Source organism: Nerophis lumbriciformis, linkage group LG06 (genome assembly GCF_033978685.3).
Source record: "Nerophis lumbriciformis linkage group LG06, RoL_Nlum_v2.1, whole genome shotgun sequence".
NCBI classification, from domain to species: Eukaryota; Metazoa; Chordata; class Actinopteri; order Syngnathiformes; family Syngnathidae; genus Nerophis; species Nerophis lumbriciformis.
In genome coordinates this window covers 23,772,132-23,844,220 of record NC_084553.2, presented here as the reverse complement: position 1 = coordinate 23,844,220, position 72,089 = coordinate 23,772,132, and the positions used below count along the sequence as shown (strand labels likewise).

The window sequence follows — 72,089 nt, the reverse complement described above, 5'->3', positions numbered from 1 at the left end:
GACTATGACATACGAAGTCGCGTTGCGCCGGCGGACTGAGGGGGGAGGGGGTCTTAAACGGTGGCATTGTTGTGTGTGGACACAGATAAGGTTAGGTGGGATTTACCCTGAATAACCTTATCCGGCTTAGTGTAAATGGGGCCTCAGTGTACGAACGCTTCATCCACCAATTGTGTGTCTCGCAATGCAGCCATTCTGTGCCCGGCAGCATAGCAATTGTGGGAGGGCTAAACAATCTCTGATGCACATTCAGTCATCACAGTTCTTCTGTTATTTACTGAGCTACATCACGCGCGGTGTGATTTTCTGATGTGGGGCCTCAGAAAATATGCTTTTTTTTTGGCCGTACCAGAATATGATGAAGCGTATGTAGCACTTGGCTTCACTGTAACCACGGTGGGAGACAAGGAAAGACCGATGTGTTGTTTATTTTAATGTTAGTAAGCTTACAATGTTATGCAGAGGTATAGTTAGACCAGACCTGGGCATTCGGCGGCCCGCGGGCCACATCCGGTCCTTTGTGCGTCCCTGTCCAGCCCGCGTGAGGCCAATCATAAATTACAAAATACATTTTAAAAAGTATCTATGTCGAGTGTGCAATACAACGGTGCTGCTTTTGTTTTGAAAAGCGTTATTTTTTGGGCGTATGTCCGTGTGTAACCTGTGAGTGAAGGTGCACAGCGACAGGTGATGCCCGGTTATCCCCGAGACGCTAAAAAGAGAAAAGTTGATAACGAATGGCGTGTTTTCAACAAGACATGGACTGCCAAGTATTTCTTTACAGAAATTAAAGGTAAAGCCGTGTGCTTAATTTGTGGTACACAGGTTGCTGTGTTTAAAGAATATCATTTGAATCGCCACAACACGACGAAGCACGAGGAAAAATACCGGAATCTGTCTGATGAAGTGCGCGCAAGGGAGGCTGATGCGTTGATGGTAAAACTGAAAACCCAACAAGGACTTTTTGCCAATTTTCACACCCCCAGAGATGCAGCCATCAGGACAAGTTTCGTCATTCGTCAAATCGCCACAAAAAGTAAGGCGTTTTCTGACGGAGAGTTTATTAAGGAGTGCTTATTGGACTCTGTTGCGCTGATATGCCCGGAGAAGAGGGGCGCATTTGAGAACGTGTCACTCTCCCGACGCACTGTAACGAGGCGGGTTGAGACCATCGCTGGAAACTTGGAGCTTCAGCTGAAGAACAGAACGGCCGACTTTGACTGTTTTTTGCTGGCTTTGGATGAGAGCTGCGATGGTAACGTACAGCTGGGCGGTACGTAACACCGCCCAGCTGCTCATCTTCTTACGTGGGATAACTGCAGACTTTCAAATCACGGAGGACCTGGCAGCCATGCAGTCAATTAAAGAGACAACCACAGGTAATGACTTGTTCACATAGGTAAATGCGTGTTTGGACATGTTAGGACTGAAATGGGACAAGCTGGCAGGTGCGACAACAGATGGTTGTCCAAATCTGACGGGGAAAAATGTTGGACTTTTAAAGAGGATGCAGGATAAAGTGACAGAAATTGACATTTTTGCATTGTATTATACATCAGGAAGTGTTGTGTAAGACAGTGTTAAAAATAAAACCATCAAAAGCAATCTGCTTTTGTATAAAGTTAAGTTAGGTTAAATTAAATTATTATTATTATTATTATTATTTATCTTACGGTATATCAAAAATAATTTGAGCAAAATTTAATTGAAATATTGTCGGTGTGGCCCTCCAGCAGTGCTCAGGTTGCTCATGCGGCCCTCGGTAAAAATTAATTGCCCACCCCTGAGTTAGAGGTTGGTGTTTGGCAGCAATGCTTTACTGCAAACAAGTTCGCACCATACATCGTGTCAGCCAATGAGGAGGCTCTTTCATGGGTTCTGCTCACCCCTCCTTTCTCTAAATCCTGTGATTGGATCTGGGGGGATTGACCGGCAGGAAGACAAACGATTTGGTCTTCCGGGGTTTTATTTGCTAAAATACCTAATTATAAGTACGCAGATGTACGATTTTTTCAAAAATTATTATAGTTACGATATTTTGTATGATGCTAATATGAATAGTGCGCCTTATATTCCGGAAAATACGGTACTAAGTAGCGTTTACCATGGAGACACTTATATCCTGCATGTTCGTTATCATGCTCCTACCTGTGGTGTTTTGCTATGTTTTTAAACATGCAGCAGACGTGAACCACTTTTTGAAAGCAGTCCTGCAGTGCATCTATAAGGGAACACACTTTCTTTAGCGTGCTGATGGTGCGCTTTGGGGAACGCTGGCAATAACAGTGAGCATGCGCTGTCATGTTCCAGACGCCAGAAAATGTGTATTGCGAGAGGTTTTTTTCAAATACCGTATTTCTCGGACTACAAGCCGCTACTTTTTTGTACGCTTTGAACCCTGTGGCTTATAAGACTAATTGATATTTTTTTCCCTGCTAACAGCCATAATGTTTTGTATTAAAAAAAACTGTAGTTTTCATAAAACACCAATGAAAACACTGAAAGTGTGTGTTATCGTTTGTGCTATGGCGCCATCTTCTGGATGATTTTGCTCGCTGCAGGTGCTGCGGGTTGACCGTCTCTAGCAGTGATTCAGAAACTGTGGTACGTTCACCACTAGCGGTAGGCAAGCTCAATCCAGTAATACGCCAAATAATCACTTGATTAAAGTAAAGTGTTTTATGTTCCTATCGTCAAACAAAGCATTACTGTTGAAACTGTGTAATATTATAGTGGCCAAAAATATTAAACATACTTGTTAAATTATCTGCCTTGTTTTTAATAAATAATTACGATAACTACGGTATTGTATTTTATTTTTGGTCATTATGGTGGTACTTGGAGAGCCAATTTTTTTCTGAGGTGGCACTAGGTGAAAACAGTTTGAGAACCACTGGTTTACAGAATTTCTTTCTGTTTAGGCCCTTGAACCAAATGTACAAGTGTCGTTCCGTCTAGTAGTCATCTATAGCGTTTCTACCTGTATGGATTGTTCCTTAATCACTCCAAGCAAGGTTTGTAAGTTTTACAGTATAACTAAAACAATTCATACTTAGTAAACTGTTCCACTGTCTGTAGGAGTGTTTTCATGTATATTTGTACATGGTATCGTAATGTAATGAAGCTTGCGTCGTCAAGCGTCTGTGGAAGTATTATTACTTTAAAATTGCATTCTTTTTGTATTGTTTCAGTTTCACAAATTTCTTAGTAAATTTACTAAGCAACGTTTGTAAGTTTTACAGTATAACTAAAACAATTCATACTTAGTAAACCGCCCCATCTGTGACGTCTGTAGGAGTGTTTTCATGCATATTTGTACATGCTATCGTAATGTAACGAAGCTAGCATCGCTAGCATTAGCTAATATGCTAACACGTTTTCAAGCATCTGTGTTAGTGTTATTACTTTAAAATGGCATTATTTTTGTATTGTTTCAATTTCACAAATGTCTTAGTAAATTCACCAAGACGTCACTGTGGAGTTATTGAGTCTTTTTAGCTGATTGGAGTGATAGTTTCCGCAGCTAGTGGATCCATGGTGATGACATCTTTTGATCAGCCGTTTTACTGCTGTGTTACAGGCTCTATTTGGAAACAATTGACAATTAAGTTATGTAAATAAACATTTATCAAATCTTTCTGTGTAAATAACTAATTTCACATCGTATCTATATGTGGCTTATAGTCTTGTATGGCTAATATATTTGGAAAAAGTTTGTTTTCTTGTAAAATGTAGTGGGTGCAGTGGGCTCTATAGTCCAGAAAATACGGTCTATGAAAACAAACCTTTATGTCATTAAAGAGATTCTTGCATACAACAAAACACATGAATTGAATTATCTTAGTCAACCCTTTAAGTCATCCAGCAGCTATATAACTATAACATGATAATGCGGAATAGAGGATATGTCAAATATTTATATTTATGACAGTTTACGTACAACGTTTGTATGTTGACAAGCATACACAGGACGGAGCTGCAGCGCGATTGCCTAATTTCTCACAGCTATTTCTGCGCAACTGCCAGTTTGCACTAGCATTCCCGATGTGCCGAATAAAGACGCATATGTCACAAACTGGTAAGCAGCCTTGGCGACGTGACCTCAAGATGCAGCAGACGACAGGCAAATGGTGAGTAAAATTAATGTTATTTAATACAAACAGAAAAGGAGCGGAGAAAAGAACAAAAGAATGCGAGTGGAGCTAAAAAGGGAGCACGTCACAGAACTTATTTTGGAACACAATAGACACTCAAAACATGAGGCGGTAAGTAATGACTGAAATTGGCAACCCGGTACGGGAGTTTCCCAATTGCCAATCATTGCCAGTTGTGGGAGCCAATACACAGTAGACAGACAGGCGAAGTGAAGCTACAAAATAAGAGTACTGGGCAGTAACTTAAACACCACCCAAATGGGAAATAACAACACAAGTCCAAAACAGTTACAAGGGTGTGACTGTGACGATCTGTCACTTCATTTCTGTTTGTGCTTCCTTGTTTTGTGTTTTTTTTTCCTATCAGTGCTCTGCTGAGCGCTGTTTTCCCCTCACCAGCTGATGATTGGCAGCCGGGCCACACCTGGTGCTAATCAGCAGGCTTCTATTTATGCCTGCCTCGCCTGCTCCTTGGCGCTCGAGGATTGACTATTGTTCGTGAACTCTGTTAATCATATTAAAATCATCTTACCTTCCCTTTGTCCTCCTGGTTCCTGCATCCTGGGCTCACTGCTACAGCAGCCATGCGAGTTCCTAACAGTGACAGCAAAACAGCAGAACAGTTTCAGTCTTGATATATCACATTACATGTGCTAAATAATTGAATTAGCATTTTCTACTCCTATTATTGCAAGCGTTCTGATGATCATCATATATTCTGCATATTCATGAAGACAGACACACTGAATGGATTGCGTCCATCATTTTGCTCACTTAAAAGGTAACTGCACTTTTTTTTTGTAATTTTGCTTATCATTCACAATCACTATGTGAAATAAGAACACATGCATCTTTCTCTTTTTTATGTATTCTTTGTAGCTGAGATAGGCTCCAGCGCCCCCCGCGACCCCAAAGGGAATAAGCGGTAGAAAATGGATGGATGGATGGATGTATTCTTTGTAAATAAGCGCTAGAAAGACGTGGCTAACAATTTAACAAATAGGAGTCATCTATTTTGTCGCTTCCTGTAATTTCTTCACTACAGATTATGATCACAGCTACAGGTTAGCTTGCTAACATATTCAACTTCATATCTGTCCGACGGGAGGCACAGATTCATTAAAGTAAGTGAACCGAAGGTGCCGATAGCCGGGGGATAACTAGCTAAATGCTAGCTCAAAGCCGCTGCCAAGCAACCCATAGCTAAGCAACAAAACCGAAGGAGTTGGACATATTTTAAGCGCTTCTGACCTCACATGCGATCAACAAGAAAGGCTGGCACAGCTCTGGCCGGTGCAAGGTATGTGAAAAAAAAACACCTTTGAGCCGCCGCTTGCTTGCCGCGGAAGCTAACAACACCAACGGCTTCACTTCGCTGCCGTGCAACCATTAGCAAAACAAGAAGTCGTCAAGAAAGCATGTGACTTGAGGAAACGTGGGAAAATAGGTGAACAAACGTCCTTATAGAGCTCAAAAATATCTTGTAGCGCACCTCAGGGATCAATATTGGGACCACAATTGTTTGATCTTTATACAAACGACATTTGTAAAGTTATAAAGGACTTAATGTTAGTATTATTTGCAGATGACACAACTGCGTTTTGTTCAGGAGAGCACACACAGAAGCTAATACAAAAAAATAACAGAATAAATTAACAAATTAAAAAGATGGTTTGACAAAAACAGACTATCTTTGAATCTCAGAAAAACTAAAATAATGTTATTCGGTAACAGTAGAATAGAAAGTCAAACACAAATACAAATAGAGGAAGTAGATTGTGTAAGGGTAAAAGAAAACACATTTTTGGGTGTAATAATAGATGATAAAATGAACTAGAAATCGCATGTAAAAAATATGCAACATAAAGTAGCAAGCCATAAATCAATAACGAATGAAGTAAAATTTGTTCTGGACAAAAAATCACTCCATATTCTCTACTGCTTGCTAGTGTTACCATATCTAAGTTATTGTGCAGAAATATGGGGAAACAACTACAAATGTGCGCTTCATTCACTAACGGTGTTACAAAAAAGATCAATTAGAATAATACAACATTTTAGATATAGATATCAATCATCAATCAATCAAAGTTTATTTATATAGCCCTAAATCACAAGTGTCTCAAAGGGCTGCACAAGCCACAACGACATCCTCGGCTCAGATCTTACATCAGGGCAAGAAAAAACTCAACCCAATGGCCGCAGATATTGGTAAAAGATTATAAAACACGCCTCACTCTTGTATAGCAATGACCATAAGGCGAGAAGTTGGTCAACTTTGAAATTCTACTTAGACCCAAATACATCGATAGAAAGACTCGTCAAGATGCTTATTTTCTCACGCCATTTTTTTTAGCACACAGTTTCTAAAATTTGTAAATCATCCGCCGCATATTGAGGCTCAAAAAAATAAGGTTTTGTATGATAATTTGTCCCAAAGTAGTCATGTGTGGCTCTCAGGAATTCTGCCATTTCTGCCAATTCTACCACGTGTGCTATTTCTTTAACAACCACTACTAACCAGTAGTAGTTGTTAAAGAAATAGCACACGTTGTGATGTGCTCTATAAAATCAATGACCAAATTACGATGACTGTTTACATTGTATGTTTTCAAAAATGCCAGTTAATAAATGTTATATATACTTACAGCCTGTTTATAAAACATTAATGGAGGTTTTTTGGAGTTTTTTAGAGGGCTTTTTAGGTGGAATAAATCAAATCCCAATTACCTATATTCTTAGCCACTTCTTGCTAGCGTTTATTTACAATTTAAACTGCATTAAAAAGAGAAAAAAATGTTTTCCTGTCTCACATAGGGATCGTGAATGATAGACAAAATTTCAAACACATTGTTTCTTATGGAGAAATCTGCTTCAAAATAGGAACTTAGGCTAAGATGATATAACTATATGATATAACTAGAGATGTCCGATAATGGCTTTTTTGCCGATATCCGATATTCCGATATTGTCAATTACCGATTCCGATATTCAACCGATACCGATATATACAGTCGTGGAATTAACACATTATTATGCCTAATTTTGTTGTGATGCCCCGCTGGATGCATTAAACAATGTAACAAGGTTTTCCAAAAGAAATCAACTCAAGTTATGGAAAAAAATGCCAACATGGCACTGCCATATTTGTTGTTGAAGTCACAAAGTGCATTATTTTTTTTAACATGCCTGCCTCAAAACAGCATCTTGGAATTTGGGACATGCTCTCCCTGAGAGAGCATGAGGAGGTTGAGGTGGGCGGGGTTGGGGGGTGGGGTTGACGTGAGGGGGTGGGGGGTAGGGGGTAGCGGGGGGTGTATATTGTAGCGTCCCGGAAGAGTTAGTGCTGCAAGGGGTTCTGGGTATTTGTTCTGTTGTGTTTATGTTGTGTTACGGTGCGGATGTTCTCCCGAAATGTGTTTGTCATTCTTGTTTGGTGTGGGTTCACAGTGGGGCGCATATTTGTAACAGTGTTAAAATTGTTTAAACGGCCACTCTCAGTGTGACCTGTATGGCTGTTGACTAAGTATGCGTAGCATTCACTTGTGTGTGTGAAAAGCCATAGATATTAAGTGACTGGGTCGGCACGCAAAGGAAGGGCCTCTAAGGTTTATTGGCGCTCTGTACGTCTCCCTATGTCCGTGTACGCAGCGGCGTTTTGAAAAGTCATGAATTTTACTTTTTGAAACCAATACCGATAATTTTAAAACCGATACCTACAATGTCCGATATTACATTGTAAAGCATTTATCGGCCGATAATATCGGCAATCCGATATCATCGGACATCCCTAGATATAACTATATGATATAACTATATGATATAACTATATGACAGATTGAAGCAAAGTAATTTAAAGACAGCTGTCACATAGCTTCATAGGTGTGCAATGCAGCAGGTAAAGTGGTCCACTCAAAGGGGTCATATGGCTGGTGGGGTACACAAGACTCTTCCATGCTTCCAGCACCTCTCTCATTAGCACATGGCAGGCTGATAGATGCTGTGTCTGGATCAAGAGCATGTCAGGAGCCATGTCTTGGAGCCACTTGAAAATGACAAGATGAGAATGAGGGCCAGGGGTTGGCATATGTTGCTGATTAGCAGTCGCTTTTTACGAGGGAGGTATCCAGCCACATGGCATAATCAGACCTTCTCCTTGCATCCCTTTGTCTGCTTGCCAACGCACACACTCCTTTCGGTACAAAAAAACTGCATTTTAACCATTTACATTTTATTTTGTTTAAAAGGATAAAAATTGAGTTTTCTTTTCTTCTAGCTTGGCTGATCCAAATATGTTTTGAGGATTTTTCTTGTAAACAGGTCTTTTGGAATTAATGAAAATGGAAAGCAAGTTCTCTGGGTTTTCCCCTCAGGGTGTTGTCAAATGTTGATGGATTTCTGTGTGCACTGACAAGTAAAAACTAATATGTTGAAAAATAAGAAATCACAAAACTATTCTACATATTAATGGAGGAATTCAAGCAGTCTGCACTTTCCTGCCCACCAGGCTGGGAGCACAACTCGCCCCAAACAAAACTTTCCGTGCCACAGTCGAATACTGGAACATCTGGCTTATCGTGTAGGCACTTATTAGGATCAAATTAAGTAGAAATGAATGAGATGATACATGACAGGGTGCAGATGTTCAAAGCTGGGGTGTGAAAATCTGAGGGCAGAGAACGGCTTAATGAATTCTGTGTCTTACACAGCCGGGGTGAGGCTTTGGGTTCACAGGTTAGGGGGGAAAAAAGCTAATTAAATTCTGAAGCAGACCCACAAGAAAATAAATGTTGCTTCTCGCTTGCTTAATTCAGCCGTGGCATGCTTATGGACAATGTTATGATTTGCTCGTAATCAGGATATCATTTGGAATGTGTTCATAATGTGGAATGATGGTGTTGCAAAACAAATGAATTTGTGGCCATAAATGTCCTCCCATTGCTCATTTTCAAAAGTAAAACAGTACTGTAGTTGAAAATAGATTTGAACTGAATAAACCCAACACCAAAAAATTCCATAGTCCTCACCAATCAAAGCAAATGTTTAGGCATTCATCAATTATTTTCTGTAAACAGGCTTGCAGCTTCCCCTTATTGAGAAGAAGAAGGGCAGAAGAGAAGAAGAGTTTTCTTTATTGCCATTGTTTGAGAACGGGTTCACAAACTAGGAATTTTACTTGGCGCAATCGTGCAACATAAACACATATAACACAGAATAGAATAACATGAGCTGTAACTGAGCTATCAGATCTTGTTATTGTTCATGTGCCTGACAAACTGTTGCCCAAAGAACCAGCATCCTCTGCTGTGGACATTGTTTTTGGTCTGTTTTCTTTTGTTCATTACATACATATACAGCAGGTATATAAAACATTCCCACATCTTCATAAAAATGACCTCATTAAGCAAAACACCATTGACACAATAAGCTCTCTGGTTCTCAGGAGGTTACAACGTAAAGCAAGGAATCTTTGTTAGGGGTGTCCCGATCCGATATTGATATCAGATATCAGTCCGATATCAGCAAAAAAAACAAGTGATATTGGCTAGTATCTAAAGTCCCCGATGTGAGCTCCGATACAAACAATCCTGCAGCGTGTTCATTTGTGCAAAGCTGGACAGCCAGTTAACATTTACATATTGTCCAATAAGCACACAAGGTTTGTGTCAACAAGGGGACTATGGGGTGTTTTGATTTCCCGGAATGCAAAGGAAAGTTAGAGCGGGCAAGGCGTGAAGGTAAGGACATATTTATTTAAACACTAACAAAAGGAACAAACGAAAAGCGCGCACAAGGGCGGAAGTACAAACTTGGCTATGAACAAAATTAACACATAAACAGACTAAGGACATGAAACAAAACTTACTTGGTCAAGCATGGAAAGATCATAGAACTATGGCATGGATGCGTAATCATGGAGGTATCAGAGTTAATGTCGCCAGGCTGACTTCCTGGCAACTATGGGCTTAAATAATACAGACATGATTAGTGACAGGTGCGCAAGTGCAAAACGTGAGACAGGTGAAACTAATGAGTAGTCATGGTGACAAGGCAAGGGAGTGAAAGCAGGAACTAAAAAGTGTCCAAAAACCAAGCAGAACATAACTAAACAAAAACATGATCAACAGACATGACAGAGCCCCTCCCTTAAGGACAGATCCCAGATGTCCAAAAACAAACAAAACAAGGCAGGATCGAGAGTCATGAGAGAGAGGGAGGGAGGGAGGGGGACATGGCGGTTGGTCGCCAGACCAAGTGTCCCCGAATCCACCGAGGCAAAGTCAGGTGGCGGCGACGCGTAGAGCCCCGCTGTACCTGACGAGGCGGACGACGAGGTAGCAGCCACATCCGTGGCCGACGAGGAGGCAGGCGCGTCGTCATCGTGGCAGGTGTGGAAGCAGCAGATGAAGCAGGCGCGGGTGCAGTAGACGAAGCAGGCGGCGGGTCTTGGCATGGCGGGTCTTGGCATGGCGGGTCTTGGCTTGGAGGGTCTTGGCTTGGAGGGTCTTGACATGGAGGGTCTTGGCATGGAGGGTCTTGGCTTGGAGGGTCTTGGCATGGAGGGTCTTGGCTTGGAGGGTCTTGGCTTGGAGGGTTTTGGCTGCGTGGAGCTGCTACGGGCAGCGCTTGGTGGCGTGGAGCTGCTACGGGCGGCACTTGGCGGCGTGGAGCAGCTACTGGCAGCACTTGGCGGCGTGGAGCAGCTACTGGCGGCACTTGGCGGCGTGGAGCAACTACTGGCGGCACTTGGCGGTGTGGAGCAGGTACCGGAGCTTGGCGTGGTGCAGCTTGGCATGTTGCTAGCTTTGGAGCAGGGCGTGGAGCTAGCCGTGGTGTAGGTGCTAGCCTTGGTGCTGGTGCTAGCCTTGGCGCTGGTGCTAGCCTTGGTGCTAGCCGTGGTGCAGCTACAGGTGCTAGCCTTGGAGCAGCTAGCCGTGGTGCTAGCCGTGGTGCTGCTACTGGTGCTAGCCTTGGTGCTGGTGGAGGTGACCTGGCAGGCCGAAAGACCGGTGGCGGCGGCCGTGCTCGAGGCTGTGGCTTGGCAGGCCGAAGAACTGGTGGTGGCGGTCGTGCTAGAGGCTGTGGCTTGGCATGATGAAGCTGAGTCACCCCACCTGTACAGTTCCCAGCCCTAGCCCCCCCCCCCCCTCAAGGAGCGGATACCAGACGCGCTCTCCGTGGTCTGGAACCGTTTTTAGGGGTGGGTGGAAGGAGGTCAGGAGGGAGGCAGAATCCTCCCCACTGAATTGTCCCAAAATGATTCTTCTATCACCCACCTGTGCTTTTGTGGGTGAAAAAAAGGAAGAGTCCTGTGATGTGGGCGTGGCTTAAGTCTTGGGGGGCGGGGCATGGAATTTGGATGACCTGGATTGACATGCTCTAATTTCTAAAAACATGTTTTGATAATGTTTTATCATAGACATGGAATTAGAGTCTTTTGCTGGAGGCGAGTGATCAAAAGAAAAAGCATTGAAAAAAAAAATCATGGTCTGTGACATCATCAGGGCGAAGCCGGGCTGTCTGCTGCTTGCCTTCCCCCGGAGGGGGAGGAACTTGTGGGAGCGGCGTGTCCTGCCGGCTCGGAGAAGCCTTTCCTGACAGCTTTCGCTTTTGCCGGCGTTTCCGGGACGGGAGCGACGCGCCGATCGGCACCAGCTTGCCTCCAAATCCCCCACATCATCCCCCTGCGCTCCCTGGGGTAAAAGCGCAGAGTTTCCGCCTCCATAGCGCGCAGGACCTCCCACGCTCCCTCGTCCAACTCATCCAACTTTCTCGCGGAAAAACGTCTTTGCTGGCGACATTCTGTCAACAAGGGGACTATGGGGTGTTTTGACATGCCCCACCCTGCAGGTGGGGCATGTCAAATTCCCGTGTTCCCGTGCTGGGCGGTCTTGTTGCGGCCGATTTGAGTGGGGGTCCTGGGGTGCGCCCCCCTGTGCTCTCCTGTGGGGGGGGTTGGGCTTGTGGGGCCCCGGTTGCTTGTGGGGCAGGGCGACCTTCCCGTCCGTCTGTGGGGAGTCTCTGGGCCTCTCAGCGTGAGGCGTCAAGTTTTTCTGCCCGCATGGCTTGGGAGATGGTTGTCCCGAGCTTCTCTCGTGCCTAGTCGTCTGCTCGGCGTGTCTGTCTACGACCTGCTGCTGGCCTGCCGAGGGCGGCACGGTGGGCCTGGTTCCAGGAGTCCTGTAGCTGGCCGGCCTGCCAGCGTGGCGCCCCTACGTGTAGTTGTTGGCTCCCGCACACACTGGGAGACAAAAATAGTGTACAAACAAACACACATACATACATACACACAACTATTGGTAAATATATACGTATATGCATTCATACATATACACTGTGTACTCACACATATAGGTACTTACGTATGAGGGGTCGTTAGGGACGTTATTCAGAATGACCTCTTACATAAACAACTGATATGTTTTTCTCTCACAAACAGTACTGAAACACTCTCATACATACTACTGAATTTTGTTTATCTCACACACACTACTGAAACACTTTCATACACTCTACTGAAAACCTCTCACACACACAACTGAAATACTTTTACACACACAACTGAACATGTTTCTCTTATAAACACGACTGAAAAACCTCTCACACACTACTGAAATTCTCTCACTCACACTACTGACATTTTTTTCACTCACCCACACTACTGAAAACCTCTCTCACACACACACACACACAACAGAAACCCTTTCACACACACAACTGATGTTTTTTTCTCTCATTCACACTACTGAAAACCTCTCACACACAATAGTGATTTTTTTATTCTCTCTCAAACACTGCTGAAAACCTCTCACACACATAACTAAAATACTTTTACACAAAAAACTGAAGTTTTCTTCTCTCACACACACGACTGAAAACCTCTCACTCACACTGCTGAATTTTTTTCTCTCACACACACTACTGAAAACCTCTCTCACACACAACTGAAATCATTTTACACAAACAACTGCTTTTTTTCAGGTAATTCTGAATAATGTCCCTAACGGCCCTTCATTTTGGTGGCTGCCTCCAAAGTATTTGTAATCACTGTATGTATCATTTATTATGTATTATTCTAACTGATTTTTTTTGGAACATGCTAAGTGTATAAGTGTACTTTTTTAGTAATTTCTCATTATTTCTGCACTATAACTTAGATATGATAACACTGACAAGCAGTAGAGAATATAGCCTGATTTGGGGTCTTGAACATATTTTGCTTCATTCATTATTAACATATGTCTTGCCACTTTATGTTGTATAATTTTTATGAGATTTTCAGTTCACTTTCTCATCTATTATTACACACAAAATGTGGTTTATTTTTACTCTATCAATGTTGGTCTATTTGTATTTGTGTTTGACTTTGTTTTTTATTGTTACCGAATTTTTTAGTTTTACTGAGATTCAAAGATTGGCAAACCATCTTTTAAATGTATACATTTTTTCTGTTATTATTTGTATTTGCTTTTGTGTGTTCTCTACTGTACAAAACGCAGACATTGTGTTGTGTGTTTACCTCACACAAGATGTTGTAATCAGTGGCTTTCCAGTGTTGATGGCGAACCTTCACTTCGCATACTTGTCTTCTTTCCGGGTTGTTGGGAAAGCGATGGACATTTTTCCACAATTCTCACAGGTGGAGCAGCCCCATGCTGCACAACAGGGCATTTATACACATCGAAAAACTAACGAGGAAGCACAAACACAAAGCATTAGCTCAAAGTTGACAGTCGTGATGGCGCCCTGTAGTCACGTGAGTGCCTTTTGACCAATCATTGAGATTGCCTAAAACCAAGTTGGCCATATTCTCTTACACGACTCGGGGACAGGACGCTGAAAGCTGCAACGTACTTACAGTACCGCACATCCATCTCAAGTCCTCCTGGTAATTGTCTGTTCATGCCTGTTCTCCACACCAATGAGGAAACAATCCAAATAGTGGCTCCACAGCAAAACAATCTGGCTAACAGGTGGCCCAGGTGGAGTCTTTCCGCGTCCCCTACGTCTGGTAGCACCCGACGCCTTTTATATTCCCATGAGTTAACTTACATTTTTGATAATACCATTATTATTTAATTTATCAGTAACAGTTCATATTTATTTATTAAATGAATGACATAATAGGTTTATATTATCTTATTCCCAGCTGAGCACAAGCTATTTGTGGATGGATGCCTGCGGCCATTACGAATTGGGCTCCCTTTCTGTAGATGATGTCACACAAAGGGGGGGGCGCATATAGAGTCTGGTGATGGAAAGGGGGCAATACAATTAGTTATCTACCAGTTACTCAAAATAAATTGATATTATGGGAAATGACTGGCAGATTCATTTTCAGGGGGAAAAAATAAAAAAGATCCCTTTTTTTTGGTTATCTGGATGCTAGTTAATGTACAATGAGCGTGATTGTAGACTTGTTGTCACGGCCGGGGCGCATTCCAATGCACACTCATCTGTGCGCTCTGCTGAGTGCACCTCCAAGAGCGCACCTACGCGCGCCACTCCTGCAGAAGCTGCGCCGGTGCACAGCTGCAGTCAATCAGCACTCAACGTACCTGTCGCTAATGAGAAGACCCGACTTCTTAAACCAGTGCAAACCTGCATCCTGGCCCAGAACATAGTCATCTGTTCCACTACAGTAAGCCGACTATCAAGCTCTATGCATTCGTTCTCTGTGTTTTTCCCCCTCCGTGTTCATTGTGCGTTGTCCTGTGTCCTTGTCGTTTCTAGCATCAAACCTTTGTTCCCGTGTGACGAGATGTGTGTCTCGTCTCCCTGTGTTCCCCTCTGGTTCTCTGGCTGCCCCCTTTGGGTCTCGACCTCCCGCCTGGATATGGACGCCTCTCTTCTCCCCTCAACCTCACGTCTGTCTCACGGATCTCTGAGCTTGTCTTGCCCCCCCTTGGACTTCCGCACCTCTCGCTCAACATTCCCGGTAAAACACTACAGTTAATTCACACACATAGTAGCACACCACACACACATTTTCGATTTGTGCACACACTTCATTTATTATTTATATATATAGTGTATATATATAAATAAATAGAGCTTTAACAACGTCACTCCTGTCTGTGCTGTCTCCTCCTCCTGTACACATAACACTTGTTTCATGTGTAAAGTTCCTTGAGAAAATGTCTGCTGTGATATAGCACTAGATGAATCAAATTAAATATAAATTGAGTGCAATGGTTTGAATTACTTAGGGGTAATGTTAAAATTAGGACTGTCAAACAATTAAAGTATTTAATCGCGATAATCACATTGTTCATAGTTAACTCAAAATGAATTGCGATAATCGCAATAATTTTTCATCATTAATAAGTGTACCCTGAACAGATAATTTTTTAGTTTTAACACCATGAATGGACAGTTAATTTGCTTTTAATGAAAAGTCTTTAAACATTATGCTTTTTTCAAACAGCTCAACACAGAAAGGACAAACACACTTTTCATGACAATAAAAAAATGCCTGCATTGTGTTGTGTTGCCAGATTTTGTAATTTGTAGGAATACAGAACTTGTATTCCTGCTTTAAGAGTACTTGCAATCAGAGGAGGAGCTACACCTTGTTTAGATACCAGTTCCATGCATTAATAACACAAAATGTGGATTGTTACGATCCTGCTTTGACTGTCAAATATGTTTGGTAATGTAATCTGTGATATTCAAATCTGAGTACCATATTTTTCAGAATATAAGGCACGCTCCAAATCCTTTCAAAAGGCAAAGACACCTATTAGCAGACATATTATCTGGTGTTTTGTTTCGCAATATTATGCAAAACCAACTTTTCTTACCTCCTGGTACCTGCTGATGTGTATTTTGGATCTGCATAAGTCCTGAAAATTTGCGCAAGTCCGCCATTGTAGTACGTGCCGACACCGTAGTCGATAAGCTTCATCTTTTTCCTCTATCTTCTAGTTATGGGGCATTCATCCTCCGCTGTTGTCATTTCTACTATAAAGTAGAGTAAAGTTCTTACAAACTTATATCTGTCAGTAAATTTGCCATGAAAGCGCTAAAACATACCGGTGTAGTGAGTTTACATTATTCACCCAAGGATCTTTGGTTATTAGAGAGTTCCGAACGGACGTTTTTTCATGGGGTACATTTCCAGGGTTGTTATTGCACTAGTGAGCCACGGATGAGGAGATGCTGCTCCGTTATTGATTTAAGTAAAGTCTAAATGTAATTAAAACAGTTAGCTCCGTCTTTTGACACTTCTTCGACTCCCGTCCTTGCACGCTACACCGCTTTAACAAAAGATGACAGGGAGAAGACGCTGTTTAAGTGGAGCCACGTAAATAACACCCCCTATAAAATGGCGCATCCTGATCACAAGGAAGTATCTTAAATTTAAAAAAGAAATTATAATATGAACCCTTTAATGCGCCTTTAATTCCGGGGCGCCTTTTGTATGACAATAGACCCGCTCATCGGCAGTGCGCCTTACAAAGCGGTGCGCCCTATGGTCCGGAAAATACGGTAAATGCTTCTGATATTCTGTACATTATGCAAATGAATGGTCTTCATATTGCTGCATGACGATATTTGAATCTTCTCTCTTTATTATTGAAAATGTCATATTCAGCTTGCTAACCATTCTGTAATTCAGGACTCAACCAGAACATGTTATAAAAACATTTACACAATATTTCAGCAAGCCAAAAAATCCCTCCTCCCCATATTCCTCAACTGATGTACTAGCATTTTTGTAGGTGCAAATATCACAGAATAACATTACAAAACATCTTTGACAAAGCATGATCGTAATGTAAGACATTTTTATTTTGTAAATGTAGTTAAACCAAATGTTTTTGTTTTTTTAATTGAAAAGTGTGTGATTGCATTGAGAAAGTGTCTTGACATGTTTTGATGTCTGATTGACTGTGAAAAAAAAGGCTCCTTTTGACATCCATCTAAATCAGTCACAGTAACAATCTAAATGTTATGTTATCACTGCACCTAAACTCTAATCTAAACATGGAAGTGATGCAACACCCACCCAGCAGGTGTTTGCTGCAGTGATGTCGTCCCGTTTCACAGTGAAAAATAGTATGTTCTTGTCGGGTGAACAACTTGCCATTGCTTTGAACCTGATATTTCCATAGTGCAGCCTTTTCTTTGTCCATTTCTTTAACGCTTATGGCTCATCAGTAGCAAGTGAACTGCTGCCAAGTTCCCTCTGCTACGACACGGCCGGAGGGTCAAAAAAGAAAGTGTTCCATGTTAATCATCCATTAAAGAAATGTGTGTCCTTCAGTGTTGGGTTAGTTACTGAAAACCAGTAACTAGTTACAATTACTAGTTACTTTATTTCAAAAGTAACTCAGTTACTAACTCAGTTACTTACACCAAAAAGTAATGCGTTACTGTGAAAAGTAACTATTTAGTTACTTCTTTTTTTCTTCTTCTTTTTTTAAAGCTCCCATTAATGCCCTTTTTGCCTTCATTTCAGTACTGTTATTGCACTGGAGAATAATACAATCTGTTGATCAACTTGACATACATTTTTATTTTCCTTTTAACATAATGAATGAAAAACAGTGCAACATAAAAAGTTATTCCTCCTTTCTTTAAACTTGGACCAATGACCATTAATAAAAAACAAGTTTAAGTGCAACATAAGAAGAAACATCATCTTCCTTGAAACATAGGTAGTGAAATAAAGGCTGACATCTGGAGTGATGCTGCTGTCTTCCACACTTGGAGCCATGGATTGTAGAATCCTTGTTTTCAGTGGCAGGATCATTGACACAGATGGTGAAGTTTCAGTGCTCAGTAGAGATGGAACACTTTTAAGCACCTGGAGGACCTCACCTGCCACTCTCACATCATCATCAGACAGGGTGACATTTGTCTTCAGGGTGTTGTGGGTCAATGCAGAGTATATAGCTGCCTGCTGCTCCAACATATCATAAGTGGAGTTCCACCTCGTTGGGACATCATGTATGAGCAGGCAGCTTTAGCATTTCTTGCTTTGTCTTAAGCACATGAGCAGCTGTTGTGCTTGGGTGGAAGTAAGAAACCTTCCTGATCCTCCCAAAGAGGCGCTCCATCCTATTGACTGAGATTCCCTTCTGTGATGCCAAATTCACTACATGTGCAAAGCACCTATCTGTGGTCCCAGTCCTGCCTCATTCTCTGTAATTATTTGATTTTTGGCATTATCACGTGTGACTGGGATATCTTTATCTTCCATTCCTCCACTGCTTGTGTCAGCACCTGCGCAAGGTGACTCTCGTAGAGGGGGCGTGTCTTCTCATCTTCCAGTCTGCTGTGATGAAGTGAGCGCTTATAGTTCCGCTGGACGTCCACCCGTCTGTCATGAGCGCAACAGATGATGCTTGGGATAGTTCATCCACAACTTTTTTCTTCTCCTGCTCATAAGGATCTGGCACAATCTTATTGCTGAAGTGGATGCGCGACGGGATGTCGTAACGTGGTTCAAGCACGTTCAGCATGTGTTTAAAACCCTCGTTTTGCACAACCGAGTCTGCACTTATAAACACACCGATTCAATGGCGGGGGCGTTCAAGCTCCTCCGTTACTCCGCTCGCCATGACCACGCTGTGTGTGGACTGAACGTGCCAACAACTTTTTTTTGTTTGTTTCATATATCAAACCGCGGATCACCTCCCCCCCACACACACACATAGACCGCGCCTCTTGTCTTCTCTCCGGCTTGTGACAGAGGAAGATTCAGAAGAACGACACTGCGCAGCGCTTCTGTTTCTAGCCGATACTACATCAAAAGTAACATAAAATAACGCAGTAACGCATCATGTAGTAACGGTAACTAAATTACTGAATAAAAAAAAATAACGCGTTAGATTACTAGTTACCGCCGAAACTAGCGGCGTTACAGTAACGCGTTACTTTGTAACGCGTTAGTCCCAACACTGGTGTCCTTATTTAAATTATTAGTTAACATGTTTTTATTGCGTTAACTTTGACAGTTAAAATCAATCATTTTCGTGGCAATAATAATCTGTGTTTGGAAAATTGATGATGTTACATAATAACGGTGTTGCTAACAGCGTTAGATTTTATAGTAATGAGTATTCTAATTCATTTAATTTATGTACAGTATAACGCTGTTACCGATACGTTTGAAGTAACTTGACACGCTACTTTTAATATGGACAAGACAGCTTTAGAATCCCAGCAAGTACACTTCAGGAAGTGGCTCTCTGCAAGTGGCAGCCCACGCACACACACACACACGCACACACACACACACACACACACACACACACACACATTTACATACGCACGCACACACATACTACTACTACTGTGGGGGAATAATGAATATTTAATAAAGTGACAGTCATCAACAAAAATGATCCTACAATACCCCTTTTGTGGAGAAAGAGAAACCCAGCCACTGACTCTAGTCTAGTTTGATCGCTTTATTAACTATCAGTGAAAACATTCCACAGGTGCTGCTGTCAACATTCTTCTTCCAGTCCGCAGACTACTAATGCTCAGCTACAACAGCCATTGAGTGCGCCCTCGCTGACTTACGCTTCACCTGACAACAGGCGCCACCTTTTACAAGCACTCTTCTCTCATGAAATGTCTCTCAAATGCAAACACCAGATATATGAAAGTTTTAAAAAAGTAACAAAAAAGTAACATTAATAATTATATCTAATGAATAATAATTCCGTTAGTTATTCAATTAGTTTTTATGACAGTAACAAATAACTGTAATTATCCATCCATCCACTTTCTACTGCTTGTCCCTCCCAGTGTCGTGGGGGGTGCTGCAGCCTATCCTAGCTGCACACGGGCGGAAGGCGGCGTACACCCTGGACAAGTCGCCACCTCATCGCAGGGCTAACACAGATAGACAGACAACATTCACACTCACATTCACACACTAGGGCCAATTTAGTGTTGCCAATCAACCTATCCCCAGGTGCATGTCTTTGGAGGTGGGAGGAAGCCGGAGTACCCGGAGGGAACCCACGCAGTCACAGGGACAACATGCAAACGCCACACAGAAAAACCCCAAGCCCGGGGATCGAACCCAGGACCTTCTTATTGTGAGGCACACTCACTAACCCCTGTTCCAACCTAACTGTAATTAATTACTTTTTTTAAATAGTTTTCCTAACACTGATAACATACTACCTTCTGTAAAAGTAGGAGATTTGAAAGTCTTGATACTCATCTTCCAAATCTTGATAATTTTGTTTCCTTGGATCTTCCATAAAGAGGTTGAGGTCGGACTAAGACTAGACTTGGATTCATCAGTCAGAAGCTGTTGGAATGGTATAATTTATACAGTATATATTCCAATGGAGTAACGTGCTCTGTAGAGATAGTAGTAATACGGAGTACCGCTTGCCACAAACGCCTTACAGCTTGACTTGTTTGACTCAAATATGTTTTAACAGCTTCTATATTTGTATGAATTTAGTTCTAACATGCTTTGGTGTTGCTGTGTTTTGCTATTGGTCCTGATGTTGGGGATTTGAGGCTAGTCATGGCTTCATTGGGGTTTCAGCCACACAGCGGGAAGAAGATAAAAAGGGAGGCTTTGGCGAAAGAAAAAGAAAAAATCACAGAGCATTAAAAAGCAAATCTACTGCGGGGGGCGGAGGGGAGATCCGCCGACAGCTTAAGAGATCCAAGATGATTAAAGGGTCAGTGGTCATAGTCTGCAGGTTGAATGTATGTGATGCTGCTCACTTTGGTGCACAAGAGACGCTGCCAACACGTAGCTCCCAAAAGCAATAATACACTGGAGACATTTTGAAGGTAGATCCAAGGTTACAGGAGATGCTCACCATGGTTCAGCAATATCTTTTGACTTTTACACTCATTTTAACTTGTGTTTTTTACTGTGAGCATCTATTCAGTTGTACATATTACATATATTTTTTTTTTTGTTGTACAAATCCAATGCAGCTAATGGGAGTAAATCATTCTGACTGTAAATCACTCTAAAAAAGCATCCAAAAAGCGCCTACAGTACTCCATTTACATTTTGTGACCTGAATATTAAGCGAGTATTAGCAATATTGTTATTATAAGCACTTACGCAGACAAGGTATTTTTAGCGGCGCCATGTTACAGAGCGCTAACTAGCTTGTGCAGCTGCAGTGTTGTCATACTGAGCTGCTGCATCTCAGTCGCTTCTGAGTTGGTGAAAGTTAATTATTGATGATGAATCATGCATCTCACTTGGATAATTGAAGGCTCTGCTCATAAGCCGGGAAGTTGGTCATCTGTGACATTCAACTTATACCTGGAAATGGCAAGAAAGACACGAAAAGACACTCGTCAACAGAACACTTGCTTTTTTTGTAACTTTTTGTGTGGGTTATGATTCATTCTTTATCTCAACGGCATTATATAAACATCCAATCAGTCTGCATTCAAGTGAGAACAGCCATTGCACAGTAAGTGATCATTTTATTATGTTTGTTGTTTCTCATCAAGTTCGTCACGATTAGTAGTAGTTGTTAAAAGAAAAGAGAACTTTGTGATGCGCCAAAGTATGCTTAAAATAAGTAAAATACGTAAACATTAAATCTTATTGTGACTATGCTTGTTACTACATTACATACATACTTCCAGCATGTATATAAAACGTTGATGGAGGTGTTTGAATGTTTTTTTCGGTGCCTTATTGGCTCCATTGCCAACTAAAATTAATTAACGTTTTACGAGTAAGAATTCATATTAAAAAACCTGTGTGCTTTTCATACATAAGGATTTTGAATGATAGACAAAATTCCAAAAACAGTGTAATTACCCTTTAATGATATGTGAAAGAGAAATAGCTCAAATATGTCAACATATTATCTGTACAGTAATCTATTTATTTATTTATATGTATTTATATATATTTATTTATTTTATATATATATTTATATATTATTTATTTATTATTTATATATACTTATCCTGCACTACCATGAGCTTATGTAACGAAATTTCGTTCTTATCTGTGCTGTAAAGTTCAAATTTGAATGACAATAAAAAGGAAGTCTAAGTCTAAGTCTATCGCCTCAGTCATCACCATTAACCCAGGAAGACGATTGTGTGGTGTTCTGGTCTGTGGGACCCGTTTTCGATTTTTATTAAAAGAAAAATGATACAATTAATTAATTTTTCAAACTGAGACACACTGGCTTTGGCTCATTTTCTGTGAAGAACATATATCAGAATACATATTTAATGAACACACACCATACACCCCCCCTACACATTTCTATTACATATAAGATGTCCGGGTCCACTGGACCCGGGGCTAATAGAAGTGTGGAAATTGATGTTCTGTGTACCACACCCACACACACACACACACACACACACACACACACACACACACACACACACACACACACACACACCGCAGGCCTAGACAGGGGGAGGACAGTGTGTAGGTACACAGAACATCAGAGGGACTCAAATGTGCGAGAAAAAGATATTAGACAGTGTTGACAAACAATGTTACAACCTTGTGTGGGAACCGCAGGTGCAGAAACACAAAAGAAGAATCCCTGTGGGATGCAGAAACTGGCAGAGAAATTTCCTTGCAACGTTCATATTGTTGTTACTCAGCCAGCGTTTGTGGGTCTTAGACTTAGACTTACTTTTTATTGTCATTCAAATTTTAACTTTACAGTACAATATGTATATATGTGTATGTGTGTGTAAATGTGTACATTTATATGTGTATGTGTATGTATATGTATATGTATATGTATATGTATATGTATGTATGTATATTTCTGGGGGTACGCTCTGGGCCTGCCTGTCGGGCGGGGGTCGGCGCCTCAGGCTACTGCATCCGGACTGTGTGTCTGGAGCTCCTGGGTCCCACCGTCCATCCCTTCCGGGTGCTCGTCTTGGTTGGGGCCTGCTGGGTCTAGTCCCTGCGTCTATTGTGGTAGCTTGGTGCTGCAAGGTATTCCGAGGTGCTGCGAGTCGGCCAGTTGCTGAGGTAGTGACCTTGTGTGTCAGCATGTCTGTGATCTTCTTTTAATTCTTTTTTTTTTTTTTTTTTTTTTTTTAAATATATTTTATTAATATATATATATATTTTTTCCCCTCCCTCAGGGGGTGAACTCGGCGGGGCGGTTGCTGGTTGTTCCATCTTCATCTTTGGGGTCCCTGCGGGTGGGGTGGGTGGTTCCCGTGGCCCCGTGCCGGGTGGTCCTGCGGCAGCCGATTTGGTTGGGGTGGCCGGGGGCTGACCTCGCCGCGCTCTCCGGGGGTGGGGGGTGGGCTCGTGGGGGCCCCGTTGCCGGTGGGGCGGGGGAAGTCTTCCCGTCCGGTTGCGGGGAGTCTCTGGGCCCCCCAGGCGGGGCGTCCCGCCTTTCTGCCCGTGTGGGGTGTGGTCTCTCGCTGGCTTGGGGTCTGGCTGTTCCCTGCTTTTCTCGTGCCTTGTCCTCAGCCGGGTGCGTCTGTCTGCGGCCTGCTGCTGACCCTTGTGGGCGGAGCGGTGGACCGGGCTCTGAGGTTCCTGTCGCTGGCCGGCTTGGCTGCGTGGGGGCGGTGGTCCCTGGTTCCTTGGGCACCACACCTACTGTTTGTGGGTTGGGCTCTCGGGGGGGCTGGGGCCGTGCTCTGGCTCCCACGCACACTGGGAGTCCAATATATTGTACATACAAATTCACATATAAACATACATACATACATACATACATATGTATGTGTGGGGAAAAAAATCACAAGACTTTTTTTTTTTTTTTTTTTTTTTCCCACACATACATATATTGCGCTCTACTACGGTATCGAGCACTATTTTTTGGATAACCTTATTAAGACATATACATACATACATACATACGTACCTACGCTCCCACATACATACACAAATACAGTACATATTTACATACTCAAAGTTCGTACATCCACACGCACATTCAATATACAAATATACACATACACATACTGTACATATACATTCACTGTACAAACATACACATACACATACTGTACATATACATTCACTGTACAAACACATATACACATTCTGTACATATACAAGTACATACTGTATACAAGTACATATGCATACGTACACTCACGCACATAATCACGTTTCATCAAACATATATTAACGTTGTTGCCCTAGGGTAAACTGGGTATAACACATGGCACACTGACAAAGCTTAACCTATTGTTACTATAACAATCTACAAGGTTAATGTAGGTTGCTTCTCTTTCTCCCCCTCCATTCTTCTGCATTCTTTCGTATCTCAAGTTATCATTACATATATGTATTGTTGCATTTGAACAACTGTATTGTTGATAATAGAGGTAAATTATTGGTATTGTTCATTATCAATAGCGCTATTTCTATTGGTATTTGTATTGCTCCATTTGTAGTGTAATAATGCTCATTGTCATTTCTGTATTATTTTTTATTTTCGCTAACTGCTTATTTGCTATCACTTTTACCATCATATTTGTACATGTCCTATTTGCTGATGTTACTCTATTGTTGTTGTTGTGTTTGCTGTTGTTATTGTTGTGTTTGCTGTTGTTGTTTTTGTCTCTCTGTCTAATCCCCCTCTTGTCCCCACAATTTCCCCCTCTGTCTTCTTTTTTTCTCTCTTTCTATCCCCTCCTGCTCCGGCCCGGCTGCACCAAATGATAATATAAATACATTTAATAAAGTCAAATACAAATAAGGCACCAAGAGAAGTATCCTACACTTCTCTTTTGTAAAGTAAATCTGAACAGCGGATATGAGCATCTACATCAACTATATGATTTGCCTGAGAAGCTGGACAGGACAAAAAAAAAAAGTCAAAAAATTAAAAATTTAAATTTAAATTTAAAAAAATTACTTTACAGTACAGATAACAACGACATTTCGTTGCATTAGCTCATGGTAGTGCAGGATAAAAGAGCAATATGGTGCAGATATAAATAAATAGATTACTGTACAGTAATCTATTTATTACTGTTTATGTTTATGGATGTATGTTATATAGTCTTTTTTATTCCAGCGAGTTAATCCATTTTGGGGGGAGTTGAGGGGATAATTTAATTATGGTGCGTTCAAAAGTCTTACGGCCTGAGGGAAGAAGCTGTTACAGAACCTGGAGGTTCTGCTTCGGAGGCTGCGGAACCTCTTTCTAAAGTCCACCAGTGAAAACAGTCCTTGGTGGGGGTGGGAGGAGTCTTTGCAAATTTTCTGAGCCCTGGTCAGGCAGGAAGAGGAGTCCTGATGATCTTTTTGGCCGTCCTCACCACTCTCTGGAGAGACTTCCAGTCTGAGGCATTGCAGGCTCCAGTCCAGAACGAGATGCAGTTGGTCAGTAGGCTCTCTATAGTGCCTCTGTAGAATGTGGTGAGAATGGGGGGAGGGAGCTGTGCTCTTTTCAGCCGACGCAAAAAGTGCATGCGCTGCTGAGCTCTTTTTACAAGAGCTCCGGTGTGTAGGGACCAGGTTATATTGTCAGTTATCTGCACCCCCAGGAACTTGGTGCTGCTTACTATCTCCACCGCTGTGCTGTTGATGAAGAGTGGAGCGTGGCTGGACTGGTGCTTGCTGAAATCAACGATGATCTCCTTGGTCTTGTCGACATTCAGGACCAGGTTGTTGGTTCTGCACCAGTCAACCAGATGTTTCACTTCTTCACTGTAGTCCATGTTGTTGTTGTCACGGATGAGGCCCACTACTGTCGTGTCGTCCGCATACTTCACAACGTGGTTAGTAGTGGACCTAGCGCAGCAGCCATGGGTCATCAACGTGAACAGCAGCGGACTCAGGACGCAGCCCTGGGGGGAGCCGGTGCTCAGGGAGATGGCACTGGAGGTGTTGTTGCCCACTCTCACAGATTGGGGTTTGTCTGTGAGGAAGTCAAGCAGCCAGTTGCATAGGGGGGTACTGAATCCAAGGGGGGCCAGTTTGCTCACCAAGTGCTGCGGGATGATGGTGTTGAATGCCGAGCTGAAGTCCAGAAACAACATCCGCACGTGTGTGTCCTTTTCTTCCAGATGTTCGAAGTTCAGGTGGAGTACAGAGGAGATGGCGTCCTCTGTGGAGCGGTTAGGGCGATAAGCAAACTGGTATGGGTTGAATGTGGGGGGAAGTCTGGAGACAATGTATTCCTTTACCAGCCTCTCGAAGCACTGCATTACAGCATACTTGCCCACCCTCCCGGATTTTCCGGGAGACTCCCGAAATTCAGCGCCTCTCCCGAAAACCTCCCGGGACAAATGTTCTCCCGAAAATCTCCCGAAATTCAGGCGGACCTGGAGGCCACGCCCCCTCCAGCTCCATGCGGACCAGAGTGACGTGTTGACAGCCTGTTCTCATGTCTGCTTTCCCACAATATAAACAGCATGCCTGCCCAATCACGTTATAACTGTAGAATGATCGAGGGCGAGTTCTTGGTTTCTTATGTGGGTTTATTGTTAGGCAGTTTCATTAACGTCCTCCAAGCGCGTTAACAACACACAACAACAGCAGTCAAGTTTTCGTCTACCGTAAAGCAGTTCGTCTGCCGTAAACAGCAATGTTGTGACACTCTTAAACAGGGCAATACTGCCCTCTACTGTACATGCATATGTGACCCACCCAAAATGTGTCACATTTTTGTGTTGATTTATTTATTTTATTTTGTGGTTTGAATTCATTTTTGGAGCTGTCATTACACATTTATCAGTATTCACATTGGTCAGTAGGGGGCAGTAGGGCGTTTCTTCCCAATTGAATGCGATCACCTGCAGACCGGAAGTGTCTTGTCATTCTGATGAGAGCGACCAGTCTGTGAACAATTGAAACGTCCTGTGTGCTTTTTCCTCCTGTATAACAGGTTAGTTTTGGTGAATCAACTCACTGAATAATATCCATGTGATCTTTATAAGTTTAAGTACACATTCTGATGGTGGAGCCTAACTCTAAAGTGTTTGTGAGTTGTAGTTTGTATTTGTGAATGAATCCAGTGTACAGCTGCAGTAATCAATACAAAATGGTGACGTGAGTACGCAATGTTTATATAGGAACTTCTGATCCTAATTCAGACTTCCAAATTAGAGTTCCCGTTTTCTTATTGATTTTATAATGTATATTTGTATAATGTGTCTGTTCTGAAATAGTGACAGAGAATAGAACAAGGATGGACAATTCAACCCTTAACTCAACAATGAGTAGAGGAGTGTTATGTGTGTGTATATGTGTAAATAAATGAACACTGAAATTCAAGTATTTCTTTTATTTATTTATATATATATATATATATATAATTTAAAAAAAATAAAAATAAATATATATATATATATATATATATATATATATATATATATATATATATATATATATATATATATATATATATATATATAGCTAAAATTCACTGAAAGTCAAGTATTTCTTATATATATATATATATACATATATATATATATATATATATATATATATATATATATATATATATATATATATATATTAACCACGCCCCCACTTGGCAGGAAGAAGGTTGACGTGGTCTGCACTCATGTAGGAAATGAAGGAAAGAACCAGCAAAGGACAGGTGTGTGCTATCACTTTAAGTAGGGTGTGATGATTAGTACCAGGTGTGCTCAAGCCTTCCATGACAACTGGGGGTAGAGAGACAGAGAGAACAGAGCGGGTGCAGGGTGGCCAGGAAAAGCACAAAGAAACAGGAATGAGACAGTACCCCTCCTCCCCCCCCTTAACGGATCGTAGGAGGCCACAGGCTTAAGGAGGGAGATGTGGAACACTAGATGGATCTTGAGAGCTTCGGGAAGGCGGAGCTGGAACGAGGTGGAACAAATGATGCGTTTGATAGTGTAAGGTCCAAAAAAACCTTGGCTGAAGTTCACGAGAGTCTGTGTAAAGTGGAATATCCTTTTGGCCTGGTCTATATTCTAGTGCAGGGAGACACTGCTGATTGCACTCTGAAGCGCGGGATAATGCAGCTAGAGTGTTGCGCCAGGCCAGCCGAGCGCAGCAAAGATGGGCATGACAGACGGCACAGCGGACTCAGACTCCAACGACGGGAAGGCAGGCATTTGAAAACCATAAGCGGCGTGGAAAGGTGAGACCCCTGTGGCAGAACGGTGGTGTGGCAGAACGGTGGAACAGTGGTTAGTGCATGTGCCTCACAATACAAAGGTCCTAGGTTCGATCTTTCAGTGTGGAGTTTGCATGTTCTCCCCGTGACTGTGTGGGTTCCCTCCAGGTACTCAGGCTTCCTCCCACCTCCAAAGACATGCACCTGGGGATAGGTTGATTGGCAACACTAAATTGGCCCTAGTGTGTGAATGTGAGTGTTAATGTTGTCTGTCTGTCTGTGTTGGCTCTGCAATGAGGTGCCGACTTGTCCGGGGTGTACCCTGCCTACCGCCCGAAAGCAGCTGAAATAGGCTCCAGAACCCCTCACAACGCCCAAAAAAGGGACAAGCTGTGGAAAATTGATGGAGGAATGAACTTTGGAGCAGAAAAAGTCACAGGGAAAAACACATTTTGCTTTTGCAGTGTTTTGGAGAGAACGTTGTGTCTTTTTATATATACCGTACAAACACAAATTGGTTTGTAAACAACAATAACGGACTTCAATAAATGAAAAAAAGAGATTTACCAACAAAATAATGTTTTGATGAAGGTACTCATTTTGCTAAAAAATTAAAAAACATTTCTCATGCAACAACAAGTTGTTTTTTTTGTCAAATTCAGATTAATCTGTTTCGACATTGAAGAACTCCTCAGCAAAGCGCTCAACTTTGCCACCACCCATGATAACGTCCTTGTTGAGGGAAAAAAAACATGATAATCGAAAAAACTCCATACTAACCCACAAGAACAAGCACTGGCCAAATTCTTCAGGACAACCTAAAATCATCAGCCCGGAGGTTGGGTCTTGGGCACAGTTGGGTGTTTTAACAGGACAATGACCCCAAACACACGTCAAAGAATTAAGGTTTTAGAATGGCCTTCCCAAAGTCCTGACTTAAACATGTGGACAATGCTGAAGAAACAAGTCCATGTCAGAAAACCAACAAATTTAGCTGAACTGCACCAATTTTGTCAAGAGGAGTGGTCAAAAATTCAACCAGAAGCTTGCCAGAAGCTTGTGGATGGCTACCAAAAGCGCCTTATTGCAGTGAAACTTGCCAAGGGACATGTTACCAAATATTAACATTGCTGTATTTGACCCAGCAGATTTGGTCACATTTTCAGCAGACCCATAATAAATTCATAAAAGAACCTCTTTGGGCACCGCAAGATTCGATTCAATTGATTCTTGGAGGTAACATTTGATTCAGAATTGATACGTCTTTGCGTGGACGTGAAGTGCCCGGCATGTGCAGGGGCATGTCCTGACATACTGCCAACATGAGTGCTGGAGGAGCTTGCTGCGGGAGAATTGCGGGTTCGAGACTGCGCTGTGACAATATTACTAAAAAGAAAACTGGTTTTGTTGAATAAAATTCTACCCAAACATTTAATAAAGTCAAATACAAATAAGGCAACAAGAGAAGTATCCTACACTTCTATTTTGTAAAGTAAATATGTACAGCAGATATGGGCATCTACATTTACAATATGATTTGACTCAGTGGTTGGACGGGACAGATTTAAAACTAAATAAATACAACAACAAAAATGTTATTTTTAAAAATCGATTTTAGATTTAATTGAATCGATTAAGAATTGTTACAAATGAGAAACGCCATTCAATTGTTTTTTGATACCTCTACAGAACATCACTCTCCCAATCCTGCCTTACAGTCACAGTGTGTTGAGATGACCTTAACAAAGCTAGTGTGTCCGTGCAACAAATGCTAAGCGTGATGGTGCTTATCTTCTAGTGTAATGCTTAGCATGCTAGCCCGGTTAATGACACATCGACATATAGTCTAACGGGGGAAATGCATGCCCGTTAGCCTGTATGTCGATATGTATTCGAACTGACAGGGCAAAATATATTTTCAACAAAAAAAACCTATGCATGTCCATCCATCCATCCATTTTCTACCGCTTATTCCCTTCGGGGTCGCGGGGGGCGCTGGAGCCTATCTCAGCTACAATCGGGTGGAAGGCAGTGTACACCCTGGACAAGTCGCCACCTCATCACAGGGCCAACACAGATAGACAGACAACATTCACACTCACATTCACACACTAGGGCCAATTTTTAGTGTTGCCAATCAACCTATCCCCAGGTGCATGTCTTTGGAGGTGGGAGGAAGCCGGAGTACTCGGAGGGAACCCACGCAGTCACGGCGAGGACATGCAAACTCCACACAGAAAGATCTCGAGGCCGGGATCGAACTCACGACTACTCAGGACCTTCGTATTGTGAGGCAGACGCACTAAACCCTCTTCCACCGCACTGTAAAAAGTCTTTCAGTGGAATTGTCCATTCTACTTTATTTTTAAAAGTATATTTATTCCAATAAATCAATTTATTTTTATTTTTAGAGTTTTTGAGTTATCTCTAAGTAAAAAGTGTGAATATTTTCGTAACTTAATTTTTTATGTGATAAAATTAATTTTATTGGACTTCCAACATAAATTGATTTAGCAAAACTCAGTTCAAAGGTTTATATCAGACCTAAAACGTCAGGACCCGCCCACCTGCATGCGGCTGTGGAAGAACAAGCCCAGACACGTTTCTTCACGGAGAACAAGGAAAACACTTTACCGAACTCATGTAAGTAACAATTTATATTGTTAAGTTAGTATTTGCCAGGATTTAAATGTATACATTTTCAAAAGCATGGTTCAATGTTATATTTAGTTTACTACTTTTCCCGCCGACCGCCATTTCGAATGTGCTCTTACCTCCAACAGCTCATTAACTTCAACCAAACATTGTTTATAGCTGTGAAGTTTATAATTAGCGTTTTCTTTGCGTGGTAGTTTAATATTTTATTCTTCAGTTTATAAGCAGCCACATTAAAGCTGCTTCACTAGCTTGCATTCAAAGTTGCTAGCAGCTAGCTAGGTACACTTGACAGAGCTATCTGAAGCCCCCTCAGACCTGCTGTCCATGCACACTCCTAGGCAAAACGTTACTCTTGTAAGAATAACACTCATTGTGTAAGTCTCAATCTCAACATTCCCCCCCCCCCCAAAAAAATCTCACCAGTAGTCACCATTTAAAGGGTACATTTTCAAATTTTTCTTCCGTGGGGGCATGCCCCTAGACCCCCCTACTGTTGCTAGGTTACCAACTTAGACCACCGTGGCTACAAAAAAATCTAGAGGAAATACTGCAAATGAGTATATTAGGGTGTAAAAAAAAAACGATATAAAGGGCTTTCACCAGGCTTATATATCCAAGAGGTTAGACATGAACCATAACTTGTCTTTTTTGTTCTCTCTCTCCAATGGCAGATGGGATGGCCCTGTAAGTTGTGCAGCACTGTTGTACCAACCAAGAGTGACATTTTAAAGCATTACAGACTGCAACATGGGACCTTTGGACACAGCCATTCCTTGCCTTGCATTCATGTAGGTTGCTCTTATACATCCCTTCGCTCTCATCTGTCAAGATGCTAGACTTCTCCTCTCTGACACCACCGCCAGAGAGTCTAGCTCCACTCCCACCACGTTACTGGCCTTCTCTATCAACTTGTCCAGTCTGTTTGCGTCCCTCGCTCTCAGCCCGCTGCCCCAGCAGGCCACGGTGTACAAGAAGGCGCCTGCCACCACCGACTCGTAGAATATCTTTTATTCTATTCTATTCTATTATCATTCTATTTTTCCTGACCAAGTTTCCATTGTGACTTGGACATGACATACTAGACTCACTTTTTGCCTGAAAATGTATACTAATACCCTTAATATCAGTAACGGTCAACATTTGCTGTCCTACAGATTAATGAAGCGGAATCAACATTTATGTCCCAACTGGACAGGTACACGCCAAAGCTCCTGGAGCTCTTCAGTGCAAAAGAAGGAGTGACTGCAGCGCATCAAGAACATGTTGATGGAACTGATACAGGTGGGTTAAAAGTGGTTTAAAAGTTTAAATTGAATTTGTAATCATGCTCTAATAACGGTATCACAGATTTGGAGTAAAATTGCCAACAAAATTCATTTATTTATTATTATTCTCTTAACTCTAGGACCCAAGTGCCTCTGCAGTGAAGAAGAGAGATGTAACTGTGAGATGCCTTATAGAGTACATGGGAGAGAGTGGACAGGAGCTAATCTCTGACTACTGTAAGTATTGTTTAAAAGCAGGTTTAGGATCAGTCTGATGTACAAGCTTAAATTGGGTTTACTTTTATGTGAACTGACTGAACCAGCAGTTGTCAGGTGGAGGTCGAGCATGCAGCTAGTTGGCAAGAGCCCCAGGATAGCCAATTAGCATAGCACCACAGAGTGATGCCTTTCTGTCTTGTGTTTCTGTTTGCCCTAAAAAAACAATGCAAACAAAAAATACTCCCCTTAAACAAGCATTAAAACATTTACTATATATATATATATATATATATATATATATATATATATATATATATATATATATATATATATATATATATATATATATATATATATATATATACATATTACTGTTTGTTTTAATTTCTGGTGGTTCTATTCAGGTTTTTTATATGCAAATTAGAAATGCCAATAAAAAACATGTGGCTGGAAATGCATCTATTGTACCAAGTTTAATGTACAAGATCTCAAATTAGAATTCAAAAGTTTTCAAAATGGTCTTCACAAAAGTAATCATTATCTGAATTAAATCACACAACTTATATTACTGTAAATATAAAATTAGATGTTTGTGTTTTTAATTAATGTTTTTGTATCTCAAAGGGAACTGCAGAGACCGCTGTTCATGAGGACCTGGAAATGAAGAATATGAGCATCTACATCTGTCGTGAGCCAAATGCAGTAGGAATCATCATTGAGGGAGTACCAGTCCTTACTCATCTTGGAAACCTGGTCAAAGCATGCTGCCTACTTCTGGGGTTGACGTATGCACTTAATCTTGAGTATCCATCCAAACTTTCCAAAACATTTGAGGTGTTTCAAAGACTTTTTGTGGGACTTGACACACTGCGCCCAAAACCAACCCCCAAATTCATGACTCTCAAAAACAAGCTTCTAGCTTAGGCAGTGAGCCATGACTGTCAGCTTGCACTTTTGAACAGCTATTTTCTTGTGTCTGTTCAAAATCATTATACATTGTTCATTGAGTGGAATTCTTCAGAATGTTGTAACGGTTTGTCCTGTTCAGGTTTTATACAAAGCTCCAGGTCATCGTTTCTGGTGTGTAAATTAAGTTTTTTTATGTTTTATACACACTAAATTGCCCTACTGTGAAGCTCCAGCTGGTCAGAAGGAGGGATCTGTGAGTTGTTTAAGTTAAAATGTTTCAAAATATACACACTGAAAGACACTACAGTGAAGGTGTTCTGCTTGTGAATTGTTACAGAAGTACAGATAATCTTAATGTTAAATTGTTTTAGCAAGAAACTGTACTGTGAATGTTCTAAGTAAAACTTGAGATGCTGAGGTCATGCATTCTTTTATGCACTAAATACTGATGTTCTTGACTGTTAATACTGTCCAGCATATTGACAGGTTTGGATATGGCTTGTGAAAATGTTTTAATATGTATACGGTTAAAAAAAGAAAACTACTGTGAAGGTGTTCTATACAGCACTTTAAAAAGTTGAGGTCATGCATTCTTGTATAATATGGATGTTGACTGTTCATACTGTCCAGCTCATTGCCACTGTTTTTATATGGTAATGATTTAATAAAGGTTGGAATTTGATATGTCTTGATTTTTTATTATTATTCTAAGTAATTATTTTAAGCAGTTTCCATTTTCAAAACAAAGAAAGGGTAAGTTGGTCAAAATTAATAAAATTGAGTACAAAAATTATTTTTTCATTTAAATGTTACTTATTTTAATTAAGTCTTGTGTGTTTAATATGCTGATGTTTTTTTACATTGATTTTACTCAATTTCTTGGCTTTTTCTGTAAACGCAACTTAATCTTTTTGCATAAATCGAAATGCATATTATTAAGTTCTACTTACTCAAAATACCAATTAGTTGACTAAACTAACAAAAATTGCTTGGAAAATGTTGCCTTATTTTTATTGAGTTAGATCTAGGCAACAGTTTTTACAGTGCGTGCTGCCCATGTGTCAGTGCCTATTACGCTCTCAATATGCTGACATGCTGAGGAAATGGGTTCCAACATTAGCACGACTGTCATCAGGGCAATGTGAAACGTATGGAGACAGCCAAATCACATAATAAAAGAATTATTCATTCTTGTTTGCATATTGTGGACTACATGTACCAAGTTATATAGCAATCTGAAATGTTTGGAACGGTAGGGACTCTTAGTGTACCAGTAAATAGTAGGGTGTACTCCACCTCTAACCAAAAGTTAGCTGGGATAAGCTCAAACTGATATCAACCGTGATCAGAATAATCTGTAAAAAAAACAAAAACGGATGGTATATGGATGGACTTTGAGTGACAAAACAAAACGCAAGTATGCATTTATTATGTTCTTTAAATTAGAACATAGCCAGAAAACCTTGTTGAGAACAAATGTCCTTCATTCATACAGCGAGTGTGGGCGAACTTCAGTTTCTCAACATTTTGTGGCATCAATAAGGTATTCTTTCTCCTGTCTGGTGTCACTAGTGGAGACTCAGAGTCTCTCCAGCCAAAATCCTGCTTTATCAAGAAGCCAATTTAACAGGACTTCCATGCTTGTTGGCTCCTGCAGTGGTAATGGATTTCCTCAATGAGTGTTTTTCTTTCTCCAGGTTTCACACTTGTTTTCCCGTTGCACTGCTGGTGCTTCTCTGTGTCAGATTTTTTTTGCCAATGACTTTCATTTCTTAAGGTAAGTGATCCGTCACTCTAGTCTGGACCAGCATTGCCTGAAATCTGGCCTCACGTTGGCTCACCCCTGCCTGATATTGGACACTTTAATGCAAAATGAAGTAGAACGCTTAAATAGCTTGTCACTCCACCCTTGCATCCCCTGGACTACACATACACATTAATGCACACACAAACACACACACACAAACCTATCCTATCCACTTGTAAATCTCTCGTTTCCGCCTTTAAGTCCCCAACTGGGATTAGTGAACAATGTGTATTAAGGAGTTTTAAAATAAATATTATATATATATATATATATACATATATATATATATATATATATATATATATATATATATATATATATATATATATATATATATATAACAAGTTTCTCTTGCTCTTCTGGGAAACCTGCGAAACCTCTGTGTTTTTTCCCTGACCTAAGGAATATTCTGTTCTACTCCAACAGATAAACAACAGTAACCCCGGCTATATATATATACATATATATATGTATATATATATATATACATATATATATATGTATATATATATATATATATATATATATATATATATATATATATATACATACAGGCCCGGCCCTAATCAATCTGGCGCCCTACGCAAGATTTTAGGTGGCGCCCCCCCCCCCCCCCCCCCCCCATCGGCAGTGAAGTGTATATACTCACAAGAACCCGAATAGCTTTGTCTTTGACCTTTTTTTTTTTACTTACAACTATACCTAATATATAAAGGGGTGGAAATGTGACTATTACCTGCAGGGAAAACATTAGCTAACCAGAAGGCAATAATGTAAACAAAAAACACCTGCTTAAAAGATCTAATACAAATGTCCCTGAGGAATGTAAGGTGGGAGTACTGTAATTACCTAACGTTACATTAATATTTTCCATAACAATTTAGCCCCCTCCACAATATCAACCCGACGTTAAAACAGAACTAGCTATTTATTGATTAGCAATTGCCGAGTCATGTAACATTAGCTTAATGCTAAAAAGCCAGGTTACTATCACATTCTGTAACAGACAAATAATTTCATGTAGGCTAACGTTACCTACCTGCTACCTCTGTCTTTTCTCGTTTCTCCTCTTCTTTTCTCTTTTTTCTTCCCTGGGCACCTGACAGTTTTGGCCGTTTTGACATCTTGTGTTGATTTTTTGATGTGGTGACGTCCAAAAAGAGTCATGATACGGGAAGGGAGGGGGCGCACCGTGCGGGGGGAGGAGGGGGGGCGTAATGTTGTAACAAATAATATTTCTATTAAATAGGCTTTACTTTGCATTTTAATTAAGGTGAGATTATTTTTTGTATTTAGAAATAATAGTAACAACTTTTTTTTTTTTTTTCTCCAACATTTGTGGCACTGGCATGGCGCCCCCTGATGGACGGCGCCCTTAGCATTTGCCTATACGGCCTATGCCACGGGCCGGCCCTGTATACATATATACGTATATATATCCATCCCATCCATTTTCTACCGCTTATTCCCTTTGGGGTCGCGGGGGGCGCTGGAGCCTATCTCAGCTACAATCGGGCGGAAGGCGGGGTACACCCTGGACAAGTCGCCATCTCATCGCAGGGCCAACACAGATAGACAGACAACATTCACACTCACATCCACACACTAGGGCCAATTTAGTGTTGCCAATCAACTTATCCCCAGGTGCATGTCTTTGTATGTGGGAGGAAGCCGGAGTACCCGGAGGGAACCCACGCAGTCACGGGGAGAACATGCAAACTCCACACAGAAAGATCCCGAGCCCGGGATTGAACCCAAGACTACTCAGGACCTTCGTATTGTGAGGCAGATGCACTAACCCCTCTGCCACCGTGAAGCCCACGTATATATATATATATATATATATACAGGTAAAAGCCAGTAAATTAGAATATTTTGAAAAACTTGATTTATTTCAGTAATTGCATTCAAAAGGTGCAACTTGTACATTATATTTATTCATTGCACACAGACTGATGCATTCAAATGTTTATTTCATTTAATTTTGATGATTTGAAGTGGCAACAAATGAAAATCCAAAATTCCGTGTGTCACAAAATTAGAATATTACTTAAGGCTAATACAAAAAAGGGATTTTTAGAAATGTTGGCCAACTGAAAAGTATGAAAATGAAAAATATGAGCATGTACAATACTCAATACTTGGTTGGAGCTCCTTTTGCCTCAATTACTGCGTTAATGCGGCGTGGCATGGAGTCGATGAGTTTCTGGCACTGCTCAGGTGTTATGAGAGCCCAGGTTGCTCTGATAGTGGCCTTCAACTCTTCTGCGTTTTTGGGTCTGGCATTCTGCATCTTCCTTTTCACAATACCCCACAGATTTTCTATGGGGCTAAGGTCAGGGGAGTTGGCGGGCCAATTTAGAACAGAAATACCATGGTCCATAAACCAGGCACGGGTAGATTTTGCGCTGTGTGCAGGCGCCAAGTCCTGTTGGAACTTGAAATCTCCATCTCCATAGAGCAGGTCAGCAGCAGGAAGCATGAAGTGCTCTAAAACTTGCTGGTAGACGGCTGCGTTGACCCTGGATCTCAGGAAACAGAGTGGACCGACACCAGCAGATGACATGGCACCCCAAACCATCACTGATGGTGGAAACTTTACACTAGACTTCAGGCAACGTGGATCCTGTGCCTCTCCTGTCTTCCTCCAGACTCTGGGACCTCGATTTCCAAAGGAAATGCAACATTTGCATGGTTGGGTGATGGTTTGGGGGGCCATGTCATCTGCTGGTGTCGGTCCACTCTGTTTCCTGAGATCCAGGGTCAACGCAGCCGTCTACCAGCAAGTTTTAGAGCACTTCATGCTTCCTGCTGCTGACCTGCTCTATGGAGATGGAGATTTCAAGTTCCAACAGGACTTGGCGCCTGCACACAGCGCAAAATCTACCCGTGCCTGGTTTACGGACCATGGTATTTCTGTTCTAAATTGGCCCGCCAACTCCCCTGACCTTAGCCCCATAGAAAATCTGTGAGGTATTGTGAAAAGGAAGATGCAGAATGCCAGACCCAAAAACGCAGAAGAGTTGAAGGCCACTATCAGAGCAACCTGGGCTCTCATAACACCTGAGCAGTGCCAGAAACTCATCGACTCCATGCCACGCCGCATTAACGCAGTAATTGAGGCAAAAGGAGCTCCAACCAAGTATTGAGTATTGTACATGCTCATATTTTTCATGTTCATACTTTTCAGTTGACCAACATTTCTAAAAATCCCTTTTTTGTATTAGCCTTAAGTAATATTCTAATTTTGTGACACACGGAATTTTGGATTTTCATTTGTTGCCACTTCAAATCATCAAAATTAAATGAAATAAACATTTGAATGCATCAGTCTGTGTGCAATGAATAAATATAATGTACAAGTTACACCTTTTGAATGCAATTACTGAAATAAATCAAGTTTTTCAAAATATTCTAATTTACTGGCTTTTACCTGTATATATATATATATACATATATATTGCAACACTTTTGTTTTTGCACCCATTTTTCATGAGTTGAACTCAAAGATCTAAAATGTTTGCTATATACCCAAAAGACATGTTCCTCTCAAATAGTGTTCACAAATTTGTCTAAAGCTGTGTTAGTGAGCATTTCTTCTTTGCCAAGATAATCCATATTGAGATGTGGCATATCAAGATGCTGATTAAACAGCATGATTATTGCACAGGTGTGCCTTAGGCTGCCCACAATAAAAGGCCAATCTGAAATGTGCAGTTGTGCTTTATTAGGGCTCTGGGCGGGTCGGGGGGCTCAAAAAAGCAGTCAGTATCTGGCGTGACGACCATTTGCCTCACGCAGTGCAACACATTTCCTTCGCATAGAGTCTATCAGGTGGTTGATTGTGGCGTGTGGAATGTTGGTCCACCCCTCTTCAATGGCTGTGCAAAGTTGCTGGATATTGGCAGGAACTGGAACACACTGTCGCCGCCGATCCACAGCATCCCAAACATGCTCAATGGGTGACATGTCCGGTGAGTATACTGGCCATGAAAGAACTGATATGTTTTCAGCTTCCAGGAATTGTGTACAGATTCTTGCAACATGAGGCTGTGTATTGTCATGCTGCAACATGAGTTGATGGCACAACATAGGTCCTCAGGATCTTGTCACGATATCTCTGTACATTCAAAATGCCATCAATAAAATGCAATTGCGTTATTGGTCACACGCCTGCCAATACCATAACCCCACACGACGCCACACACGCTGTCTGTCATCTGCCCTGAAAGGGAAAAACAAGGATTCTTCCGCAAAGAGAACACGTTTCCAACGCTCCAGACACTATCGAATATGAGTATTTGCCCACTTAAGTCGATATATATATATATATATATATATATATATACAAACCCCGTTTCCTCGATTTCAAAAGACATTTAAAAAACATGACAAAAACTCTTGAATATAATCTAGCCACCTTCAAAGTACAAACCCCGTTTCCATATGAGTTGGGAAATTGTGTTAGATGTAAATATAAACGGAATACAACTATTTGCAAATCATTTTCAACCCATATGCAGTTGAATATGCTACAAAGACAACATATTTGATGTTCAAACTGATAAATGTTTTTTTTTTGCAAATGATCATTAACTTTAGAATTTGATGCCAGCAACACGTGACAAAGATGTTGGGAAAGGTGGCAATAAATACTGATAAAGTTGAGGAATGCTCATCAAACACTTATTTGGAACATCCCACAGGTGAACAGGCAAATTGGGAACAGGTGGGTGCCATGATTGGGTATAAAAGTAGATTCCATGAAATGCTCAGTCATTCACAAACAAGGATGGGACGAGGTTCACCACTTTGTCAACAAATGCGTGAGCAAATTGTTGAACAGTTTAAGAAAAACCTTTCTCAACCAGCTATTGCAAGGAATTTAGGGATTTCACCATCTACGGTCTGTAATATCATCAAAGGGTTCAGAGAATCTGGAGAAATCACTGCATGTAAGCAGCTAAGCCCGTGACCTTCGATCCCTCAGGCTGTACTGCATCAACAAGCGACATCAGTGTGTAAAGGATATCACCACATGGGCTCAGGAACACTTCAGAAACCCACTGTCAGTAACTACAGTTGGTCGCTACATCTGTAAGTGCAAGTTAAAACTCTCCTATGCAAGGCGAAAACCGTTTATCAACAACACCCAGAAACGCCGTCGGCTTCGCTGGGCCTGAGCTCATCTAAGATGGACTGATACAAAGTGGAAAAGTGTTCTGTGGTCTGACGAGTCCACATTTCAAATTGTTTTTGGAAACTGTGGACGTCGTGTCCTGCGGACCAAAGAGGAAAAGAACCATCCGGATTGTTATAGGCGCAAAGTTGAAAAGCCAGCATCTGTGATGGTATGGAGGTGTATTAGTGCCCAAGACATGGGTAACTTACACATCTGTGAAGGCGCCATTAATGCTGAAAGGTACATACAGGTTTTGGAGCAACATATGTTGCCATCCAAGCAACGTTACGATGGACGCCCCTGCTTATTTCAGCAAGACAATGCCAAGCCACGTTACATCAACGTGGCTTCATAGTAAAAGAGTGCGGGTACTAGACTGGCCTGCCTGTAGTCCAGACCTGTCTCCCATTGAAAATGTGTGGCGCATTATGAAGCCTAAAATACCACAACGGAGACCCCCGGACTGTTGAACAACTTAAGCTGTACATCAAGCAAGAATGGGAAAGAATTCCACCTGAGAAGCTTAAAAAATGTGTCTTCTCAGTTCCCAAACGTTTACTGAGTGTTGTTAAAAGGAAAGGCCATGTAACACAGTGGTGAACATGCCCTTTCCCAACTACTTTGGCACGTGTTGCAGCCATGAAATTCTAAGTTCATTATTATTTGCAAAAAAAAAATAAAGTTTATGAGTTTGAACATCAAATATCTTGTCTTTGTAGTGCATTCAATTGAATATGGGTTGAAAAGGATTTGCAAATCATTGTATTCCGTTTATATTTACATCTAACACAATTTCCCAACTCATATGGAAACGGGGTTTGTATATATATATATGTGTGTGTGTGTGTGTGTGTGTGTGTGTGTGTGTGTGTGTGTGTGTGTGTGTGTGTGTGTGTGTGTGTGTGTGTGTGTGTGTGTGTGTGTGTGTGTGTGTGTGTGTGTGTGTGTCAAACAGTTAGCATTTTAAATCGAATTAATCAGGATTATTGTGGGTTAACTTCTGGTTAAATTTCCATGAGAAACTATATCGAGTAAAGAAAGGAATATATATTTTTAATATTAGGGGTGTCCCGATACACATTTTCAATGCCAAAAATTGAAGCCTTGAGTATTGGCTGATAGTGATATTACACATTATCAGCGCAAATCTTAGTACATACTTTGATCCTTTTGTAGTGTGGGATGTTGGAAAAAGCTTTATTAAGTAAAATTACTCAGAAAACAATGGTTTGTATGGAAAAGACTCACTTTATGACATATTTATGCTTTTGAAGTGGAGTGGTAATTTTTTGTTTGGCGACACCGGGTTGTCACAATAATTAATCAAATTAAACACATGTTGCATTGAATTTAATAATCCATTTTAGATGCAAGCCTACGTCATTCTATAATTGTTATTCTGCTTATATCTTACTGACATCCCTAAACAACATGTTTATTAAACACCCTAAACATCATGTTAATGTTAACAAAAACTTTGTTTTTCAAAATCAATATGTATCCACATTAACGAATACCACAAGGTGGTTGGTGCCTGTCGTGGCGGTAATCCCAGAACGGGATGCCGTCAAGATGAAGAAGGAGTCCTATTGGGTCTTTTTGGCTCATGGGACCCCGTAGGCCGCAGACAGGCACTGACCAGGCCAAGCGGCACATGGCTTTGGTGGTCGCAGAGGCAAAAACTTGGACATGGGAAGAGTTTGGTGAAGCCATGGAAAACGACTTCCGGGCGGCTTCGAAGAGATTCTGGACCACAGTCCGACGCCTCAGGAGGGGGAAGCAGTGCACTGTCAACACCGTATACGGTGGGGATGGTGTGCTGCTGACCTCGACTAGGGACGTTGCGGATCGGTGGAGGGAAAACTTTGAAGACCTTCTCAATTCCACCTACATGTGTTCCTATTAGGAAGCAGTGTCTGGGGAGTCTGTGGTGGGCTCTCCTATTTCTGGGACTGAAGTTGCCCAGGTAGTTAAAACAACTCTTCGCTGGCAGGGCCCCGGGAGTGGAAGAGAACCGCCCAGAGTTCCTTAAGGCTTTGGATGCTGTGGGGATGTCTTAGTTGACAACACTGTGCAGCATTGTGTGGACATCGGGGGTGGTGCCTCTGGATTGGCAGACTGGGGTAGTGGTCCCTCTCTTTAAGAAGGGGAACCGGAGGGTGTGTTCTAAGTTTCATGGGATCACACTCCTCAGCCTTCCCGGTAAGGTCTATTCAGGTGTACTGGAGAGGAGACTATGCCGGATAGTCGAACCTCAAATTCAGTGTGGTTTTCATCCTGGTCATGGAACTGTGGACCAGCTCTATACTCTAGGCAGGGTCCTTGAGGGTGCATGGGAGTTTGCCCAACCAGTCTACATGTGCTTTGTGGACTTGGAAAATACCTTCGACCATGTCCCTCGGGAAGTCCTGTGGGGAGTGCTCAGAGAGTATGGGGCATCGGATCGTCTGATAGTGGCGGTCCGATCCCTGTATGATCAGTGTCAGAGCTTGGTCCGCATTGTCGGCAGTAAGTCGGATCCATTTCCAGTGAGGGTTGGAATCCGCCAGAGCTGCCCTTTGTCACCAATTCTGTTCATAACTTTTATGGACAGAATTTCTAGGCGCAGTCAGGGTATTGAGGGGATCCGGTTTCGTGGCTGTAGGATTAGGTCTCTGCTTTTTGCAGATGATGTAAATGGTAAATGGGTTGTACTTGTACAGCGCTTTTCTACCTTTTTAAGGAACTCAAAGCGCTTTGACACTATTTCCACATTCACCCATTCACACACACATTCACACACTGATGGCGGGAGCTGCCATGCAAGGCGCTAACCAGGACCCATCAGGAGCAAGGGTGAAGTGTCTTGCTCGAGGACACAACGGACGTGACTAGGTAGGTAGAAGGTGGGGATTGAACCAGTAACCCTCAGATTGCTGGCACGGCTACTCTTCCAACTTCGCCACGCCGTCCCGTCCCCCATCATGTGGTCCTGATGGCTTCATCTGGCCAGGATCTTCAGCTCTCACTGGATCGGTTCGCAGCCAAGTGTGAAGCGACAGGGATGAGAATCAGCACCCCCAAGTGGGTCCATTGTTCTCTCCTAGAAAAGGGTGGAGTGCCATCTCCGGGTTGTGCAGGAGATCTTTCCCCAAGTGAGGGAGTTCAAGTACCTCGGAGTCTTGTTCACGAGTGAGGGAAGAGTGGATCGTGAGATCGACAGGCAGATTGGTGCGGCGTCTGCAGTGATGCGGACCCTGCATTGGTCCGTCGTGATGAAAAAGGAGCTGAGCAAGAAGGCAAAGCTTTCAATTTATTGGTCGATCTACACTCCCATCCTCACCTATGGTCATGAGCTTTGGGTTATGACCGAAAGGACAAGATCATGGGTACAAGCGGCCGAAATGACTTTCCTCCATCGGGGCGCTCCCTTAGAGATAGGGTGAGAAGCTCTGTCAATTGGGAGCTCAAAGTAAAGCAGCTGCACCTCCATATCGAGAGGAGACAAATAAGGTGGTTCGGGCATCTGGTCAGGATCCTCCGCGGGAGGTGTTTAGGGCACGTCTGACCGGTAAGAGGCCACGGGGAAGTCCCAGGACACGCCTCGGGATCTCCCTGAAGGAGCTGGACGAAGTGGCTGGGGAGAGGGAAGCCTGGGCTTCTCTGCTCAGGCTGCTGCCGCTCCGACCCGACTTAGTTTAAGCGGAAGAAGATGGATGGATTAACGAGGACCTGTTGCTCCTTTTGTGTTATTAATGTGATATTTGAAGCTGTAAGTACATAGGTGGAAAGAAAACTCCTTCCTGCACAGTACATAATAATTTGTCGATTGACTGTTCCATCATGTTTTTGTACTCAAACTTTGAATCTTAAGCGCTTTTCATGCTCTTGTTTGGTTATGTAGCCGGTCACTATCGGATCAGCTATAAGAATTTACAACAAACCTGCCCCCAGTTGATTTTTCTTCTTAGTTTTTTGGAAAAACTCCATCCCTGCTTTGAAGTGATGCAACCATACAGGTCGATGTGTATATTATATTTTATGTGTGAGAATAAAGCAAATATTGAGGGTTTTTTTCTCCAGTAGTAGAAGCCGAAAGGCTGACATTACCAACACATCAATGTATTTTGTATTTTGGTGTGGCATGACATTTATTTTTTTATTTTTAAAACAATACAACGATAGCTTCCCGCAATCTGTAAAAGTTGATCCTCTAATTTTCAAGAAAGCCTAAAACAAGTCATTACCCTTGAGGAGTGACTGCTCTCCAGGACCTCTAACTGTGTGAAACATTCTTGCTATTTTCTCTTTTGCCCTAATGTGGACACTGAGCCCAACCAGCAGGCAGGAATAATCCCTATGCTGATGCAGATCAGTTTTTCCTGTTTGACGTATGATCTTTATGATAAATGGTGGTATACTACATACTGTATACAGTCCAGTAATTAAGACCAATGGCACACATTTCACCATACAGTTCGAGACGCTGATGTATAACTGTTTTGTTTTGTTTTGAGGAATAAAAAAAACTTGATATGCTTTTGAAGTTTATGTAAAAATGTACCAACATTTATTTTTATTTTTTTATTTTTTTTATTACCTGGACGTCTTTGTCCTTCTTGTGGATATTGGCTAACACCCAAATTGGCACAAGTCATAGATAAGGTTGGCCGAGATAGGACAAGCTCCCTTGCATTGTCCTTCTGGTTTATAGCTCTTCTTTAAAAATAACCACAACAACAACAACAACAACAACAAAATAAGATATAGACTCCTGCTTTGTAATATTCAATTTTAAGATAAAGTCCAGTCACATTTTGCTTTTCCTTTAGTTTTAGTAACTAAGAAATAAGGATGGTATGGCTAGAGTGTAGTCCATCTGTTGAGTTTGAGTATTGTAACAATGAAGCTTTTCTGAGTGAACAGAAGTACAAGTAAGAGCTTATAATTATGATTTTATATTTTTTTACTTTACCAAAACTAACAAAAATGTATAAAGTACACTCCTCACATTTAAGAAATATTTATATGTTGTCAAGGACCAATACTATATATATATATATATATATATATATATATATATATATATATATATATATATATATATATATATATATATTAAACTTGGATACAGCTAAGAGTAGTCAGTGTTTATCAACAATTGCATATGAATGTTTCATGTTCTTTGGGTTTTTTTTAACTGTACCTGGTGAAAATAATACTACTTCTATTTGCAGATTTCTTTGAATTGAGATCGTTAATTTTAAATCATTAAAATCAATAGGACTGAGTGCTCTGGACCTTACTGTGATCTCCTTCAGTACTTGTGATTTGCTGGCCAGCATCGAGGCAGTGGGGCTTTAATGAGATCTATCAGAATTTCAGTGGATATTTATAAAGGAGGGCATATCAAAAGGCTTGTGCCGACTCTGGGTGAAGGATAATTGAGCTGGCTGTGTTCTAACTCTATGAGAATGGCAGACAAAGCCGCACTAATCATGCTACCATAATAAATGAATTCTTATTTCACAGGCCATGCCATGGGCATCAGTGAAAGACTAGTAATAGTAATACTCCCAACTCTTCATGAGTCATACGGTTAAACTGGCGCAGCGCCTGCTTGAATATGCCAACTGATTAAATTAGAATAATAAAGATCATAGACCTAGAACTGTAATGATGTGTTTGGATAGACAGTAGGTGTTCTCAGCTGGCTTCATTGTGAACTAATTATGTGCCCTCGCTCTTTTACAGGCTTTGATTGTGTCGCCATGTTACTAATGCCTGAGGGGGACAGCACGCTTTAGTTAGCTTCTTGACCAGTCACAACGTGTCAAAATGCTTGCGAGAGTTGACCACTGCAATTTGATAAATTAATTGATGGTTAAACAAAAATATAATTATTGACCAGAATATAAGATGCCAGTTTCCCTAGATTCGCTGGAAAAAACTCTCCTAGGTTGGTAGAGCTAAGAAATATGCTCAAATATGACAAACAGCACTGGAATTGACTAAAGGTTCCGACACTTCTGACTGTTAAGGCAAATCAATCAATCAATCAAAGTTTATTCACATAGCCCTTAATCACAAGTGTCTCAAAGGGCTACACAAGCCACAACGACATCTTCGGCTCAGATCCCACATCAGGGCAAGAAAGAACTCAACCCATTGGGCGTAATGAGAAACCTTGGAGGGGAACCGCAGACCCCCCCCCGGTCCACTGAGCGACCGGTGCAATGGATGCCGAGTGGATATGTTTAATAATGTGAGAGTCCAGTCCATAGTGGGGCCAGCAGGAGAACCTCTTGCATGTAGACACATCGCGGCGCAGAGACGTCACCGACTGATGCATAAGTAGTCCAACCCGGGTTCCGACTTCATGTGAAAGTCCAGTCCATTGGGAGGCCAGCAGGGGATAATCTTGAATGGAGACAAGTCAGCAGCGCAGAGACATCACCATTCTGGGTCCAGACTTTGAACAGCTAGCGAATCATATGTGGTCACCTGATAACCTCTCCACGCAGGAGAGGGCGGCAGGGCAGACAAGAGACGGCAGATCAACTGGCCTATTTAAAGGCAAGGGTGTATAAATGAGTTTTAAGATGGGACTTAAGTGCTTCTACTGAAGTAACATCTCTAACTGTTACTGTTACGCACATTTGTAACATACAAGTTAGGCCTATGTTTTATTGCACTTTACCAGTTGTTATTAGATGCTCAACATTTTCTTTCTTACCAATATCGGACATGCCGATACTTTCCAGCACTTAATTTCTGATATCTATAGCAACAGATGTACATTTTTACAATCTGAAGGTGAAATAATTCCATGAGCTAGTACGCTTGTTGCTCAGTGGATATTATCATCGGATATTACATTATCAATATTATCAGACAGCCCTGGTTATTTCATTTTGTGTTTGTTTTTTTCTTTTTCGTCTGTCTTTGATTTTGTTTTATTAAAGAGGGCTTTGGTTTATTATTGTAGATCACTCTAATATTCATACAAATTCAAGGATTCGTGGACATGTATTGTCATACCAGCAGACATGAGACGACACAAAATGTAGTACCTGAGGTCGCACAATTAGCTCAATGAGCACCACAAGAATGATAGTATGTATATCATTTCAATAGAATTGGATATCAATACAGGTATAATTAACATTGATAGGGTAATATCAATCATTTTCATGTCCTGTAGTTTGGAATGTAATTTATAATTAGTATATAAAATAACTCACAAACATACGGCTCACGCGTCCACTCAAAATAACTTTTGAGACTGCCTTGTCTGAAGTTCAAGTTGCTTATGGTGGAGAAAAAAACAAGTACATTTGTTTTTTGTAATCGAGTTGAGACACTTTAATGATTTAAGTGCATATTGAATATAAATAAATGGTGATGAATCGATATATAACCTTATAAATCAAAATCAAATCAAGTTAGGAAATTGGCTAGGTTACTCAACTCTAAATGTGCGTGTGAATGTTTTTGTCAATTGTCTGTGCACTGTGATTGACTGGTGACCAGTCCAGTCTTCCACATCTCACACTATGTCAGCTGACTGGTAATAGGATAAGCATGAACGAAAATGAATCCATGCATGGATTTGGACAATAAGGCGATAATTGACTGCTAAAGACATTTCTTAGAACACCTCCCCCTAGTACACCCAGTCATAGTCAAATCTGCCATGGTGTAAATGTTTTCAAAATCTTCCTTTAATTAAAGCTCATGAAGGTTCAGCCATTTGTTCAGTTTTCCAGAGCATGTAAAAGACATGATGATGCCAACTTGAATGTGGTGTATGGACATGTGCCAGTGCTGCAGTCATCAGTACGAACATCCTCCTTTGATGCCTGATTGCGCAGAAAAACTCTTACAAAATGTTTGAAGTGTGTGCCTGTATAATGAACCCTAATTCTCTTGAAGTAATGCAACATTTGCAGGGAATATATCTTTTTAAATAAAAATAAATTGTGCCCGCAGGGTCAAGCCAAGATTCAAAAGAAGATCACCCAAGAGCGGCAAATGATTTAATAAGCCACCAGCTCGGATAGGGCAACGAGAGGAGCAGAATGGGGAATTTCAAAGTATATCCAATTAACATCAGTTTATTACTATGTCAGTCTTTTCCATGATAAAGTAATGAACCATGTCTTCAATATATGAAATTACAAATAACTTAAACTGTAAATGCAACAAAATACATTTTAAACCCCTTGCTTTCTTAAAATCATCACAAAAACTAGAAACAACTTCCAAGATTTTACTGTCACCATTATCCCTCAAGAATATTGTACATTAATATTTAATAGGACTTACATCTATATGATTGCATAGTAATTATTACAGGCCAAATGCTTGACAGACGTAATGTAATTTGACTTGTAATATGCAAAATGTGAAGGGCAGACAATGTTGAGTCCCTCAGAAAGCGAAGTTTAATCTTGTGTTGGTTTTTCATCACCACTGCCTTGTCTGCACAGGCAGAAAATGTCCCAACAGAGCAGGAAAATTACAATTAAAACATTGAATAGAGACAGCGCCTCTTCCAGCAGTTACACATGTCATACTGTGTATTAGTAATCACATTTGGTCGTCGTTGGTTTTAGACTGAAACACCTGTCACAACAACATAGCATGGGGTTCCAACAAGTACCAAAACCACACACTCTTAAATTGAATATGTCATATTTGTTATTACTAGGCTGCTACTTGGTTAGGACACACTCTACCTTATTTACTGATTTGATTATATTGCCATGCATCATTTAATCTTTATTTTTTTAATGTTTATTAATTAGGGTTGTGATTAATAAAATGCATACATACTGGAGCTATTCATTCAGCTATGTATATTCAAACTACATACTGTATGTTTAATATCATAATCAAATATATAATTTACACGTGTTTTTGTATGATGATTTTAATAATTGATTTGAATTCTTATAATGACGCTTTTTTTCTACAGGCCTTGATACCACCATATATTACTGCTGGGATCTCCCCTGACACCCTCGAAGGGTGAAGTCTCCCCTAATCCATTTACATAAATGTATATATGTGCATCAAGGGGAGCTGCATGGGGACAGAGTGGTTGCTTCCTTAAAGTGCTTTTCTCATTGTCCTTCTTCATCTATGCTTTCTTGTTAAAGTCATGATACATCTGTGTGTACTGACCATTGCACTTTAATCTGATGCATCACGCTCCGTCTCCATCCAGAATGTCTTTCTAATTTAACAAGAGAGTTAATTTATAGACATATACTGAAGACGCACTACTGTATTGTGGCCCAGCAGACTATTTGTGTACTGATGTGTCCGATATACTCTTCATGCACGTGTATAAACACAACATACAACCACAGTCTATGGTACCTCTAAAGTTAAACTATGCGTGAGGAACATCTGGAACGCAACTCGCCCCATAAAAGCTAAGACTTGAATGTGTTTTTGTTTTACTATTAACACCAATAAACTTGTTTTTACGTTATTTTACAGTTGGAAATGATACGTTTATAAAATCCCTGGACAGATTTTTTAAAAAATAAAAAGGTTTTCATGAGAACAACACTTTGACCCCTTAAAAAGACTGTTGCATTATATCCAGTGGAAAACATTTGTAATATTTCTACAGGCGACCATCAGAATGGCTTACGTTCTGATTGTGCTTGTTATACTGTAGTTCTTTGTTTTGACCGATGGTACTTTACCGTTAAGACACCATTTTGACAAATAGCTACCGCAATTACGGACTAGTTTTGTAGCGATACCAATATTTTGGTACTGGTACTAAAATTATTTCGATACTTTTCGGTACTTTTCGGTACTTTTCTAAATAAAGGGGACCACAAAAAATTGCATTATTGGCTTTATTTTAACAAACAATTTTAGGATACATTAAACATATGTTTCTTATTGCAGTTAAGTCTTTAAATAAAATAATGAACATACTAAAAAACTTGTCTTTTAGTAGTAAGTAAAGAAACAAAGGCTCCTAATTAGTCTGCTGACATATGCAGTAACATATTGTGTCATTTTCCATTCTATTATTTTGTCAGATTATTAAGGACAAGTGGTAGAAAATGAATTATTAATCTACTTGTTCATTTACTGTCAATATCTGATTACTTTCTCTTTTAACATGTTCAATCTACACTTCTGTTTAAATGTAATAATCACTTATTCTTCTGTTGTTTGATACTTTACATTAGTTTTGGATGATACCACAAATTTGGGTATCAATCCGATACCAAGTAGTTACAGGATCATACATTGGTCATATTCAAAGTCCTCATGTGTCCAGGGACATATTTCCTGAGTTCATAAAACATTTTTTTTTTTTTTTTTAAACGAAAGATGTTGTGATGCCAAAAAATATTGACATAATAATAGTAGTATCGACTAGATACATGTCTGTACTTGATATTATTACAGTGGATGTCAGGTGTAGATCCACCAATGGCGTTTGTTTACATTTTTACGCCGGTGAGCTATGGTGTGTAGTAGATAGATAGATAGATAAATAGATAGATAGATAGATAGATAGATAGATAGATAGATAGATAGATAGATAGATAGATAGATAGATAGATAGATAGATAGATAGATAGATAGTTGGATGGATGGATGGATGGATGGATGGATGGATGGATGGATGGATGGATGGATGGATGGATGGATGGATGGATGGATGGATGGATGGATGGATGGATGGATGGATGGATGGATAGATAGATAGATAGATAGATAGATAGATAGATAGATAGATAGATAGATAGATAGATAGATAGATAGATAGATAGATAGATAGATAGATAGATAGATAGATAGATAGATAGATAGATAGTACTTTATTGATTCCTTCAGGAGAGTTCCCTCAGGAAAATTAAAATTCCAGCAGCAGTGTACAGAATTGAGATCGAATTTAAAAAGTAAAAAGTAAATAATGGGGGTAGAGAAGAGGGGCCAGCACCGTTCCCTGCGGTGCTCCGGTGCTGCTGATCACAGTGTCAGATGTGATGTCCTTCAGTCTGACATACTGTGGCCTATCGGTGAGGTAGTCTGAAATCCAGGCAACCAGGCAGGGGTCCACTCGCATTCTGTCCAGCTTGTTCTGGAGAAGACATAGCAGGAGAAGTCAAGGAACAGGATCCTCACAGCGCCATTTCCCTTATCCAGGTGTGAGTGGGGTCGGTGCAGCAGGTAAAGGATAGCATCCTCCACACCAACGCCTGCCTGGTACGCAAACTGCAGGCTGTCCTGGGCATGTTGCACCTGTGGTCTGAAGAGGCTGAGAAAGAGCCGCCCCATTGTCTTCATTATATGAGAGGTGAGCGCCACTGGTCTGTAGTCGTTCAGCTCACTGGGGCAGTTCTTTTTGGGAACTGGAACGATGCACGACGTCTTCCAGAGGGTGGGCACTCTCCCCAGCTGCAGGCTGAGGTTGAAGATCCGCTGGAGTGGTTCACCCAGTTCTGCAGCACAGGCTAAAACACTGCCGATGGCGGATGGACGTTAGCCGCTAGCTACCTAGCCATGTGTTAAAACACCTCTTCCTGAGGGCATTTCAGTGTTATAACTTCACCTTTATCTTTAGTTTTTAAGCCCAAAATGCGTCCATTCTCCCTTTTCTGTCTACACACTGTGTCTGCGTGTAAGTACTCCGTGATTGTGTGTTACCGAGCATGCTCGTCTGCTCGTAAAACCAGCAATGTCATGACGTGACGACGACGCGGGCGCGGGCAGGTTGCGGGACTGGTAAGTTTCAGAGGCGATATAGTACCGAAAATTATTTATTAGTATCGCGGTACTATACTAATACTATACAATCCTATTCCGGCCTATAGGCCGCTACTTTTTTCCCACAATTTGAACCCTCCGTTATATACAAGTGGTTCATCTTGCCCTTTTTACATTTGTTTTTTCATGTACTGGCTGTCACCATGGAGACAGCAATTTACCTCCAACCCGTGGCATTTTGCTATGTTGTGCAACATGCAACTAACACAGAATGTGCGCCACCTTTTGTGGGCAATATAGAAGTGCTCCTCCAGTGTGTTTCAGACAACAGATCACACTTTTCAAAATGCCAAGGGTGTGCTGCACCACCTTTCTCATTCGAATGTGAGCCGCATTATAGCGATGTTCTGCCCTAATGGTATGTAGGGTGAGTTGCACAAAGGAGTCAAGAGGAAATTTTTTGTGTCATTGTGCACTGAGTTAGGTTGGCTTGATATACTTTCCCATCCTGTGGGACACAGAACTCAACACTTGGGACAGCACAGCAAAAAAAAAATACTCAAGGAGACACTGGCATTAACTGCTATGGTGCACTGGAATCAACATTCAAGAAATGTTATTTCATTTTGGCAAGGGTCCGTTTCGCAATTAGCTCAAAATCAGCTCTTCATTGGCACTATTAAGCGAAACCAACTTTTCTTGATGGTACCTGGTTTTGTGTATTTGGGATCTCTATAAGTCCAGAAAATGTGAAATCAAACCATGGACGCATGGCGGCGATATTCGTAAAACAATCTTGTCTTCTTCTACATTTGCTCCAAATGAACCCTTTGAAATATGAGACTTTAGTGACGTAGAGGTTTACCGAAAGAGCTTTGCAAGAGGTCGCCATTTTATCCAGTGTAGTTCAAAGTTGTAGTCAACAGGTTCCTTCTTTTTCTCTATTCTCTTGTTGTGGGGCAGACTGGCTCATACATGCACATGCATGGTAAAAACCTCCGCTGTTGCCATTTCTAATGAGAAGTAGAGTTTAGTTCTAACTTTACTCTGTTAGTAGCCTCCATAAGGAAGCGCTAAAGCTACAACATTGCTGATGAGGAGAAGACGCAGTCGAAGGGTGGTTGGCCTGGAGTAAGGCTTCGGCACATAAATGGGACCGACCACAAAAAAGGGGCATACTGAAGATGGTCTGTAAAACATTTTTACCAAAGCACCACGATTACATGTGGCAAGTGTTACGTTCTGTTGGCCTTGGAAGCATAGTGTGCGCACTTCGGGAGAAGCAGTGATGACGACACAGGAGGACCCACCATCGACGAAGAGGGAAACGGTGTCTGGCAAGGACTCACCAGAGGCAATGACGCCAGAGGAGGAAGAGCAGGCGACAACCTTACCAGGTGAGAAACAGGTGGCGGCCTCAGAAGAGGAAGAGAAGGTGGCGGCAACACCAAGAGAAAGACAGATAGCCACCTGGTTAATACAGAAAGGAATGGTGGTGACAGTGTCTGAGGTGACTTCACCAGAAGAGGTTAAAAGCTGTGCCTCCCCTGTTGCACAGCTGACCATAGCGCCCCCTTAAGGAATGGAATCCAGACGTCCCAAGAACGGATTAGGGAGCAGGAAGGGAACTGGGGGATCTCGCGATCTCGCTCATTTTCCACTTCTTAATCAGCGTTTGAACACTGCTGATTGGCATTCTCAATTCCTTGGATATCTTCTTATACCCCTTTCCTGTTTTATGCAGTTCAATTACCTTTTCTCGCAGATCTTTTGACAATTATTTTGCCTTCCCCATGACTCAGAATCTAGAAACATATGTGCAGCACTGGATGAAAGATGCAATGGTCTGTCAGAAGCCCAGAAACTCACTGACCTTTTATACACACACATTAATTACAAACAAACATGTCACAGGTGAGGATTGGAACCTTGATTAGCCATTCAAACCTGTTTGTGTCAACTTCTGTGCATGTTATAAGATCAAAGTCACTGGGGTATGTAAACTTTTGATCAGGGTCATTTGGGTACTTTCTTTTGTCATTTTGATTTAAAAAGAGCAAACACAGTTGTTTGCCAATAAATAGCTTCACACAACCATTATGCATGAGTGGAAGAAAGGTTTTTGTGTTATCATTCATATTCTCTGAAGAATGGCCAAGGAATCATAAATTCTCCCAGGGTATGTAAACTTATGAGCACAGGGACGGCGTGGCGAAGTTGGTAGAGTGGCTGTGCCAGCAATCGGAGGGTTGCTGGTTACTGGGGTTCAATCCCCACCTTCTACCATCCTAGTCACGTCCGTTGTGTCCTTGGGCAAGACACTTCACCCCTTGCTCCTGATGGCTGCTGGTTAGCACCTTGCATGGCAGCTCCCCCCATCAGTGTGTGAATGTGTGTGTGAATGGGTGAATGTGGAAACACTGTCAAAGCGCTTTGAGTACCTTGAAGGTAGAAAAGCGCTATACAAGTACAACCCATTTATCATTTATATATATATAAACATAGTGGGCCAATTAAATTGTTCACATGCGCCCCCTGGACGTACCACAGCAGTACTCAGTTGTGATATACTTTTCGACCACTTGTGGCAGTAATGACAATTTCAAACAAATAGAGGAAGTCGGAAGCTAAAGTCATAGAGAAGTTTCTTAAAATGATGACTATAGTATTATTACCAATATTAGTGGCGAAGCTGTATTTTCATTTGCACTTCAATTTTATTGACAGTTTATTTAAGTATCATATGTATTATTATTATTATTATTATTTTGTATCAATTTAGTTAAAATGCATTTAGTTTAATAGCACACACAATTTTATGGTTTACTCACGTTGTTTAGCACGTGTTATTTGGTTCTTAGTAGATCAGGCCTTTAGTGTCTTTTGCCTTCATGTACAAATGCAAAATATATTATGAGAACGGCCACGCTACTTGGAGGAAATGTAAATATATTCATTTAGCAAAGCTGTAGTGGCTGCTGGTTGCATGAGCTCTGTGCACTTGTGTATCCTCCTTTATGTACATTTCCATTATACGCATTTTTGACAATTCGACAAATTCAACAAGATTCTGAATTTGGGTATTTTATTTTAATGTAATATTATTGTTAGCTATAGTCATAAAAATAATCTAAAATATGAGAGTTTCACTTTTTGAATTGTGATACTGAAATGTGTTTTCACTTGAAAAATATTCTAATTTATTGAGATGCACGCAAATACATGACATAATACATAACATTTAACTTTTACAAAAATAACTATAACTCTAAAGATAATGTACATCATTATGAAATCGAATCCACATGTAAAATGATGTCTTAACATTAGAGTACATGCCTATTCAGTAGTTGAATCCATAGATTTGCTTATCAGACAGCTGCAGCAATAATGTCACAAAAAGCCAGACAAATCATATTCAGTCAACTGGAGAAAATGATCAAAAACCTTTCAAAACACGATGATGATTTTTTTTCAAACGTTAATTCATCAGACTACACTGTTTAAGTATTGGGCATATGAAAAAATGCATGAATTACTATTTAATGAGGCATTCTCAAGATTTACATATTTATAAAGGTGTGTAATTCACACATGCATGAGAGAGCTGAGTGATAGCTTTGGGAGGATAACACATATTCTAAGAAGCTTTTCTTTTTTTAATTCCTCAAGAAAAAAAAATGAAGGAGCAGAGATACTTAAAAGAAAAGGAAAAAAAACCTTGAATGTTTATTTTTCCCTACAGAAATGTGGTCAAAGGCTTTGGGGGACAAATGCTCTGACGAGGTGCAATGATGTGAAACAGTTTGCAAAATTACATTTTGGGAAATATTGGCTTGTGTGATTTTTTCCAACGTTCATTTAGCCAGCTAGTGTTTCTCACAACTGTGCACAGAAGAACCATTTGATTGATTTAAACTATCATCACACTGGAGAAGTAAATAAGCATATTGCATCGAACACAACTTTGATTTTTAGCTTTATTAGGGATGGTAATCAAAAATTGTTTGCTGTTCATAACCGGTTCCCAGTGTATCAATTCCTTGGAATCACTTGCCAGTTTGTCTAGTGATTTTCTTAACGGTTCTTCCAGGTGGGGATGGCGTCATTACGCAAGTGCTTAGTGACGTCAGTAACATGGCGGGGCCCCGGGAGAAGAAGTGCACCAAAGTTTGCCAACATTTCACTATATAAGACAGCAACAGCGCTACATTCAATAGTTTCAATTAGAGAGGTCCGATAATATCGGACTGCCAATATTATCGGCCGCTAAATGCTTTAAAATGTAATATCGGAAATTATCCGTATCGGTATCAAACTTATCGGTATCGGTTTCAAAAAGAAAAATGTATGACTTTTTAAAACGCAGCTGTGTAGCGCCAATAAACCTTAAAGGCATTGCCTTTGCGTGCTGACCCAATCACATAATATCTACGGCTTTTCACACACACAAGTGAATGCCACCCATACTTGGTCAACAGCCATACAGGTCACACTGAGGGTGGCCGTATAAACAACTTTAACACTGTTACAAATATGCGCCACACTGTGAACCCACACCAAACAAGAATGACAAACACATTTCGGGAGAACATCCGCACCGTAACACAACATAAACACAACAGAACAAATACCCAGAACCCTTTGCAGCACTAACTCTTATACACCCCCCGCTACCCGCTAACCCCTACCCCCCCCCTAAACCCCGCCAACCTCAACCTCCTCATGCTCTCTCAGGGAGAGCATGTCCCAAATTCCAAGCTGCTGTTTTGAGGCATGTTAAAAAAAAAATGCACTTTGTGACTTCAATAATAAATATGGCAGTGCCATGTTGCCATTTTTTTCCATAACTTGAGTTGATTTATTTTGGAAAACCTTGTTACATTGTTTAATGCATCCAGCGGGGCATCACAACAAAATTAGACATAATAATATGTTAATTCCACGACTGTATACAGTATATTGGTATCGGTTGATATCGGAATCGGTAATTAAGAGTTGGACAATATCGGAATATCGGACATCGGCAAAAAAGCCATTATCGAACATCTCTAGTTTCAATGTTGCTATTTCATCTAGAGGAGGACTTACGAGCAGTATGCTAAAACATTTGAACATACAGACAAGGAATGTTTCCTTTTTGAACCGCGCCGATCTCATCCCAGGCAGCAGCAGTCTTCTGACGTAACTACAACAGGCACTAATACCGCCTATAATGTTAGCGCTATTACTTGTCAATGGAAATGCATGCCTTTTTATTTAGATGAGCATGAGGAGATATAGTCTGACTGGTTTGAAGGCGGGCAGTAATGGCTCCACTTCACGTCTGCCGTGAGCTTTCACTGCGGCAATGAAGAGTACCACTCGGCCAAAAACGACAAATGTCACCGAGAAGTGACCAAGTTTGTGGTCAAAAGCACACAACAATTTGCCACAAAGACGTTCTCTCGGTAGGTGAATGTTAAATTTTAGTCAGAGAAAAGTTGCATGTTTTCCTCCAACCACATTTTCTCTCAAGCATTATATTATACATGAAGAACACATAAAATTAGAATTTTGTGTAAAATCCCATTCATGTCAGCAAGTCAACTTCAAATGTGAAACTAATATGGGATACATGCAGTGACATATGTCAGGCCTTTATTTAGTACAACTTTGATGATCATGGTTTACAGTTTTAAAAAAAAAACTCCACATTTAAAAAAATAAATAATCTAAGGTGTTCATAAACTCTAAAAAATAAACATCAACATTATATTAAAAAGAGTTATGAAATATCCCATGTTGCATGTTATGAGCCTATATCATTATATTAGTTTCACCTTGTAAAACAAAACACACCTTGCACAGTATATTTTGTAGGTGGATCACAACAATTCTTAAAAGTTTTTAAAATGTTACGAAATGCTACAGTCTTGTGTAATTTCCACATGTATTATTTTGTTAAATTCTAAAGAATAAAAACATATATATATTTTCAAAAGTTTTTTTTTCTATGCAATGTGCCTCTTGAGACCTCACTATTGGATTATGTTCGCTCTAAATTAAACAAAACGTATGCTAATCCATCTATTTGTTATCTTTTTTTCAAAATAAGAATGGATAGGAAAACCAATAAACAACAAAATCGTTAATCAGAATTGAAAGTGGAATAGGAACCGGAAAAATCGTATCAATTTCCATCCGTAAGCTTTATGCATATTTGAAAACGTCAATCAGTCAGTCAATATTTATTTGTATAATTAATCACAAGTGCCTCAAAGGGCTTCACAAACCACAACTTTAACACCTGAACCGAACCCATATCTCCAAAAGCCAGGGATGGGAAAAAGAAGAAACCTTGGGAAGGAGCCGCAAATGTGGGGACACCCCTCCTGGGTGACCGGCTGCAATAGATGACAAGTGGGCACAGGGATTTAATTATTATATTCATGATAGTGTGAGAGTCCTGTCCATAGGGAAATCAGCAGGCTGAGCACACCTATCTTTGGGCAGTTTCACCCATTCCTCTTTGAAGCACCTCTCAAGCTCCATCAGGTTGGATGGGAAGCGTTGGTTTTCATACAGGATGTCTCTGTACTTGCTGCATTCATTGTTCCTTCTATCGTGATTAGTCTCTGCTTTTCTACCTTCAAGATACTCAAAGCGCTTTGACACTATTTCCACATTCACCCATTCACACACACATTCACCCCCTGATGGCGGGAACTGCCATGCAAGGCCCTAACCACAGACCCATCAGGAGCAAGGGTGAAGTGTCTTGCTCAAGGACACAACGAACGTGACGAGGTTGGTAGAAGGTGGGGATTGAACCAGGAACCCTTAGGATGCTGGCACGGCCACTCTCCCAACTGCGTCACGTTGCCCCGTGGTATTGGCCAGGTGATGATGCCTGGCAATTACACCAAAAGAGTTCAATCTTTGTCTCATCAGACCAGAGAATTTAGTTTCTCATGGTCCGAGAGTCTTTCAGGTGCATTTTGGCAAACTTTTTACTGAGAAATGGCTTTGGTCTGGTCACTATATCATACAGGCCTAATGGGTGGATTGCTGCAAAGATGGTTGTCCTTCTAGGTTCTTCTCTCTCCACAGAGGAATGCTGTAGTTCTGACAGAGTGACCATCGGGTTCTTGGTCACCTTCATCTTAGTCTAGTCAGGGGACTAGACTAAGATGAATGCAGCAATGTACAGAGATATCCTGGATGAAAACCAATGCTTCCCATCCAACCTGATGGAGCTTGAGAGGTGCTGCAAAGAGGAATGAGCGAAACTGCCCTAAGATAGTGAAGTGTGAATTACATTTATATAGCGCTTTTTCTCAAGTGACTCAAAGCGCTTTACATAGTGAAACCCAATATCTAAGTTAAATTTAAACCAGTGTGGGTGACACTGGGAGCAGGTGGGTAAAGTGTCTTGCCCAAGGACACAACGGCAGTGACTAGGATGGTGGAAGCGGGGATTGAACCTGCAACCCTCAAGTTGCTGGCACGGCCGCTCTACCAACCGAGCTATACCGATAGGTGTGCCAAGCGTATTCAAAAATATTTGAGGCTGTATTTGCTGCCAAAGGTGAATCAATAAAGTATCTAGCAAAGGCTGTGCATACTTATTTACATATTATTAAATTTAGTTTTAAATTTTGAATACATTTTGTAATTTAAAATATATATTTTCACATTGTCTTTATAGGGTAATGTTGGTCGAATTTTGAGAACGTAAATGGATTTATTTCATTTTGGAATAAGGCTGTAACCAAGCAAAATATGGAAAAAGTGAAGCGCAGTGAATGTACTTTAAATGCTTCTACTGAGGTAGCATCTCTAACTTTTGCCAGTGGGGCATTCCAGAGTACTGGAGCCCGAATAGAAAACAATCTAGAGTCTGCAAACTCTTTTTGGGCTCTGGAAAGCACTAATATGCTGGCGTTCTTGGAACACAGGTTTCTGGATGGAACATAGGATACATTACAATCAGCAAGATAAGATGGTGCCCAACCGGTTTTTGTAATTTGTAATAAAACCTTAAAATTGCATTTTAGGTGTACTGGGAGTCAGTGATCAAACTTTCTTGTACTAGTCAAAATTCTAGCAGCCGCATTTTGTACCAACTGTAATCTTTTAATGCTGGACATAAGGAGACCCAAAAATAATATGTTACCCACTTTTGGGCCGCGAGCGTCCCCTATAGGGCCACCAAAAAATATGTTTCTCAGCTGTGGTCCAATACTCAGTTGCAATACACTTCCCCAATACTTGTTGCAGTAATGACAATTTTAAACAAACACGAGAAGTCTGGAGCTAAATTCACAGAGAAGTTTCTTAAGCACAACAAATTAATTAATACAATTAATTTGTATTGACAGTTTACTTAGAAACATACATTGTGTATTACCCCGCAAGTAACCTTAACATGCTCCGAAAGCAGCGCTGACATCAAGTAGCAGCAAGTCAAATGATGAAATCATCCATAGTTAGTAACAAGTCAGTCACTTTTGAGAGAGCCATTTCAGTAGAGTGATTTGCTCTGAAACCCGACTGAAAGGGTTCACAATGGTTTTTAGACGTTAAGTATTAATTTAGCTGCCGTGCAACAATTGTCTCGAGGATTTTAGAGATAAACTAGAGTTGCGACATCGGCCGGTAGTTTAGCAGGACGTCAGAGTTGAGGTTAGGTCTTTTAAGCAGAGGATGAATAACTACTACTATGCAAAAGGAACAGCACCAGAGGAGATTGATAAGTAAATGATATTTAGCACTGATGGTCCTAAAATTACAAACAACTGCTTGATGAGTTGAGTTTCCCAGGAAGTGATCTATGTCCTTTTTCAGCCTGTGCAGGTTAGTTGTAGTTTAACTGACTCTTCACCTGGGCTAAAAGGCTCTCAAGTTGCCTACGTCCGAGCCTGCTCTAATGTAACTTATCAAGTGAGACTCAAACAGTAATCTATGTTCATAGTAAGAATGATAGCGCCTTCTTGGTCAGGGTAATGACTGTCCATCCTCAGCAGTCCCGGTTTTCCCCAGAAAGAGGGCCATTTCTCTGTAAAGTTATATCCTTGTTCTCTGCAAAATTTAGCAAGCCACCTGTTAAGCGGGACTATTCTGCTATATCGCTCATCATCGCTAATCATGTATGTGTGCCATGCCTTATATAGTGCAGTTTTAAACGTCACACATTTATGTGCTTTTCTTTGATTTTCTCACAGAATACTATCTACTGTAAATGACAACAATTTTCATAATGAATAACTCTTCACTGCATTGTCGAAAGGAGTCGATGCCTTTGAGCTCTGATGTCAGCATTGGAGCTAGTTCAGTTAGAAAGAAGTGTCTCCAAGATGGTTTGGCCTGTCCTTCCTTTGGAGACACCCTTGCATTGTCTCAGTCTTCTTTGTGGAAGCTGTCACAAATATGGGTCAAAAAAGCACAAATAACATTCAGATGGTCGCTAGGCTATCGGCAGAGCGATGCTCCAAAGAATGACAGGTTCAACAAAACGCCGTCTTGTTTTTCATCCTGGCCTATTGTCTTTCCACATGAAGTCCAAACTGGGTCTTTTCAGCCTTGCCAGGATTGTGTCAGGCCTATTCGGGCTCAGTCCAGTCCTAGCAGCAGGCTTGGCCTTTTCAAAATACCACGCTGAGTCCGATTCACTCCTTTATTTCATTACATGAAGCGTTTCTTGGATGCATTGTGTCCAATGTCTATTGGCCAAGAACATAAAACATGACGTTATGGTGGCTCTTGTTGCCACTGAGTCAAAGTGCATTGTTTTTGTTCAGTACACAAAATAATGCAGTTTTGTTTCCCACAGCCAAATATTTTGAGCATTTGTACAATGAAAAGATGAAGAATGCGTGCTAAAAAATATATATTTTCCAGCAGATTCGTCTTATGTCTGGATGCTCTCCTTTGTCCAGGTCTGCACCAAAATCTTCAATGGTCTTTACACCAATACAACAACGTTTTGTGAAAACTGTTTTTGCAGAATCGCTTTCACAAAAAAATTCACATGGAAAAAAATAATACAACCATCAGCACACTGGCACATTGCTCTGTATTCTAAACTATAATTCAGAATATAGCACTCTATGTCATTAATTTTCATGATTTTTTTTTTTTTAAAGGTTTTTACATCATTTAATTATGTTGTTTCAGGTAGTTTATTTAATCATTGTTCGAAGACCCTTAAAACAATAAATGATAAGAGGAAATAAATTCCATTATTATGGCAACACTAAATTGGCACTAATGTATGAACGTGAGTGTGAATGTTGTCTGTCTATCTGTGTTTGCCCTGTGATGAGGTGGCGACTTGTCCAGGGTGTACCCAGGCTTCTGCCTGAATGCAGGATGGATGGTTGGATATTATGCACATCTTTATTCCCATTTACAACATAATTTAATGGGTTATTACCAAGCATTTATGTGATTAAGTTGTTATCTCTTCCTCCATGTAACTTTTGGTTTTAAGAGAAAACTCTACTGCAGTGATTCTCAAAATGTAGAAGGTGGGCTTCATCTAGTGGTACGTCAAATAATCACTTATTGAAATATTTAAACACAGTGTTACTGTTCAAAGTGTGTGTAATGTTACAGTGACCAAATACATTAAATATACTTGTTAAATATAACCTATGCCTTGTTTTTAATGAATACATAGGCCAACTACACCACTGTATTTTAATGTTAGTCATTATGGTGGTACTTGGAGAGCCAAATGTTTTCTGAGGTGGTACTTGGTGAAACATGTTTGAGAACCACTGCTTATGCACTTGGGCAGGGGCGCCGCTAGGGATTTTGGGACCCATGAAAAGAATCTTTACAGGGCCCCCAACACAGTGTCATTATTTTTTCTGTATTATAATTTCATCATCATTAGGGGCCTCTCTGGGCCCCCCTACATCATGGGCCCCTAGAATCCGTCTCCTTTACCCCCCCTTTTCGGCACCCCTGCACCTGAGGATAGGTTGATTGGCAACACTAAATTGACCCAAGTGTGTGAATGTGAGTGTGAATGTTGTCTGTCTATCTGTGTTGGCCCTGCGATGAGATGGCGACTTGTCCAGGGTGTACACCACCTTCCGCCCGAATGCAGCTGAGATAGGCTCCAGCACCCCCCGCGAAAATGGATAGATGGATGCTCTACTGCAGTGATCCTCAACAGGCGGACCGCGGTCCATGTCCGGACCCAGCGACGTGTCCGTCCGGACCCAGCACGAATTATAGTAAAAAAAATAAAAAATAAAAAAGTTTTTTTTTTTTCTTTTTTAATTATTATAATTATAATTATTATAATAAATATAATAATTGTATTCATCTGTGAGTTATCGCTAGCGCAAGTCAACGTTCTTCGTTGTTTTTAGTCAAATATCTCCACGTTTCGTTTACACTTCTCGTGTCTCACTCACTCCGTCCCTCTCTCTCTCAGAGAGAGAGAGAGAGAGAGCGAGAGAACGCCACTCTGATTGGCTAATTCCGGGGTATGGGTTGTCATCTCGATCACAACGACGCGCTGATAGGCTGTTACCACCTGGGTCATACACATGTGCAGTGCACAGTGCATGGAACCTTTCGCTGCAGGCACACAGTTGTCTCGTATCGCTACTTCGCTAACTGTTCACTCGTCAGTCACTGAATGTGAATCAAATCACAATGGCATGCCCCAAGTTGGCTCAGGCTGGTAAAAGAAAGGTGGACAGGGAAAACCGACGTTTCAAGGAAGAATGGACAGAGCAATATGTTTTCATCCTACCTATTGCAAGTACCAGACCAATGTGTCTAATATGCAACAGTACTGTTGCTCTGGTGAAAAGTGAAAATCTGAAACGTCACTATCTGAAAGAGCACCGCGAATTTGAAGAGACATTTCCTCATGATTCAGAGCTAAGAAAAAAAGAAATCACGAGGCTGAAAAAGTCATATGAAACATCAAGCAAGATTTTTGTTAAATCTAACAACAAATAGCAACAGAGCAGTAACGTGCGGTGAGGTTGATGGCTGGTGAGGCACTGACTTCATCACAGTCAGATTTACAAACATATGAACCCTAAAGAGTATCTTATTCACCATTTGATTGGCAGCAGTTAACGGGTTATGTTTAAAAGCTCATACCAGCATTCTTCCCTGCTTGGCACTCAGCATCAAGGCTTGGAATTGGGGGTTAAATCACCAAAAATGATTCCCGGGCGCAGCGCCACTGCTGCCCACTGCTCCCCTCACCTCCCAGGGTGTGATCAAGGGATGGGTCAAATGCAGAGGACACATTTTTTCAAAGTTCTTATTTATTTTTGTTTCAAAGAAAATATTTCATGTATTTTATTGGATATTTATTTTATTTTTGTTAATTTTAAGAAAATGTTAAACTACTTACCTCCTGCTACTATATAAGCTTGACCGATAATAAACGGACCCAGCCTGTTTAAAAAAAAACATTTGTGGACCTTCAAGATTTGTACTTGAGGACCCCTGCTCTACTGCATACAGAAATACAATAAATTGTGAGCGTTATATGTGTGCATGCATGTGCGTGTGTGTGTGTGTGCGTGTGTGTTTGTGAGTCTGTGTGTGTGTGTGTGTGTGTGTGTGTGTGTGTGTGTGTGTGTGTGTGTGTGTGTGTGTGTGTGTGTGTGCGTGCGTGCGTGCGTGTGTGCGTGCATGTGTGTTTGTGTGTGTGTGTGTTGCAACGTGTCTGTGCGTGAAACATTGACTGACTTAAATATTGTTCCCATTGGATTACCAATCTGCCATATTGTTTTAAACCAAATTTACATCTCATATGCCCCAATTCACATGTTTATCCAATACAGATAATAGCTGACGTTTCATCGATGACATAAAATGAAATAACAGAGAAAATTACCACGAAGATAAACAGTGTGCAGCTGCAGTATTTATGGACTTAACAAAATCATTTACTACAATACAATACAATACCATTCGAACAGTACAGCATCCTGGTCTTGAACTGGGTAAGAAGTTAATTAACCAACAGGGAGCAATATCAACCACAGGCTCAGTGGCCTTGTGGTTAGAGTGTCCGCCCTGAGATCGGTAGGTCGTGAGTTCAAACCCGGGCCGAGTCATACCAAAGACTATAAAAATGGGACCCATTACCTCCCTGCTTGGCACTCAGCATCAAGGGTTGGAATTGGGGGTTAAATCACCAAATGATTCCCGGGCGCGGCCACCGCTGCCGCTCACTGCTCCCCTCACCTCCCAGGGGGTGAACAGGGGGATGGGTCAAATGCAGAGGACAAATTTCACCACACCTGTGACAATCATTGGTACTTTAACTTAATTTAACTTTAACAATATGTGAAGCTTGGCAAACACACGTATACAGCGCTAAATATATATTGTGGCTTAGGTGTGTTCTAATTTCCAATCAGGGACAGGTGAGGGAGCCTGCGATCAAACAGGAGAAGTAGTGGCAAAAAGGCGGCAAACAAGAACTGGAGACAATTTGGAACTAAATTATGGAATGGATTAAGCAAAGAAGTCAAACAATGTACTATTATGATGTCGCTTAAGAAACAATTCAAACTCAAAGCAAAAGAGAGAATAATTCTTCTAAGCTAAAACATTTTTAACCTTGTTGAAAAATTAGACAATATTATGTATCTCATTATGTGAATCACAACAAATGTTTATTCATAAGAACTTTATAGCTTATTTATTTATTTGTTTGTGTTACATATTAAGCATGTGTTAGACAAACAAATGTGTTAGAAATTGCTATTGGGGATGAATTCTTCCTACCCTTTCCATACATGTTAAAATGTCAAACTGTACATATGTGATGTACCACAATGTAACTGTATCCATCCATCCATTTTCTACCGCTTATTCCCTTTGGGGTCGCGGGGGGCACTGGAGCCTATCTCAGCTACAATCGGGCGGAAGGCAGGGTACACCCTGGACAAGTCGCCACCTCATCGCAGGGCCAACACAGATAGACAGACAACATTCACACTCACATCCACACACTAGGGCCAATTTAGTGTTGCCAATCAACTGCATGTTCAAAATGAACTAATACCACAACCATAATGAATATGGCTTAGTTTGGATGTACCGTACCTACATATGTAATAGTAAAATCAAATAGTTTTTTTCAATGAACTAATTGTTTTGGTAATAATTATAATGGTATATCATACAACTCACATCTCAATCATATTTGAAAAATTTAAAACAGTCTTCCAAAATTACTTCAGTGTAAGTTTACAGATCAGATATAAGGTCATGAAGACCAGCTGAATAAATATCCAAATATGAAAAAAAAAGCAAATACAGTGGATCATCTACGGTACAGTTTTTTTTGTTAGTTTTTTTTGGCCTTTCAAAGTGATTACGCCACGTAAATGTACCAGTCATGAAAAAGAAGATTATTATGACAACATTGATAAGGTTTTATATAAAACCAACTTTTCTTACCTGTTGGTGCCTGTTTTTGTGTGTTTGGGATCCCCATAAGTCCTGAAATTTCAAAATCAAACCATGGAGGCATGGTGGCCGTATTTAAAAAACAATCTTACCTTCTTCCAGACATGTTCCAAAAGAGCCGTTTGAAATTTGAGACTTTAGTGAGATATTTTGCCTTACGTCAGCGGATATCTCCATATATGGTAGAGGTTTACCCGGAGAGCTTTGCACGACTCTAACTTTTCTATTCAGTTGTAGTCCAGAGTCGTAGTCAATAAAGTCCTTATTTTCCTCTATCCTCCTGTTGTGAGACAGACTGGCAGGTACAAGTGAATCTTCCGCTGTTGCCGTTTCTAATTAAAAGTAGCGTATAAGTCTAACTTTTATCTGTCAGTAGACTCCATATGGAAGCGCCAAAAATGACAACATGGCTGACTGGGTAAAGACGCAGTCGAAAGGGGCTTAACTGGCCTGGAGGAAGACTTCGGCAGGCAAATAAGATCGCCCACAAAATAGCACATTCTGAAGAGACAGTCAGAAAGTGGCTTGAAGATGGTCTGTAAAACCTAATCTATGCAAAACGTTGACTAAAGAACCACCATTACATGTTATGTAGACCACAAGGAAGAGTTAATAATGATATGACTCCTTCAAAGCTGTTATTTGAACTTAATGTGACGTAGTGGTGGTGAAGCAATGAAGGCTGTATACACATGTTTGTCCTGGCTGCTCAGTACACACGTTGCTCAGGAAACAGCTTCATTTTGCTACAACAAAGTCACTACTAGGGATAGTTATCATTTACAATTTAACCCATATTACGACCAAATCGGTACTTTTTGACCCTGAACAAAGAAAAAACATACACAGTTTTAGGGATGCACGATTTCTTTCCAAGACGATACCAAAATGTTCCTGCTTCTCAGGACCGAAACGACACAGATAACCGATAGTTTATCTGTGCATACCTGGGGGTAAGAAATACTTAAACAAAGATTGATATGTCAAACTGCACCTGCAGATTTGTCCTAACAAATGATGACATCACGACTACAACAGGGTACATCACATGTCCATGAATCAGTAGTGTATATCCTTATATCCAACTATCATGCTTATATCCAACTAGTATGCAGGAGTATGGTGATCAGGTTGTATTTCGCTGGAAAATATCTGAAAAATAGCAGTGGCTCAGAAATACAAACCGTGACTCCAAGTCAGTATTTTCAACAATACTAATGGCCTGGTTGTCCAGCGCAATCATTTTCATAATTAAATCACATATCGCTTTAGCCCTAAGGTTGTGTCTGGAATTGCTGTCACAGTTTTTGCACTTTTCAGACGCAGCTCTGATAGCAACAAGCCTTGGGTTCGGGGCAGCTTCTTTAGCAGCAGGCGTCTTAATTGGCTTTCAAAATACTGTCATAAAAATGGTGGTATTTCATGTGGCTGATATAGTTTGATGTGTTGAATCTCGATGTTTTTTTTCCTTCTTGCAGAATTTTTGCAGAGTATTTAGTGCAAATAGCACGCGAAAAGTCTTTCTCTAAAAGGGTAAAGAAGTCCCACAATATCGACGCCATGTGTGTTTACAATGAGCTCAGAGGGAGTGTATGACTGCGTATTAGCAGGGCCGTAACTAGGATTTGGTCAAAAATTGGTTGTCCAAGTGAAACTTTAAGAGGCTGAAATCATGGTTATCCCAGCACCATACACATAATAAAAGCTTTCATTGAAGTAGAACCATCACATGTAATATTATTTAACATAGCTGCAATCATGATTTTGTAACTGTCCACTTTTTTTTATTAATATCCATCCATCCATTTTCTACCGCTTATTCCCTTCGGGGTCGCGGGGGGCGCTGGAGCCTATCTCAGCTACAATCGGGCGGAAGGCGGTGTACACCCTGGACAAGTCGCCACTCATCGCAGGGCCAACACAGATAGACAGACAACATTCACACTCACATTCACACACTAGGGCCAATTTAGTTTTGCCAATCAACCTATCCCCAGGTGCATGTCTTTGCTGAAGTTTTATTATTAAACAATTTTAAGATCAATAAAACATAATTTTAAAAAACATACCATAACTTAAACACCGACTGAGATCCGAACCTATGACCTATCTGCTTTGCAAGCCAAGTACGCCCGCCACAGAACCACCGGACGTGAAGATGGAAAATTTGATTTCATATTCTAATCAGTGACAGAGCGTGACGAGGCCAGGAATACGTTTGAGGTAAAATTGTATATTGCATAGTTGTCATTCAATAATTTAAATTTGAATGCCCTTTTTCACGCAAAACGTCCGCCCCCGCCGACTGATCGCGAAGCCCTACGCAGAGCGTGTGTCCCCTTAGGTGCATTGTTTATATTGTTTTTATATAGTTTATTACTAGCCCAGACAGCAACCTGCTGGGCGAAGGTTATGTACAGCCGAAACGATTTGTTGGAGATTGGATTGCGGTCTGACCAGACTATTTCGGTGGATTTTACGAGTCGACACAGCATCCCAGAGGAGCTAGCAAGTAGCCCTGGAGCACCGTGGCTACCGTTCTCGGCAAGGCAGAGGCGGAGACGAAGACGCCGTGGTCGAAGGGGCGGCTTGGTTGGGGGCGTGGCTAAAAGGGGAGGAGTAATATATATATATATATATATATATATATATATATATATATATATATATATATATATATATATATATAAGAAATACTTGACGTTCAGTGATATCTAGCTATATATATATATATATATATATATATATATATATATATATATATATATATATATATATATATATATATATATATATATTTATTTATTTTATTATATATGTATATATATATATATTTTTGTATTATATATATATATATATATATATATATATATATATATATATATATATATATGTATATATATATATATATATATATATATATATATATATATATATATATATATATATATATGGGCTTCACGGTGGCAGAGGGGTTAGTGCATCTGCCTCACAATACGAAGGTCCTGAGTAGTCTTGGGTTCAATCCCGGGCTCGGGATCTTTCTGTGTGGAGTTTGCATGTTCTCCCCGTGACTGCGTGGGTTCCCTCCGGGTACTCCGGCTTCCTCCCACCTCCAAAGACATGCACCTGGGGATAAGTTGATTGGCAACACTAAATTGGCCCTAGTGTGTGGATGTGAGTGTGAATGTTGTCTGTCTATCTGTGTTGGCCCTGCGATGAGGTGGCGACTTGTCCAGGGTGTACCCCGCCTTCCGCCCGATTGTAGCTGAGATAGGCTCCAGCGCCCCCCGCGACCCCAAAAGGGAATAAGCGGTAGAAAATGGATGGATGGATGGATATATATATATATAAAATAAATACTTGAATTTCAGTGTTCATTTATTTACACATATACACACACATAACACTTATCTACTCATTGTTGAGTTAAGGGTTGAATTGTCCATCCTTGTTCTATTCTCTGTCACTATTTTTCGAACCATGCTGAACACCCTCTCTGATGATACATTGATGTGTGGCACGCACAAAAGTGCTTTCATCAAATGCACTAGATGGCAGTATTGTCCTGTTTAAGAGTGTCACAACATTGCTGTTTACGGCAGACGAACTGCTTTACGGTATACAAAAAAGTGACTGCTGTTGTTGTGTGTTGTTGCCACGCTGGGAGGACGTCAATGAAACTGCCTAACAATAAACCCACATAAGAAACCAAGAACTCGCCCTCCATCATTCTATAGTTATAACGTGATTGGGCAGGTACGCTTTTTTATATTGTGGAGGACCTGAGTCCGCCTGAATTTCGGGAGATTTTCGGGACAAAATTTGTCCCGGGAGGTTTTCGGGAGAGGCGCTGAATTTCGGGAGTCTCCCGGAAAATCCGGGAGGGTTGGCAAGTATGTATAGAGCCAAACAACTACCTCAACTAGGCAAGTCTAACCACATGTCCCTGCTTCTGTTTCCAGCTTACATACCAATAAGGAGTGTTCCTATCACAACCAAAACGGTCAAAACATGGCCGGAGGGAGCCATGGAACAGCTGCAGGACTGCTTTGAAACAACAGACTGGTCAGTTTTTGAAAACTCAGACTTGGAGCAGTACACAGCAGCGGTCCTGGGGTACATCAAACACTGCATAGACACTGTCACAGTGGACAAGCGCATCCGGGTCCACGCCAATAGGAAGCCCTGGATGACAAAAGAAGTACAGGGCTTACTCAAAGAGAGAGAAAGTACCTTCAAAGCGCAGGACCAGGCACTCTACAGTGCTGCCAGAGCCAATCTGAAGAGGGGTATCAGAGAGGCAAAAGCCGAGCACACGAGGAGAAAGGAAGACTACCTTCAGAGCAACAACACCAAGGAGGTATGGCAAGGAATACAACACATGACCAACTTCAGACCCAGTAACTCCTCGGCTGACGGCGACGCCTCTCGAGCGGAGGAGCTAAACAGCGTCTTCGCCCGATTTGAGAGAAAGACACCTGCGCCCGTCACACCCCCACCTAACACCCACAGCAGCCGTACCCTTATACTGGAGGAGCATGAGGTAAGGCGCACGCTGAGGGCGGTGAACCCGAGGAAGGCTACGGGCCCAGATGGGGTCCCGGCAGGCCCGGCCCTAACCAATCTGGCGCCCTAGGCAAGATTTTAGGTGGCGCCCCCCCCACATCGGCAGTGAAGTGTATATACTCACAAGAAACCGAATAGCTTTGTCTTTGACCTTTTTTTTTTTTACTTACAACTATACCTAATATATAAAGGGGTGGAAAAGTGACTATTACCTGCAGGGCAAACATAGCTAACCAGAAGGCAATAACAATGTAAACAAAAAACAGCTGCTTAAAAGATCTAATACAAATGTCCCTGAAAAATGTAAGGTGGGAGTACTGTAATTACCTAACGTTACATTATTATTTTCCATAACAATTTAGCCCCCTCCACAATATTAACCCGACGTTAAAACAGAACTAGCTATTTATTGATTAGCAATTGCCGAATCATGTGACATTAGCTTAATGCTAAAAAGCCGGGTTACTATCACATTCTGTAACAGACAAATAATTTCATGTTCGGCTCACCTACCTGCTACCTCTGTCTTTTCTCGTTTCTCCTCCTCTTCTTTTCTCTTTTTTCTTCCCTGGGCACCTGACAGTTTTGGCCGTTTTGACATCTTGTGTTGATTTTTTGATGTGGTAATGTCCAAAAAGAGTCATGATACGGGAAGGGAGGGAGCGCACCGTGCGGGGGGAGAGGGGGGGTAATGTTGTAACAAATAATATTTCTATTAAATAGGCTTTACTTTGCATTTTAATTAACGTGGGATTATTTTTTGTATTTAGAAATAATAGTACCAACTTTTTTCTTTTTCTTTTTTTCTCTCCAACATTTGTGGCACTGGCGTGGCGCCCCCTGATGGACGGCGCCCTTAGCATTTGCCTATACGGCCTATGCCACGGGCCGGCCCTGGGTCCCGGGACAGGTACTGAGGGACTGTGCGGACCAGCTGGCTGGGGTATTTACTGAGATATTCACCAAGTCCCTCTCTCAGGCTGTCATCCCATCATGCCAGAAGACCTCCACAATAATCCCAGTGCCGAAGACAAACTCCATCAGCTGCCTGAATGACTACCGTCTAGTCGCACTTACACCTATAGCCATGAAGTGCTTCGAGAAGCTGGTACGGACCCA

At 41.1% G+C, this 72,089-nt stretch overlaps 1 long non-coding RNA gene across 1 annotated transcript; it reads left to right on the top strand.

Annotated features, from left to right (window-relative positions):
• Positions 1 to 30,556: 30,556 nt before the first annotated feature.
• Positions 30,557 to 33,916, top strand: LOC133608306 (uncharacterized). Its single transcript, XR_009815553.1, has 5 exons — positions 30,557 to 30,826; positions 31,513 to 31,629; positions 31,996 to 32,122; positions 32,247 to 32,343; positions 32,950 to 33,916. It is a non-coding gene; the product is annotated as an uncharacterized lncRNA (long non-coding RNA).
• The last annotated feature ends 38,173 nt before the right edge of the window (positions 33,917 to 72,089 follow it).